The sequence below is a fragment of the Hordeum vulgare genome, chromosome 4H (genome assembly GCF_904849725.1).
Source record: "Hordeum vulgare subsp. vulgare chromosome 4H, MorexV3_pseudomolecules_assembly, whole genome shotgun sequence".
NCBI lineage: Eukaryota > Viridiplantae > Streptophyta > Magnoliopsida > Poales > Poaceae > Hordeum > Hordeum vulgare.
The window spans coordinates 435,414,611-435,486,699 of record NC_058521.1 but is presented as its reverse complement, the minus strand read 5'-3'; positions in this window follow the sequence as shown (position 1 = coordinate 435,486,699).

The window sequence follows — 72,089 nt, the reverse complement described above, 5'->3', positions numbered from 1 at the left end:
CGCCGCCACCTCCTGTTCTTCCTCTGGAGGGCAGATCTGGAGTCTGTTCTGGGCTCTGGAGAGGGGAGATCGTCGCCATCGTCATCACCAACCTTCATTCATCGCCAATTCCATGATGCTCTTCACCGTTTGTGAGTAGTCTCATCGTAGGCTTGCTGGAGGATGATGGGTTGGATGAGATATATCATGTAATCGAGTTATTTTTGACGAGGATTGATCCCTAGTATCCACTATGTTCTGAGATTGATGTCGCTACCACTTTGCCATGCTTAATGCTTGTCACTAGGGCCCGCGTGCCATGATTTCAGATCTGAACCTATTATGTTGTCGCTAATATATGTGTGTTCATGATCCTATCTTGCAAGTTGTAGTCACCTACTATGTGTTATGACCCGGCAACCCCGGAATGACAATAGCCGGAACCACTCCCGGAGATGACCATAGTATGAGGAGTTCATGTATTCACTAAGTGTTAATGCGTTGGTCCGGTTCTCTATTAAAAGGAGAATCTTGATATCCCGTAGTTTCCATCACGACCCCGCTGCCATGAGAGGGATGGACAATACATGTCATGCAAGTTCTTTTCCCTAAGCACGTATGACTACATACGGAATAAATGCCTACATTACATTGACGAACTGGAGCTAGTTACATATCTCTCCGTGTTATAACTGTTGCATGATGAATAACATCCGACATAATCATCCATCACCGATCCAATGCCTACGAGTTTTTCCTACTAGTCCTTGCTACGTTACTTTTCCGCTACTGCTGTCACTGCTGCTACTGTTACTTTGCCGCTACTGCTGTCACTATTGCTTCTGGTTACTGTTGCTATCACACTACTCTGTTATTGATACTTTTCTGCAGATACTAAGTCTTTCAGGTGTGGTTGAATTGACAACTCAACTGCTAATACTTGAGAATGTTCTTTTGCTTCCCCTTGTGTCGAATCAACAAATTTGGGTTGAATACTCTACCTTCGATAACTATTGTGATCCCCTATACTTGTGGGTTATCAAGACCTTTTTCTGGCGCCGTTGCCGGGGAAGCATAACTATATTCTCTGAGTCACTTGGGATTTACGTCTGCTGATCACTATGAGGAATCCGAAAGATCCTAGAACTAAAGTCTTGCCCTCAACTACGAGGACAGGTAAGGAACTGCCATCTAGCTCTGCACTTCATTCACCTTCAGTTATGAGTAAGTTTGCGACACCACCTCCTGCTAGAAATTTTGATGTATCGCATGTGCTTGATGATGCTACTTCTGCTGTCCATGATCCTTGTTATGATGCTATGCTTGATACTGCTTTTCCACTAGGTGCATTCCTTGATGCACAAATTGCTAGAGTTGCTAGATGTGATGATACTTCTGAAACTACTGAGAACCTGCTATTTTTCCTGATAGAACTAGCTCTCCTAGATATGAATTGCCTGATATGCCTGAGGGTTATGTTATGGAGGGAGAGATAGCTCAGGACTTTCTTGCCTGTAAGGATAGCTATGATGTTGAGAAATTACTGCGTAAGTGGAAAGTAAAATGTTTGAACGCTAGGATGAAATACGACCCGAAGTTTGCTACTTCGCGTATCTTTGTGACAGATAAGGATTATGAATTCTCTGTCGACCCTGAGTTAATCACTTTGGTCGAATCTAATCCTTTTCACGGTTATGAGTCTAAAACGGTTGTAGCCCATCTTACCAAACTGCACGATATAGCCACTCTATTCACGAGTGAGGAAAAGATCCACCACTACTATATCCTTAAGCTGTTTCCTTTCTCGCTAAAGGATGATGCTAAGACCTGGTTCACTTCTCTTGCTCCTGGTTGTGTGCGTAGCCCCCAGGATATGATCTACTACTTCTCTGAAAAATATTTTCCTGCCCATAAGAAGCAAGCTGCCTTGCAGGAAATATACAACTTCGCGCAAGTTGAAGAAGAGAGTCTCCCACAAGCTTGGGGGAGGCTCGTCGAGCTGCTGAATGCTTTGCCTGATCACCCTCTTGAGAAGAATGAAATACTTGATATCTTCTATAATGGACTAACCAATGCTTCTAGAGAGCACCTAGATAGTTGTGCTGGTTGTGTTTTTAGGGAACGAACCGTAGAACAAGCTGAGATCCTATTGAATAATATCTTGTGCAATGAGAATGCTTGGACTATTCCCGAACCACCTCCGAATCCAACTCCTAACAAAAGAGGTTTTCTATTCCTCAGTCCTGAAGATATGCAAGAAGCTAAGAAATCTATGAGAGAGAAATGCATTAAATCTGAAGATGTGAAAAATCTACCACCTATCGAAGAGATTCTTGGTCTTGATAACCCGATACAGGTAGTAGAGGTAAATTCTCTCCGTAGATTCAATGAGAGTGATATTCCTGTTGATAAGCCTGCTAGCTTTTGCCTGGATGAATTTGATAGATTTGTTGCCAAAGAACAAAGTTTCAATGATTATGTTAGCAAATAATTGGAAAAGAATTCTTGTATGCTTAGTCATTTAAGTGCTTGTGTGGACAGAAACATCAATGATCTTACGCTCTTGAGTAAACATGCCTCTATGGTTACTACTCAAGTAGAACAAGTACTTAAGGCTCAAAATGACTTGATCAATGAGTTGAATGACAATTCTGTGAGAGTCGTCACTAGAGACGGTAGAATGACCCAGTAACCTTTGTATCCTAAGGGTCATCCTAAGAGAATTGAACAAGATTCTCAAGGAGTTAGCATTGATTCACCTAGTCATCCTAGGAAGAAGAAGAAAGATGATAGGAATTCGCACGCTAGCAACCCTGTTGCTGTTACACCTGAGAGTCCAAACGATGTCTCTGTCTCTGATGCCGAAACACAATCTGGTGATGAACATGAGCCTAATGATAATATCAATAGTGATGCTCATGAAAATGCTCAACTTAGCAATGATAATGATGTGGAGGTTGAACCTGTTGATCTTGATAACCCACAGCCTAAGAATAGGAGGTACGATAAGAACGACTTCACTGCTAGGAAGCATGGTAAATAAAGGGAATCATGGGTTCAGAAACCCATGCCCTTTCCTCCCAAACCATCCAAGAAAAAGGATGATGAGGATTTTGAGCGATTTGTTGAAATGATTAGACCTGTCTTTCCGCAAATGCGTTTGACATATATGCTCAAAATGTCTCCGTATGCTAAGTATATGAAGGATATTGTTACTAATAAGAGGAGGATACCGGAGGTTGAGATTTCCACCATGCTCTCTAATTACACCTTCAAGGGTGGAACTCCTAAGAAACTAGGTGATCTCAGAGTGCCCACTATACCTTGCTCCATTAAAGGCAACTACGTTAGAATTGCTTTATGCGACCTTGGAGTCGGTGTTAGTGTTATGCGTCTCTCTCTTTATCGTAGACTTGAACTGGGTAAGTTGACACCCACTGAAATCTCTCTGCAAATGCCCGACAAATCAACTGCTTTCCCTATCGGCATTTGCGAGGATGTGCCTGTTGTGGTTGCTAACGTTACTATCTTAACGGACTTTGTTATTCTGGATATTCCCGAGGATGATGCCATGGCGGTCATTCTTGGAAGACCCTTTTTAAACACTGCAGGGGCTGTTATTGATTGCAACAAAGGCAATGTCACTTTCCAGGTCAATGGTAATGAGCATACGGTGCACTTTCCGAAGAAACAATATCGAGCAAATTGCATCAATGCTATTGAAAAAACTTCATCTATTCTTATTGGGAGCTTTGAATGCCCTATACCTACTGTCAAGATGAAGTATGATTTACTTGTTGGGGATATGCACATCCCCATTGAGATGGATGAATCTAGGAGCTCACCCAGCAGTGGCACCCCCTGTACACTCTGGAGTACCCTGGAGACGGTTATTTCCCTCCATGGGACTAGACCAACTTAGGCCAAAATCCTAACCTTGGGGGAGTACGTGTTTCTCACCGACTTTATATTCATGCTCACACTTTCACTTTGATAGTCGGTGTTCACACTTTGCCACTGTATCATCCATGCTAGTTTATTTATTTTTCTCGCTTTCTTCTCGTGTGTTTGTCTAGTTTGAGAAAACCCAAAAATATTTCTCGTTCTTCTTTTCCTTGTTGGGAGCTTTCCCATGTAAATAGTTTTTTCTTTGGGTCAAGGTAGAAGACCATGGTTACAATGTTTAGTGGCTCTCGCATGCATATCTGTTTATCTATCAAAGAGCCATATTACTATGTCTTCTCCTTTGTGTTTGCCTAGCTTAGTCCAATGCACGATCACTCTTATTATTGTTCACATCATTCGGTCGTGCAAGTGAAAGGCAATAATGATGATATATGATGAAGTGAGTGAGCCTGGAAAAGCTGGTATGAACTCGATCTATTTTGTTTTAGTAAATATGACTAGCTCATTGTTCCTGATTTAGCTTTGTTGTGAGAGAAACATGTTTGCAATGACAACTTAGAGATCATAGTTTCTGATGCCATGCTTAATTAGGTAGGAGCTTATAATGGTTTGTCTTGGATGCCAACATGAATTTTGAGATGATTATGATGTAGTGTGATAGGATGGTATCCTACTTTGAATGATTCAAGTGGCTTGACTTGGCACATGTTTACGCATGTAGTTGAAACAAAATCAACATAGCCTCTATGATATTCATGTTCATGGTGATTTATGTCCTACTCATGCTTGCACTCAATGTTGGTTATTCTCAATGCATTTTGATGACTGTTGTCGCTCTCTACTTGGTCGCTTCCCAGTCTTCTGCTAGCCTTCACTTGTACTAAGCGGGAATACTGCTTGTGCATCCACTTCCATAAACCCAAGGTTGTTCCATATTAGTCCACCATACCTACCTATATGCAGTATCTACCTGCCGTTCCAATTAAATTTGCATGTGCCACTCTCTAAACCTTCAAGAAATAATCTGTTTTGCATGCCCGAACCGCTCATGTGGTGACAGGGGGCTATCAGTATCTTCCATGCTAAGCGTGTTATCCTCGCTATGTGTTTATTCACTATCACTCACGAGAAAGGGGTCGGTAATTGGAATGCCCAGTTCCATGCTCACATCGAAACGATAACTGCAAACAAAACTCCCCGTGGATTGATGTTGGTATGGACGGCACCCGAGTAATCGGCTAGTCGTGGAGTGTGATTTATCGGTGGTGGGGGAGTTAAAACTTTACTTTTCTGTTTGGGAACCGCCTATAGTATGTGTAGCATGGAAGATGGTGAGAACTCTTGGTCATTGTGTTGGCAATGAAAGCATGCCACCCAAAATTATTTATCTCTGTCTTCAAAGCTTGAGCTCTGGCACCTCTGCAAATCAATGCTTCCCTCTGCGAAGGGCCTATCTATTTATGTTTCCGTTGAGTCATCCTCTTCTTATAAAAGCACCAATTTGAGAGCACCTCTGTCATTTTTATGCTTTGCTTTTGACTGGTGTTGGACTGTGACTGGATCTTCTTTGCCATAAATTACAATGTTTAGTCAGCCCTTGGTCTTTTAAGGTGCTCTGCATTTATGTTTTGCGGTCTCAGAAAGAGCTAGCGAGATACCATCTATTCACACTGCTTCATGATTGTTTTGATTGAAGTGTTGACGTTTGAAACCTATTGATATTGCTCGCTCGTTGATTATGCCATTGATATGAGTTTACCATGAGACCTAGATGTCATTTGCTTATGTGGTTAGCTTATGATCTTGCTAAAATTCTGGATATGAGTTAGACATAGTTGCAACAACAAGATCAAACAGAGTTCGTAAAAGTTTTTCTTTTGTCTCTTTCAGTTTGTCAACTGAATTGCTTGAGGACAAGCAAGGTTTTAAGCTTGGGGGAGTTGATACGTCTCCGTCGTATCTACTTTTCGAAACTCTTTTGCCCTTGTTTTGGACTCTAATTTGCATGATTTGAATGGAACTAACCCGAACTAACGCTGTTTTTAGCAGAATTGCCATGGTGTTGTGTTTGCGCAGAAATAAAAGTTCTCGGAATGACCTGGAAAATTACGAGGATTTTTTGTGGAATATATAAAAAATGCTGGCGCAAGAATCAACCGAAGAAGTGGAGCGTGGAGCCCACAAGCCCACCAGGCGTGGCCCCCCTGGCCGCGCCTGGCAGGCTTGTGGGGCCCACGTTACTCCACCGCCTCCAATTCCAGCTCTGTTTAGTCCCTTTCGTCCGGAAAAAATCAAGGAGAAGAGTTCATCGCGTTTTACGATACGGAGGCGCTGCCACCTCCCGTTCTTCCTATGGAGGGCAGATCTGGAGTCTATTCTGGGCTCCGGAGAGGGGAGATCGTCGCCATCATCATCACCAACCTTCCTTCATCACCAATTCCATGATGCTCTTCACCGTTCGTGAGTAATATCATCGTAGGCTTGCTGGATGGTGATGGGTTGGATGAGATCTATCATGTAATTGAGTTAGTTTTGACGGGGATTGATCCCTAGTATCCACTATGTTCTGAGATTGATGTTGCTACTACTTTGCCATGCTTAATGCTTGTCACTAGGGCCCGAGTGCCATGATTTGAGATCTGAACCTATTATGTTGTCGCCAATATATGTGTGTTCTTGATCCTATCTTGCAAGTTGTAGTCACCTACTATGTGTTATGACCCGGCAACCCCGGAGTGACAATAGCTGGAACCACTCCCGAAGATGACCATAGTATGAGGAGTTCATGTATTCACTAAGTGTTAATGCGTTGGTCCAGTTCTCTATTAAAAGGAGAACCTTAATATCCCGTAGTTTCCATAAGGACCCCGCTGCCACGTGAGGGATGGACAATAGATGTCATGCAAGCTCTTTTCCCTAAGCACGTATGACTACATACGGAATACATGCCTACATTACATTGACGAACTGGAGCTAGTTACATATCTCTCCGTGTTATAACTGTTGCATGATGAATAACATCCGGGATAATCATCCATCACCGATCGAATGCCTACGAGTTTTTCCTACTGGTCCTTGCTACGTTACTTTTCTGCTACTGCTGTCGCTGCTGCTACTGTTACTTTGCCGCTACTGCTGTCACTATTGCTTCTGGTTACTGTTGCTATCACACTGATGCTTTTCTGCAGATACTAAGTCTTTCAGGTGTGGTTGAATTGACAACTCAACTGCTAATACTTGAGAATATTCTTTGGCTTCCCCTTGTGTCGAATCAACAAATTTGAGTTGAATACTCTACCCTCGAAAACTGTTGCGATCCCCTATACTTGTGGGTTATCAGTGGCGGTGTCGCAAACTTACTCATAACTGAAGGTGAATCAAGTGCAGATCTAGATGGTAGTTCCTTACCTGTCCTCGTAGTTGAGGGCAATACTTTAGTTTTTGGATCTCTCAGATTCCTCATAGTGATCAGCAGACGTAAATCCCAAGTGACTCAGAGAATAGAGCTATGGCTCCCCGACAACGGTGCCAGAAAATAGTCTTGATAACCCACAAGTATAGGGGATTACAACCTTTTTCGAGGGTAGAGTATTCAACCCAAATTTGTTGATTCGACACAAGGGGAAGCCAAAGAATATTCCCGATTATTAGTAGTTGATTTGTCAATTCAACCACACCTGAAAGACTTAGTATCTGCAGCAAAGTTTGAGTAGCAAAGCAGTGTGATAGTAACAGTAGCAGCGGTAACGGTAGCAGTAGTGACAACAGTAGTGGTAAAGTAACTTAGAAAGGACCAGTAGGAAAAGACTCGTAGGCATTGGATCGGCGATGGATAATTATGTCGGATGACATTCATCATGTACCAGTTATAACATGGGGAGATATGTAACTAGCTCTAGTTCGTCTATGTAATGTAGGCATGCATTCCGTATATAGTCATACATGCTTATGGAAAAGAACTTGCGTGACATCTATTGTCCATCGCTCCCGTGGCAGCGGGGTCCTAATGGAAACTAAGGGATATTAAGGTCTCCTTTTAATAGAGAACCGGAACAAAGTATTAGCACATAGTGACTACATGAACTCCTCATACTATGGTCATCTCCGGGAGTGGTTCCGGCTATTGTCACTTCGGGGTTGCCGGGTCATAACACATAGTAGGTGACTACAACTTGCAAGATAGGATCAAGAACACACATATATTGAAGAAAACATAATAGGTTCAGATCTAAAATCATGGCACTCGGGCCCTAGTGACAAGCATTAAGCATAGCAAAGTAGTAGCAACATCAATCTTAGAACATAGTAGATACTGGGGATCAAACCCCATCAAAACTAACTCGGTTACATGATAGATCTCATCCAACCCATCACCGTCCAGCAAGCCTATGATGAGATTACTCACGAATGATGAAGAGCATTGTGGAATTGGCTATGAAGGATGGTTGGTGATGACGACGGCGTCGATCCCCCCTCTCCGGAGCCCAGAACGGACTCTAGATCTGCCCTCCAGAGGAAGAACAGGTGGTGGCGGCGGCTCCGTATCGTAAAACGCGATGAACTCTTCTCTATTAATTTTTTCTGGGCGAGAGAGACTATATAGAGCTGGAGTTGGAGGCGGCGGAGCCACGAGGGCCTCACAAGCCTGCTAGGCGCGGCCAGGGGGGGCCGCGTTTCCTGGGCTTGTGGGCTCCTGGCTCCGTCCCTCCAGGTAATTATTGCGCCAGTATTTTATATATATTCCCCAAAAAATCCTCGTAAATTTCCAGGTCATTCCGAGAACTTCTATTTCTGCACAAAAACAACACCATGGCAATTCTGCTGAAAACAACGTCAGTCCGGGTTAGTTCCATTCAAATCATGCAAATTAGAGTCCAAAACAAGGGCAAAAGAGTTTGGAAAAGTAGATATGATGGATACGTATCAACTCCCCCAAGCTTAAAGCCTTGCTTGTCCTCAAGCAATTCAGTTGACAAACCGAAAGAGACAAAAGAAAAACTTTTACGAACTCTGTTTGACCTTGCTGTTGCAATTATGTCTAACTCATATTCAGATTTTCAGCAAGATCATAAGCTAACCACATAATCAATGACATTTAGGTCTCATGATGTACTCATATCAATGGCATAATAAACTAGCGAGAAATAATAATAAGTTTCAAATGTCAACACTTCAATCAAAACAATCATGAAGCAATATGAACATATGGTGTCTCGCTAGCTCTTTCTGAGACTGCAAAACATAAATGCAGAGCACCTTCAAAGACCAAGGGCTGACTGAACATTGTAATTCATGGCAAAGAAGATCCAGTCACACTCATACTCAATATCAATTAATAGCAAAGCATAAAAATGATGGAGGTGCTCTCTAACTGGTGCTTTTAAAAGAAGAGGATGACTCAACAGAAACATAAATAAATAGGCCCTTCGTAGAGGGAAGCATTGAGTTGCAGAGGTGCCAGAGCTTAAGCTTTTAAAATAGAGACAAGTAATTTTGGGTGGCATGCTTTCATTGTCAACGCGATGACCAAGATTTTTCACCATCTTCCCTGCTACACATACTATAGGTTGTTCGCAAACAGAAAAGTAAAGTTTTGACTCCCCCACCACCGATCAATCACACTCCACGACTAGCCGAATCCTCGGGTGCTGTCCATAGCAACAACAATCCAGGGGGAGTTTTGTTTGCAATTATCTTTTCGATTTGAGCATGGAATTGGGCATTCCAATTACCGACCCCTTTCTCGTGAGTGATAGTGAATAAACACGTATCGAGGATAACACTCCTAGCATGGAAGATACCGATCGCCCCTTGTCACCACATGAGCGGTTCGGGCATGCAAAACAGATTATTACTTGAAGGTTTAGAGAGTGGCACATGCAAATTTACTTGGAACGACAGGTAGATACCGCATATAGGTAGGTATGGTGGACTCATACGGAACAACTTTGTGTTTATGGAAGTTGATGCACAAGCATTATTCCCGCTTAGTACAAGTGAAGGCTGGCAAAAGACTAGGAAGCGACCAACTAGAGAGCGACAACGGTCATCAAAATGCATTGAGAATAACCAACATTGAGTGCAAGCATGAGTAGGACATAAATCACCATGAACATGAATATCATAGAGGCTATGTTGATTTTGTTTCAACTACATGCGTAAACATGTGCCAAGTCAAGCCACTTGAATCATTCAAAGTAGGATACCATCCTATCACACTACATCATAATCATCTCAAAATTCATGTTGGCATCCAAGACAAACCATTATAAGCTCCTACCTAATTAAGCATGGCATCAGAAACTATGATCTCTAAGTTGTCATTGCAAACATGTTTCTCTCATAACAAGGCTGAATTAGGAACGATGAGCTAGTCATATTAAAAAACAAAATAGGTCGAGTTCATACCAACTTTTCCAGACTCACTGACTTCATCATATATCGTCATTATTGCCTTTCACTTGCACGACCGAATGATGTGAATCATAATGAGAGTGTTCGTGCATTGGACTAAGCTGGAATCTGCAAGCAAACTCAAAGGAGAAGACAAAGTAATATGGATATTTTACGGATAAAAAAATATGCATGTGAGTGCCACTAAACAGTTTAACCATGGTCTTCTACCTTGACCCAAAGAAAAAGAAAACTATTTACACGGGAAAGCTCCCAACAAGCAAAAGAAGAACGGGAAATCTTTTTGGCTTTTATTTTTAAACACCACTAAGAAAGATGGAAAGTAAACTTACAACTATTTTTTTTGTTTTTCTCAATCTAAACAAACACACGAGAACAAAGCGAGAAAAAGAAATAAACTAGCATGGATGATACAGTGTCAAGGTGTGAACACCGACTATCAAAGTGAAAGAGTAAGCATGAATTCGAGTTTGGAAAAGCAGATACGATGGAGACGTATCACATGCTAACACACATATAAGAACTTCAAAGTAAAGAAAGTAAGATATGCAATTCAAATCAAGACAATAACAAGAAAGAGTCTATATTTACTATTGAAATTAGCAAAGTAAGAACATAAAGGTGCAAGAGCTCTCGCTGTCCTAGACTCGATTGTCTCCAAATGGTGTTCGCGTGCAAGAAGTGGGACATGCGTTGAGAGTATAACAATATTTATAGTTTAATTGAGAACTCAATCTACTAAAATTTCACACTTGGTCTCCTTCGGAATCTTATTTTGACTCATCCCCAGACCACTAGTCAGGCACAAGTCAAAATGATCCTCTCCCTTTCGACTTTGAGCACTCATGCAATTGATGAGCGCAAGCAAGATACGTTGGCACTTAGGATGGCAAAGAGAATAATGATGGGGAAGGAAGACAAAAAGGTGTGAAAGGCTCACATCAATGAGGACAACCATAGGCGAGAGAAAGCCAAATGATAGATATGATGTGAGGAGTAGGTATTGCCATGCAAGGGATGCACATATGAGCTAAGGTAAGCTCTCCAATGGAACTAGTGGGGGTGCATCCAACTTGCTTGCTCATGAAGACCTAGAGCTGATTTGAGGAGGCTAATCATTGGAATATACAAGCCAAGTACTATAGTGTAAAGGTCCCCACATAGTTATGCATGAATGATAATCTCTATGGAGTACAAATATAACACTCGAGTACGTGTGTGGATCTTTCAAAAGGAATAGTAGTGTTGCCCCTTCTCTCTTTTTATTTCTTTTTTCCTTTTTTTTTTGTGGCCTCTTTGGCTCTTTCTATTTATCTCTCATTTGTCCTCTTTGGGATCTTTTCATTTATCCTCTTTGGGATCTTTCAATTTGTCCTCTTTGGGATCTTATCCTCACTTAGGGGCAACACTCTATGTTTAAAAGAATAAAAAGAAGATATTCACACTTTATAAGAAGTACTCAACATAAAGACAAATGAAAACTATCATGATGTATGCAAATGTATGTCTCTGCCAGTGTAGCAGGATATGGAATGAAACTAGTGCGTCATGTAGCAATAATAAGGGCAAGACCCATCTAGCATGCGGCTCCTCGATCAAGCAAAAACATGTATGACATGAAGATCAAGTCATGAGATGGTGGATGTTGCATGGCAATGTATCTCAAAAAGGCTATGTAAATGCCTTAATTGGTAGGTATGGTGGCTTTTTTGAGGAAAGATATAATGAGGCTTATGATGACAGAGCGTATCATGCCAAGGGTTTGGATGCACCGGCAAAGTTTGCACCAACTCTCAAGATGAGAAAGGGCAATGCACGGTACCGAAGAGGCTTGGAAAATATGGATGGTGGAGGTGCCAACAATCGAATACTCACATTAGTCCGAAGAACTCATGCACTTATTATCGGGAAGTCTCTATCTAGTCAGGAGATTCACAAAGAGACAAGTACCCCGAGGAGGAGTGTTTGGGGGTTTGGTTATCCTTGTGCATCCTCGACCCATGATAACGTGAGGGTACTCTATATATTACAACCCCTCCAGACGTTAGCGATCTGTCTAGTAGCTAGAGTTCTCAACTAATTTTATTTTGTTTTAAAAAACACACGGATTTCCCAAAATACGACACCTATGACTAATAGGCTCAAGCTCTTGACACCAATAGTCCAAAAATTACTCAAATCAATACTTGAAAACTATTGCAAGTTACTACTATACTTAAATAGCAACCTCAGTTACCTACTCATGCAAGACACACAACTCAGTGCAACAAGCCAAATCTCTAAACAAGATATGCATGATAACTCAAGAGAGTTCCAAAAGTAACCTAAATAAAAGCTCTTAAAAAGATAAAGCATGAAAACTAAGATCTACGCATGAGAATAGCTATGAAAAGACAAATAACACACAAAAAAGATAAGCATGAAAACCTATGTTGTGTTCTAGGGTGGAGTGGAGCGTGTTTCTCTCCCAAACGAAGAAGGCTTGGTTCCAAATTGTTATGAACAACAAGAAAAACTAAAACAAACTAAAAAGTAAAGAGCGGGACGCTCCAAGCATAGTATATAACATATGAAGTGATAAAAATATAGCATGGAGATGGACAAACTTATGATTGTTGATGGAGAAGGCGATGCACGGGGGCATCCCCAAGCTTAGATGCTTGAGTCTCCTTGAATATTTCTTGGGGTTGCATGGGGGCATCCCCAATCTTGAGCGCTTGACACTCCTGGATCTTCTTTCATCATCTTCCATCGCATATTTGAAAACTCCCTTCATACGAAACTCATCATAAGATGATTAGAGTGGTTAGTGCCTATAATAAAATAGTTTATTCCCTACTGAAAATAAAGATTTTCATGAAAATCTATAGTTTATAATGACTGTCAAAGGATTTTTGCAAAGGAAAAGCAAGCTTAAGATTTGCAAAACGATGAAAACGCAAAACATGGCCGAATCTCTGAAAAACAGAGCAACACGTAGTAAATAATTTTTTCGGGACACTTTTGCAACTCAAATCAAAAAACTTAGAAGAGACGAGAGAAATAAAATTATATAGAGAATATTATCAAAACAATTAAGGTCGAAAAGATGATCTGGTGATTTTTGGGGAATTTTTCCGTCAAGCAGACGAAATCTGTCTCTGGATAACATGTCACAACTTTTGAACTTCCTTGCAATCGAAGGCTAAAACTTGGCACAAAGCTTGAAAATAAAGATACAATGATGTTGCTACAGTTGTAACAATCATCAAGACCACTAAAACTGAAAGTAAAAACAAATTGGGTTGCTTCCCAACAAGTTATTTCTTTTATGCCTTTGAGCTTGGCATGATGCAAAAAGATCAAATTGTATCAATTGGACCATCACAAAGATCATCAAAAAGCTCTACAATAGTACAACTAATCTTAAGAGGACTCTCAAAGAGAGGCTTAGTGGCAACACTTCTAGGAACAAAAGCAAAGGTAGCAAGACCAGTTGGAATTTCATTTCTAATTCTATGCAAGAGAGGTATCTATTCGAAGGTCTTCAAAGTTTCAACACCCCTAGCAACAGGTATACTCGTTTTGGGTTGAGGAACCTTGGGTACATGAACGAACTTAGGTTCCTTACTTGCGGGGGTTTCTACCTTTTTAGTCCTGATGGAGGATAGAGTAGTTCCTAAACTTTCAATAATATCCTCGATCTTATCAATCCTAGAAGGATCCACATCATGGAATTTAAGGGTCTCCAAAGTTATGTAAATGTTGTGCATGGAACTATCAAGTCTATTTAAGTTCCCTTGAATCCTACGATCTACTTCATTTATTTTACTCATGCTTGACATCTCTATCTATATCTTCTCAAGTTTACTCATAATGCGAGCTGAAGTGATATCATCCTTTATGTCAACAATAGGTGGGATTCCGACAAGATTTTTCATAACGTTAAGAGCCTCGCAAACGGGAGCTTCCAAGAAATTCCCACCTATTGCTGTGTCTAGAGCAAACCTATGCCAAGAAGTAATACCAACATAAAAAAATCTAAGAAAAATAGTGGTGGATTGCTTCTTGGTGGCTCTATCTTGAGAATATTTAATTCTATACCAAGCATATTTTAAACTCTCTCCAACCCTTTGTTTGAAGGTGAGAATATCTCCTTCGGGTGCAACACTAAAGGCAAAGGACTTAGTCATACCGATTAAACAAAGCAAAGTAACTATTTTTGTGGTTTTTGGTATAAGACTCTAAAGCAAAAAACTAGAAAGCAAACTAACAAGACTAAAAAGCAAAGGTAAAACATAGTGTGCAACTCCCCTATCTTGAAGCGTGGAGTCCCCGGCAACGGTGCTAGAAATTTGCTTGATGACAAGCTGATGGATATACTTCTCACCCCTTGTTGGTTATCCCAAGTGGAAGGTGCAGATGTAGTTAGCAGCAGATTTACCTGACACGGGGAATGTAAGGTTTATCGAACCAGGAGGACTCCAAGGATCAACAAGTAGGTGTCCGCTGCTTTGGCACTAGCAGAAGACGTGGACCTGCACACACAACAAATAACTTTGCTCCCAACATGTAGAGATAGGTTGTCAATCTCTCCGGCCTTGTAGTTTGCAACGGATCAAAACACAAGCTGCAATAGTGATAGTGATTGCAACGAAAAAGTAAATAAAATGGTAAATGGTGGAGGTGTAAACAATGGTGGTGATATGGACCTGAGTCACATGATGTTCACTAGTGATGTCTCTCTCCCAAAAGACGATAAACAACTATGCATGGGTAAACAAATTACAGCTCGGCAATTGACAGAATTATAAACGCACCACAATTCTAATCATGGTACTAGAAAGTTAGAGGCTCAAAAGTAATGGGCAGTATGGCAAGACAAGTAGACCGTTTATTCATAGGCATCTACTTACTAATCATCCACCTTGAGATATTTATCCAGAACATCTTGCTGGTATTAAGTTGCGAGCCCCACCTAAAGTGTAAACTCAAAGCAACGGACAACTGCATTAACGAACTTTGCGCAAGGTAAAAAATCCTTGCAATCACGGTCACAAGCACCGTTGTTTTCTCCCTGGTGGCAACAACACATCCCCTAGTCTCATGTTTATGTCACTCAAGCTAGACATCAGGGGGCATGAACCCACAATCATGCATAAAGCTCCCTCTTGGAGTTACCATCTACTACTCGACCAAAGCAATAAAGAGCAACGGAGAACATGCATGAATCACTAAATAACATAATATAAAAGGATAACCAAATATATAACTCATCACAATCTGAACATAATCACATAATCCATCGGATCCCATCAAATCAAGCATAGCAATAGCAGGAAAATTACATAGATGCCTTGATCATGTAGGGCAACTCACAAGGGCTAATCATTGAAGGCTAAGATGGGAGAGAAGACATCACATAGCTACTGGTCATGGACTCATGGTCCAAGGAGGACTACTCACGGCACATCCGGGAAGCGTCCCTGGCGGTGGAGAAGCTCCCGGAGGTCAATCCTCCCTCCGGAAGGGTGCCAGAAAGAGGTCTTATGACGCTCCCAATCTCGGAAACGCTGTGGCGGCGGAACGATGGATAAATTCCCGATTCTGGATATGATGGAAGGGTTTCCTCTCGGAGAGGTAAATACAGGCCGAAGGAGGGCACCAGAGGAGGTGGGCCCCACCCAGGCGATCTGTGGGCACGACCAGGGGCCAGGCCGCCCAGGGAGGCCACCTGGGCAAGCCCTGGTTCCCCTCTGGCCCACCTTTGGTGCTCTGGAAGCTTCCATCACACTGATTTTTATATATTTTTCTTGGGATTTTTTGGGGCTCTGGAAATTTGGGTAAAAGTCCCTGCAAAAAAGACATCAGCAGACACAAACTGGCACTGGGTGCACTGAGTTAGTAGGTTAGTCCAAATATGTGTAAAAAGGTATGGAAGTGTAGCAGAACATATAACAATGTCACCCAAAAGATCATGGAACAAGTAGAAATTATAGATACTTTTGGGACGTATCAGACCTCCGCGTTTAGCACACGTACAACTTGGTGAAGATCTCCACCTTCTTGATCCAACAAGAGGGGCAAATAGGTAGCTGAATTATCCCGCAGCGCGATGGCGTGCCGTTGATGGTGGTGGAGTTTACTCCGACAGGGCTTTGTCGTGCCTTACGTATCTAGCTACGGGATGTCAAAGTTGTGGAGGGGAGGAGGGCTGCACTTTGGCTTGAGTGAAAAAGCCTCTCTGCCCTCCACTATATATAGGAGGAAGGGAGGGGGTTGCGCCCTAGGGAAATCCTAGAGTTTCGGCCGGCGCAAGACAGAGGAGGGAGGAGTCCGCCTCCAACTCCACTTGGAAGGAGGAGTCATCCTTCCCCAAATCGGATTGGCCACCTCTCCCTGCCTTTTTCTCCTACTCCGTCCGACCTAGGCCCTCTTGGGTTGGCCACCAGCCCACTAGGGGCTAGAGATCCACCCTTGGGCCCCTTTTGGTCTTCTCCCGGGTGAGTGGCCCCTCCCGGTAGAACTCCAGAACCCATTCATCATTCTCGGTACTTTACCGGTAATGCCCGAAAACCTTCCGGAAGCCAAATGGATGCTTCCTATATGTCAATCTTTATCTATGGACCATTCCGGAAACCCTCGTGACGTCCGGGTTCTCATCCGGGACTCCTAACAACCTTCGGTTACCAACATCAATAATTCAGCTATACCAAAACTTCACCGAACCTGAAGTGTGCAGACCCTGTGGGTTTGAGAACTATGTAGACATGACCGAGACACTCTCAGGTCAATATACAATAGCGGGACCTGGATGCCAATATTGGATCCTACATATTCTACGAAGATCTTATCGGTTGAACCTCTATGTCAAGGATTCATTTAATCCCATATACCATTCCCTTTGTCCTTCGGTATGTTACTTGCCCGAGATACAATAATCGACATCCTCATACCTATTTCAATCTCGTTATCGGCAAGTCTCTTTACTCGTTCCGTGATACAAGATCCCCTGGCTAACTCTTTAGTCACATTGCTTGTAAGGCTTGTTTGTGATGTTGTGTTACCGAGTGGGCCCCGAGATACCTCTCCGTCATACGGAGTGAAAAATCCCAGTCTTGATCCATGCCAACTTAATGGACACCTTCGGAGATACCTATAGAGCACCTTTCTAGTCACCCAGTAACATTGTGACGTTTGATACACACAAGGCATTGCTCCAGTGTGAGTGAGTTACATGATCTCATGGTCATAGGAATGTATACTTGACATGCAGAAAAAGGAACAAAATAACACGATCACGTGCTACGTTTATAGTATGGGTCTTAGCCATCACATCATTCTCCTAATAATGTGATTTCGTTATCAAGCGACAACACTTGTCCATGGCTAGGAAACCTTAACCATCTTTGATCAACGAGCTAGTCAACTAGAGGCTTACTAGGGACAATATTTTGTCTATGTATCCACACATGTATTGATGTTTCCATACAATACAATTATAAAAATGATAACAAATGATTATCTTAAAACAGGAAATATAATAATAACTATTTTATTATTGCTCTAGGGCATATTTCCAACAAAGATGACCTGGGAGCATCGTAGCCTCGTGGGGCCAACACATGGCAGCCGTCGGGGAGCCGATGTAGAGTGAGGGCGGGATGGTAGGGTTGGGGAAAGCGAGAGGCTAGATCCGCCCCGCCACGACATTCTTGGGGCCTGACACAGGTTCGTCGACCGGCCCTCCGACAACGGTGATGCGGGGGAGGGCGCTGGTGAAAGCACAACTTTTCCCTATGTGGTTTTTGTAATTAATAGTAACATATATTTCATTGGACTAATGATTCTACCAAGTATGTTTCACGAAGAGTTCAATGAATGGATTGGCAAAGGATTGTGAGGAGATTCCTTAGATGCATGGAACATGAAATGACAACAAGCTTCAAGACTCTACATTTTGCATTATGTAAAAAATCACATTTGAGTCCATAGGAAATCCAATACTATTAAAAGGTGATGAAGTATCTATGATGATTTGGTTGCTCAAGTGCTTAAAGTTAGCCAACAAAATCCCTCGTGAATTCCCCCACAAATATATTTTTTCCAAACCCTAAGACTAAATTCGAGGCCACCAAGTTTATACATTCGACCCTACCTTGTTTTTCCTTAGAGAGAATCCAAAGCCAAAAACCAAGCCACTCGGTAACACTAAGTTCCATTTCGGTGCAACCGAAAACAGTGACCAACCTTCTAGTATCGAGTTACTAAAATTCGGAATTTTTGAGTTTCGTCAGTCGGTGCCACCGAAGTGAGGAACTATCTAGGCCAGCCAAAATCAGACTCGTTGAGGTTTATATATCGGTCTCATCGAAATGCCGAAAATTGCCACATTTTGCACTAGTCGGTGTAACCGAGTTTCTGCTTTGGTTTCCACCGAGTTGGGCAATAATGTTGTAACGGTTGTATTTTTAGATATGCCTATATATACCCATCCACCTCCCTCTCATTCGTAGAGAGAGCACTCAGAACAAGCCAACACTTTCCCCATCCATTTTCGGATAGAGAACCAGCTACTTATGTGTTCAGATCAAGATATTCCACTCCAACAATATGAATCTTGATTTCTAGCCTCCCCAACTTGCTTTCCATCCAATAAATCTCTTCTACCAAAAGAAATCTATGAGAGAGTGATTGAGTGTTGAGGAGACTATATTTTGAAGCACAAGAGCAAGGAGTGTTGGAAATATGCCCTAGAGGCAATAATAAATTGGTTATTATTATATTTCCTTGTTCATGATAATTGTGTATTGTTCATGCTATAATTGTATTAACCGAAAACCGTAATACATGTGTGAATACATAGACCACAACATGTCCCTAGTGAGCCTCTAGTTGGCTAACTCGTTGATCAATAGATGGTCATGGTTTCCTGATCATGGACATTGGATGTCATTGATAACGGTATCACATCATTAGGAGAATGATGTGATGGACAAGACCCAATCCTGAGCATAGCATAAGATCGTGTAGTTCGTCTGCTAAAGCTATTCTAATGTCAAGTATCATTTCCCAATACCATGACATTGTGCAACTCCTAGATACCGTAGTAGTGCTTTGGGTGTATCAAACGTCACAACGTAACTGGGTGATTATAAAGGTGCACGACAGGTACCTCCAAAAGTGTCTGTTGGGTTGGTACGAATCAAGACTGAGATTTGTCACTCCGTGTGACGGAGAAGTATCTCTGGGCCCACTAGGTAATGCATCATCATAATGAGCTCAATGTGACTAAGGAGTTAGCCACGGGATGATGTGTGACGGAACGAGTAAAGAGACTGGCCAGTAACGAGATTTAACAAGGTATAAGGATACCGACGATCGAATCTCGGGCAAGTGCCATACCGGTAGACAAAGGGAATTGCATATGGGATTAAGTGAATCCTTGGCATCGTGGTTCATCCTATGAGATCATCAAGGAACTTGTGGGAGCTAACATGGATATCCAGAACCCACTGTTGGTTGTTGGCCGGAGAGATGTCTCGGTCATGTCTGCATGTTTCCCGAACCCGTAGGGTACACACACTTAAGGTTCGGTGATGCTAGGAATGTTATGGGAATCATATATGTGGTTATCGAAGGTTGTTTGGAGTCCTGTATGAGATCCCTGACATCACGAGGTGTTCCAAAATGGTGTGGAGGTAAAGATTTATATACGGGAAGTCATATTTTGGGTACCGAAAAAGTTTTGATTTTTTCCGGTATTGTACCGGGAAGCTTCTAGAAGGTTCCGAATACTTCTGGAGGAGTCCGGAAGTCCACCAAGGGTTCCACCACGTCCCAAGGGTGTGCATGGGCTGAGGGGAGACGTCGTGGACTTACTGGGCCAAGCACACAAGTCCCTCAGGGCCCATGGAGTTGGGAAAGGTGGAAAGTCCACCTTTGTATGGAAGGGAAGGAAGGGGACTAGGATTCCACCTCCTCTCTCCTTGGCTGTGCCCTAGGGCTTGGAGGGGCTGTTCCCCATGCCCCTCCACCTATATATAGAGAGGAGGGGGCACCCCAAGAGCACACACGAAGCCCTTTGCGCCCCTCTCTATCCCTAGATCGTTTTCTCCTCCGTTTGCGGTTTTGGTAGCGCTAGGCGTAGCCCTGCCGGGATAGCACCACCACAACCGCCACCACGTCGTCGTGCTGCTGGAGTTCTCCCTCAACTTCTCCTCCCTCCTTGCTGGATCAAGAAGGAGGAGACGTCCCCAGGCTGTAGGTGTGTTGAACGCGGAGACACCGTACGTTCGGTGTACGGATCGGTTCTTCCGCGATTTGAATCACCGCGAGTACGACTCCATCGACCGCGTTCATAGTAACACTTCCGCTATGCGATCTTCAATGGTATGAAGATGCTCTACCTCACTCGTTGTTGGTCTCTCCTAGATGATCTTGGTGTGACGTAGGATTTTTTTTGAATAATTACTACGTTCCCCAAAAAGGAGTTCATCATCCATACCACATATATTATCATTTCTTGAGTGATGTATCCTAGACTGGCCAGGTGTCGCTTGGGAGCCTCCAATTTGTTGTGGAGTTGAACCAAGAAGTTTTTAAGGGCAAGGAGATCGCCTACTTCATGAAGATCTACCCTGAGTGAGGCTAGTCCTTCATGGACGTAAGCCATGATGGAATATACAATGTTGCTTCTTCGTGGACCCTTTGTGGGTGGAGCCCTGATGACACACAAGTATAGGGGATCTATCATGGTCCTTTCGATAAGTAAGAGTGTCGAACCCAACGAGGAGCAGAAGGATCTGACAAGTGGTTTTCACCAAGGTAATCTGTGCAAGCATTGAAATTATCGGTAACAAGTAGTTGTGTGATAAGATGATTCGTAGCAAGTAGCAAGTAACAAAAGTAACAACGGTGCAGCAAAGTGGACCAATCCCTTTTGTAGAAAGGGACAACCATGGACAAACTCTTATAGGAGGTAAAGCGCTCCCGAGGACACATGGGAATTTCTGTCAAGCTAGTTTTCATCATGTTCATATGATTCGCGTTCACTACTTTGATAGTTTGATATGTGGGTGGACCGGTGCTTGGGTGCTGCCCTTACTAGGACAAACCTCCCACTTATGATTAACCCCTCTCGCAAGCGTACGCAACTACGAAAGAAGAATTAAGACAAAGTCTAACCATAACATTAAACTAGTGGATCCAAATCAGCCCCTTATTAAGCAACACATAAACTAGGGTTTAAGCTTTTGTCACTCTAGCAACCCATCATCTACTTACTACTTCCCAATGCCTTCCTCTAGGCCCAAATAATGGTGAAGTGTTATGTAGTCGACGTTCACATAACACCACTAGAGGAAAATCAACATACAACACATCAAAATATCGAACGAATACCAAATTCACATGACTACTTATAACAAGACTTATCCCATGTCCTTAGGAAAAAAACTAACTACTCACAAAGCATAATCATATTCATGACCAGAGAGGTAATGAATAGCATCAATGATCTGAACATATAATCTTCCACCAAGTAATCCAACTAGCATCAACTACAAAGAGTAATTAACACTACTAGCAACCTTACAAGTACCAATCGGAGTCGCGAGACGGAGATTGGTTACAAGAGATGAACTAGGGTTTGGAGATGAGATGGTGCTGATGCAGACGTCGATGGTGATGAGTCCCCTCCGATGAGAGGAGTGTTGGTGATGACGATGGCGACGATTTCCCCCTCCGGGAGGGAAGTTTCCCGACAGGACGACCCTGCCGGAGCTCTAGATTGGTTCTGCACAAGTTCCGCCTCGTGGCGGCGGTGATACGTCTCCAACGTATCTACAATTTTTGATGGTTTCATGCTATTACCTTGTCAAACTTTGGATGTTTTGCATACCTTTTATATATTTTTTGGGACTAACTTGTTAACTCAGTGCCAAGTGCCAGTTCCTATTTTCCATGTTTTTGACCCCTTTCAGAGGAGATTTTGTAACAGAGTCCAAACGGAAGGAAATCCCCAAGGCAGGGGAGCCTCAGGGGCCCCACAAGCCCCCACTCCGCGGCCAGGGGGTAGGCTGCGCCACCCAGGCTTGTGGGCCCCCTGAGCACCCCCTGACCTAGGGGTTGCGCCTATAAATTCCCTAAAAATCCCAAAAAAAATCAGGAGATCATCGAAAGTACTTTTCCGCCGCCGCAAGCTTCTGTCTCCGCAAGATCCCATCTAGGGCACGTTCTGGTGCCCTGCCGGAGGTGGGATTCGAACACGGAGGGCTTCTTCATCAACACCATGACCTCTTCGATGATGCGTGAGTAGTTCACCATAGACCTACGGGTCCATAGCTAGTAGCTAGATGGCTTCTTCTCTCTCTTGGATCTTCAATACAAAGTTCTCCATGGTCTTCATGGAGATCTATCCGATGTAATCTTCTTTTGCGGTGTGTTTGTCGAGATCCAATGAATTGTGGATTTATGATCATATTATCTATGAATCTTATTTGAGTTTCTTCTGATCTCTGTTATGCATGATTTCATATCCTTGTAATTCTCTTCGAGTTGTGGGTTTTGTCTAGCCAACTAGATCTATGATTCTTGCAATGGGAGAAGTGCTTGGTTTTGGGTTCATACCGTGCGGTGACCTCACCCAGTGGTAGAAGGAGTAGCGAGGCACGCATCGTGTTGGTGCCATCAAGGGTAAAAAGATGGGGTTTTCATCATTGGTTTGAGATTATCCCTCTACATCATGTCATCTTGCTTAAGGCGTTACTCTGTTCGTCATGAACTCAATACACTAGATGCATGATGGATAGTGGTCGATGTGTGGACTAATAGTAGTAGATGCAGAAAGTATCGGTCTACTTGTCTCCGACGTGATGCCTATATGTATGATCATTGCCTTAGATATCGTCATGACTTTGCGCGGTTCTATCAATTGCTCGACAGTAATTTGTTCACCCACCGTGATATTTGCTATTATGAGAGAAACCTATAGTGAACACTATGGCCCCCAGGGTCTACTCCACACCATATTTTCAGCCTTACACTTTTTTACTTCGTTGCACTTTCCGCCTTCAGATCTCACTTTGCAAACAGTCTTGAAGGGATTGACAACCCCTTTGAAGCGTTGGGTGCAAACTTGTTTGTGTTTGTGCAGGTACTCTGGACTTGATGAGGCCCTCCTTCTGGATCGATATCTTGGTTCTCAAACTGAGGGAAATACTTACTGCTCCTGTGCTGCATCACCCTTTCCTCTTCAAGGGAAAAACCGACGCAAACCAGAGAAGTAAGAAGAAGAATTCCTAGCGCCAAGGAAGGACTTTTGTTGCCGCAGCAGAAGAATTTCTGGCGCCGTTTCCGGGGAGGAAGATCAAGTCAAGAACTCATCCAAGTAAGTGTCGCAAACTCATCTCTTGCATTTACTTTGTTTGCTAGTTGCCTCTCGTTTTCCTCTCCCCCACTTCACCAATTTGCCTTTTTCGTTTGTCTTTCCTTTGCTTGTGTGCTATGTGCCTTCAATATGCTTGCATCTAAGCTTGCTGAAATTCTAGTGATATGGATCCTCACCCACTTGCTAATCTCTTTAAGAGATCCACTTATGTGGAACCAATTGCTAGTGTGTTGAGTGCACTTGACCTTCTCTATGGAGTTTTGCTTGAGATGCGTGAATCTAAAAATCGTGATGAAGAACTTTATGAAATGATTCGCGAGGGATCCCTGAATGAAAAGCATGATTCATTGATTTGATTATAAATTCTATCAATGACAATCATGCTAAAAATATGCAAAACCCTAAGCTTGGGGTTGCTAGTTTTGCTATGTCCACTACTTGTTGCAATGATATTTGCAATAATATTGAAAGTGGGTTTGGAGAAGTCATGACTTTAGTTGATGATAATCCCACTATTTTTGAAGAGCGTCAACTTTGCATGCATCTGGATCATGAAAAGAATATCCTTTGTGATAGCTATTTTGTTGAATTTTATTATGATCCCACATGTAATTGCTATGAGAGAGGAAAATATTGTGGTAGAAACTTTCATGTTACCAAATTACCTCTCGTTATGTGGAGGTTGCTATTGTCTCTTTCTTCTTCCTTGCATATGGAAACTATTGGTTGTCTTGACAATCTGTTTTCCTATAAAATGCCTATGCATAGGAAGTATGTTAGACTTAGATGTGATTTTCACATGTTTCATGATGCTCTCTTCGTGTCCGTTTGCTATCTTTTATGTGAGCATCATTAAAATCCTTATGCCTAGCTAAGGGTGTTAAACAATAGCGCTTGTTGGGAGGCAACCCAATGAATTTATCTTTTTTATTTCTGTTTTGTCGCGACCACACCATCATAATTCTGTTGTGACTGTGTCTTTTGTGTTTCTTTTTGTGTTTGAGCCAAACAAAACCTTTATGACTAGTCTTGGTGATGGTTGTTTGATCGTGCTGGAAAATGTCAGAAACTTTCTGCTCATGAGATGATTTTTCATTTTTATTCAGAAAGAGATTTTGAGTAGATTCTTTTTTCTGTTTGTTGATGTGCCTTTTTCCCAGGCAGTAGTAATTTTTCAGAATTTTTGAGGTACCAGAAATATATGAAGTATACAAATTGCTACACAATGGTCTGTTTTTGACAGATTCTGTTTTTGTTGAGTTGGTTGCTTGTTTTGATGAAACTATGGTTATTATCGGGGGGTACTAGACATGGAAAAGTGAGAATATAGTAGCCCAACACCAATATAGATAGAATTCAAGTTTGCTACAGTACCAAAAGAAGTGGTAATTTGTTTTCTTGTGCTAATGTTATCACGAGTTTCTGTTTAAGATTTGTGTTGTGAAGTTTTCAAGTTTTGGGTGATGTTCTCATGGACAAAGAGATAAGGAGTGGAAAGAACTCAAGCTTGGGGATGCCCAAGACATCCCAAGACAAATTCAAGGACACCAAAAAGCCTAAGCTTGGGGATGCCCCGGGAAGGCATCCCCTCTTTCGTCTTCAATCCATCGGTAACATAACTTGGAGCTATATTTTTATTCACCACATGATATGTGTTTTGCTTGGAGCGTCTTGTATCGTAGGAGTCTTTTCCTTTTGTTGTGTCACAATCATCCTTGCTGCACACCTTTTTGAGAGAGAGAGAGAGACATGCACTCATCATGATTTTTCTAGAATGCTCATAATGCTTCACTTATATCTTTTGAGCTAGATACTTTTGCTCTTTGTGCTTCACTTATATCTTTTAGAGCACGGCGGTGCGTGATTTGGTAGTTGGCTTATGCTATGAAAGTAGTCCCAAAAGTGATAGATACCCAAAGAGGATGCAAAAACCTCCATCTTCATGTGCAATGAGTAGAAAGAGAAGTTTTGATTCCTCTCAAATAGTTTTGAGACATGGATTTAGTAATATTAAGAGTTATGTTAATAGGGTGTTGTGAATCTAGAAATACTTGTGTTGAAGTTAGTGATTCCCGTAGCATGCACGTACGGTGAACCGCTATGTTAGGAAGTCGGAGCATAATTGATCTATTGATTGTGATCCTTTGTGTGGAGGTCGGGATCGCGCGATGGTTTACATCTACCAACCCTTCCCCTCGAAGTATGCGTTTAGCACTTTGTTTCGATTACTAATAAAAACTTTTGCAACAAGTATGTGAGTTCTCCATGACTAATTTGAGCCCATGGTATAGATGCACTTTCACCTTCCACCATTGCTAGCCTCACTAGTGCCGCGCAATTCTCACCGGTACACAAACCCACCAAATTCCTTCCTCAAAACAGCTACCATGTCTACCTACTATGGCATTTTCATAGCCATTCCGAGATATATTGCCATGCAACTCCCACCGTTCCGTTTCATGACTTGTGCCGTCACTCTCATATTGCCATTGCATGATCGTAAGATAGCTAGCGAGATGTTTCAATGTCATACGCCATGCTAGATCGTTGCACATCCCGGTACACCGCCGGAGGTATTTCCTATGGAGTCATCATCATTGTGATCTTTGAGCTGTGAGTAAATAAAAGTGTTATGATCATCATTATTAGAGCATTGTCCCATGTGAGGAAATACAAAAAAGAGCTGAAAAATAAAAAAAAGAGAGGCCTAATGAAAAAGAGAGAGAGAAAAAGAGAGAAGGGACAATGCTACTATCTTTTTCCACCCTTGTGCTTCATGATAGCACCATGTTCTTCATGATTGAAAGCTTCTTGCTTTTCACTACCATATGCTAGTGGGAATCTTCATTATATAACTTTGCTTGTATATTCCAATGATGGGTTTCCTCAAAATTGCCGTAGGTCTTCGTGAGCAAGCAAGTTGGATGCTCAGCCACTAGTTATCCTTTTGAGCTTTCACATACTTATACCTCTAGTGCATCTCTTGTATGGCAATCCCTACTCATTCACATTGATATCTATTAATGGGCATCTCCATAGCCCTTTGATACGCCGAGTCAATGTGACCATCTCCTCCCTTTTTGTCTCACAACCACCACCTGACTCTATTCCACCTATAGTGCTATATCCATGGCTCGCGTTCATGTATTGCGTGATAGTTATAAAAAGTTTGAGAAAGTAAGAGTGCGAAAACAATTACTTGGCTAATACCGGGGTTGTGCATGATTTACATTAGTTGTGGGAGGATGATGGAGCATAGCCAGACTATATGATTTTGTAGGGATAACTTTTTTGGCCTTGTTATTTTGAAAGTTCGTGATTACTTTGCTAGTTTGCTTGAAGTATTACTGTTTTCATGTAAATAGCAAACTATTGTTTTGAATCTTACGGATCTGAACATTCATGTCACGTGAAAGAAGTTGCAAAGGACAACTATGCTAGGTAGCATTCCACATCAAAAATCCAGTCTTTATCACTTCCCTACTCGAGGACGAGCAGGAGTAAAGCTTGGGGATGCTTGATACGTCTCCAACGTATCTATAATTTTTGATGGTTTCATGCAATTATCTTGTCAAACTTTGGATGTTTTGCATACCTTTTATATATTTTTTGGGACTAACTTATTAACTTAGTGCCAAGTGCCAGTTCCTGTTTTTCCATGTTTTTGACCCCTTTCAGAGGAGATTTTGAAACGGAGTCCAAACGGAAGAAAATCCCTGAAAAGATTTTTTCTGGAACGGAAGAAGATCGGGAAGCTTGAGAGCCAAGGCAGGGGAGCCTCAGGGGCCCCACAAGCCCCCACCCCGCGGCCAGGGGGTAGGCTGCGCCACCTAGGCTTGTGGGCCCCGTGACCGCCCCCTGACCGAGGGGTTGCGCCTATAAATTCCATAAAAATCCCCAAAAAATCAGGAGATCATCGAAAGCACTTTTCCGCCGCCGCAAGCTTCTGTCTCCGCAAGATCCCATCTGAGGCATGTTCTGGTGCCCTGCCGGAGGGGGGATTCAGACACGGAGGGCTTCTTCATCAACACCATGACCTCTCCGATGATGCGTGATTAGTTCACCATAGACCTACGGGTCCATAGCTAGTAGCTAGATGGCTTCTTCTCTCTCTTGGATCTTCAATACAAAGTTCTCCATGATCTTCATGGATATCTATCCGATGTAATCTTCTTGTAACATCCCAAAATATTAAATTTTGGAATGTTAATATAATTATTAGATTGATTGTTTGTTTGTTTGAGTGATTGAAACTTGAGTGGAATTTGAAACTTCTTAAAAAAATGAGAGGGAATAAAATGACTTTCCCATTTTTCTTTTGAATTCAAATTCGTCCATTTAAAAGCAATGAGAGAAGATAACATGACTTCTTCAAATATAAAGAATTTGAATGAATGTGGCATTTGAATTTTCCTTTGGTTTTTGATTTTGATTTTGATTTTATTTTTGGCACAAGATTTCAACCACAAATTTTTTCCTCACAATATAGTTGCCAAGCAAGAAAGAGAGGAGGTAACATGGCACCCCCCAAAAAAAAGTCAGAAGAAAAATAGTTCAAAACTTTTAAAGACAAAATTTGGCTTTTATTGGATTTAATTTTTTTATAAAGTTTTTATTTTATGAAAAATGAAATGTCCAAGTTGTAGGACATTTTATTCTGAAATTGTTGATGTATAATATGCCTATATAAAATGTTCTCTCTATTTCGTTTATACGTTTTTCTTCATTGTTTTTTTATTTAAAAATAACTCTGTTAAAAAAAAGGGCAAAGGCCACGGCTCGCAGGAAAAGTGTCGGGACCCCGATCCTAAGCCATAGAAATCCAGCGTGTAACACATCGCATCCCTTTGCGGTCTCACGCACGGTTAACCCCACGGCTGCAGCCTTACCTTAGCCGGGACCGTTTGCGCCTTTTGACTCACGTATGCAATTGTGTCGCTAGTATTCCAATGACAAAGAACCCGGATCGACATGTCTAGTCATAAACCAAAGTGGCAGTAACGCACAAGGACAGACATGCATGACCCAACAAAGCAGGTGTCGGTCACCAGCGAATGTAGACGAGTCGTAGCAAGCTACAAGGACTCCATTACATCGCGTGACATTTCCCCAAAGGGGACAGACACAACAACTAAGAAGGACACACGCCGGTCAACCAATGTGTCCGGAGCAGTAGCGAGCTACCATGGCTCGTTGGATCACAAAGGGGCATTTCCTTGTAAGGAGTGCTACTAAAGTTTACGGCTAGGTAATCGAACCCCACACATATCAAGTACGACACATGTACGCTTGACATACCGATATGTATAGATACATCGATGGCATCACAACATAACCATAAACATACAAGCTTTATTTAAGAGGCTTGGAAGAGCCACACACATAATATTACACAGTAAGGGTCTCACGACCCATAATAGCAGTCATTCAGTTACAAGCCAGCGGAAGTGTTTAAAACTGTCTGAGTACACACATGTGAAACTAGAAGGCACAAGGCCTGACTATACTACAGACCCAACCTAGGGCCAGATCGTAGCTGGGACACAACCTACTCGTCATCGTCGATGTCTATGAAGAACCCTCCATTAGGGTCATTAGCAACCTCTGCAACATTTATTAAGAAAACATGAGTACGAAGGTACTCAGCAAGACTTTAGGATAACTATCTACTCATGCAATGTATCAATAAGGTATTGTGGGGTTTCATGCGGAAAGCCAGCATTTGACTCGTGGCTAGACAACTTGCATTTTTAAATAATCTTGACAACTTGATTTCTCGCACACGAGTCCATTAACACCACAACAATACTCCATCGTGGAATCATTCCGTCTCCATACGGAAATGCCGTCTATGACACTCACGCTTATCTTGACAATTTTATGAGTAGCCATTGAAGTTATCTATGAACAACATATGTCTCCAAGTAGTCCATATCCACGGACGCGGCTATTCGAATAGATCATAAACCTGCAGGGGTGTACTTCGTCACACACGCTCTCGCCACTTATCGCCATGTGCACGTCATGCACCTCGGCAACCTTCAAGTGGAAGCCCAGCGAGGGAGTCGGCCATGACCGTTAACCACATTAGTACCTAGTCGAGGTCTATCGCCTATCTGAGGGTAACCCGCACGGAAGTCCAGCCGAGGTTTCCGCCACGGACCCAAACGATGTGCGCAGGGTTCCCAAGCCCACCATATGGGTGCCACTTGGTACACCATGCCACTGCCTACCGCATCACAGCCCACCTCTCAGTTCAGCACCATGCACGGCCTCCAGCATGACTATAAACACCAGAAACTACTTGCAACTCCTGGACCGAGTACTAAGCAATTAATAAGTCGAGCGGGGTCATATTTCAGGGCCCCACATGTGGTAGTATCTCGTCTTGGATTACATACACGGAACTCAGATCCTAAGGACGGTTCCAATGAAACAACCCGCCATGTACTCCTACACAACCTTTCACCGGTACCTTTACCAAATCAGGTTTAACACACAACCTTTGTTTACCGAACACATTCTCACAATTCTGTTCGTCTCCCAGATGACAGACCATACACAACTCTAAGCATATCATGCATAGGAGGATAAGGCACATCATGGCTCAAGCAACTACCAGGTATGGTAGGTTGCAAGGTTCAGCTATTTACTGTGACAAGGATAGATCATGCAAAGGAAGTGGGTTCAACTAATGTGGCAAAAGCATTTGAAGCATTTGATCCTAATGCAATAAGTAAGTGCAGGAGCGAGAACATGGGATTTATCGGGATGATCAAAATGGTTGCTTCCCTTGTTGCTCAGAGGAGGGACAATATCCGTCAGATGGATATTCGGTGGAATCCGGGGGAGTGGAGCCTACCGAAAAGAGTGCCAACAATCAATAACAAGCATATGCAACAAGATGATGCATGAGCAATGCATGAGGATGCAGAGTGGTATACTATTATAGCTAACAACTATTAGGTTTGACGTTGATTTGAATAGATTCAAATGTCACTTCAAACAAAGTATTCTCGAATACCATTTTAATTGATTCGACCTGATGCTCAGATCAACTTGCTTTTAACTTGCATGGAATGACATGTTAGGTTGCTGGTTTGTGATTTGGACAGTGTTTGATCATATCATTTGTAGTGAAATTTAAACATTTCCCAAATTCCATCTCCAAAGTATTTATAAGAATTAACTTATTCATTAATCTACATGTTTGGGTTCAGTAACATTTTCAAACATGTTTGAAAATGACATATTCAGATTCCTTGAATTTTTCTGATACTTTTTCATATATAAATTATTTTCATTGGACTTACAAATTATTTTCTATGATTTTTAGAAGTTTTAAACATTTCTAGAATTATTTTTATATTAGAAAACCCCTTTATTGCGTCACAGTGACGTCTCTGGTCAATAGAGGCTGGGCCAGGTCAAACCTGACCAGTGGGGTCCACTAGTCAGTGACGAGGGACTAATCCCCGAGTTGACCAGCCCCTAACTGGGGTTTGACTCACCCTCGGGCCCACTGTCAGTGGCTAGGGGGGGGGGGGGTGTTTAGTGGGTGATTAGGTTGACCACGTCGGCCCCCACCGGAATATGGCCGGCGGCGACCACGGGCGCGGCTAAGGGCTCGCCGGAGTTGAGCTAAACGGCGCTCAGGGCGTCGATTTTGGGCACGGTTTAGTGCTACGGATAGCTAGTGAAACGCCGCATCTAAAGGGAGAGGAGCTGGACCCAGTGGTCACCGGAATCCACGCCGGCGACGAGGTCAGCGGCGGCTGCGGCTCGGGCATCGACGGGAGTGCCGTTGCGGGGAACTAGCGAGCTGGGAGAGGGGCCCTACGACATCTACAGAGCTCTAGGAGCTCATTTCTGAGCTCGGTCTCGTGAGCGGAGTACCACAACGACGACAATGACATGGCCGGCGACGAGGACCTTCGGGCTCCGGCGGCTAACGGGGTTAAAGGAGGGGGAAGGCCTCGGGAAGAGGGGGAATGGGAAGAGGAGCTCACGGCGGATCTTGTGTGGTTGCCGGCAGGGTTGGGGAGGACCGGGAGGCGACGGATCAACGGCGACCGGAGCTTCGGGGAGAGAGGGATCAGAGAGGGGAAAGGGGATTGAGAGGCCTAGGGGAGGAGATAAGGCCGCGGGGAGGAGGAGAAGAAGGCCTAGGGCGTCGCGCTGGCGCTCCTGGAGGCCTCCAGCAGCGAGCAGGCAGGCAGGAGGTGGCCAGGGCTTGGCCGCCGTGCTCATCTTCTCCCCTACCTACTGGCAGGAGGAGGAAGATGACCGGGGAGCCCGTGGTGTGCTGGGCCGGCGACACATAGAGGTATGCTATTCTTTTCTGTTTTCCTAACTATTTGATTTGCTATTTATTTCAGCTCCAAAATAGTTTGTAAAAAGTATTTTGAACACACCAGAATATTTGTTGGAATATATCCAACCATTTCTGGAGTTTTCAACATTTTTGAAAACTTAAAGTTTTTGAATTCAAATTTTAAACTTGAAACCAGTAGCTTTTTGCATTTATTTAAAATGCCAAAAGTATAAAAGAAATGGTTTCCTTCATTGCTTATTTGTTTCCAAGAATTATCAGAAAAGTTGAACTTTTATTGAGGCCATTTTGGGTTCATTGATTTGAATAAATTTATAATTCCTTTGAAATAAGAAGTGGCTAGGGTTTTGGAGTTTTCCTTCACCACTTACTTTGATCTTGTTGCCATTTTCTTGGATGCAATGCAAAGAAAATATGAGCCCAATGCTAAACCTTGGTTAGGGTTCCAGGGATGTGACAACTCACCCCCACTCAAAAGAATCTCGTCCCGAGATTTAGAAGTCATCGGGAATAACGCAGGATACTCAAGTCGGAGACGATCCTCTCTTTCCCAAGTTGCCTCCTTCTCAGAATGATTTGACCATTGAACTTTAAGAAACTTTAGGTTTCGACGTTGAGTGGTACGCTCAGCTTGATCAAGAATACGCACGGGGTATTCTCGGTACGAAAGGTTATCTTGGAGATCAAGCGTCTCTTTGTCCACTTCACGGATAGGATCCGAAAAGCAACGCGTGAGTTGCGAGACGTGGAAGACATCATGAACCTTGGAAAGATGCGGAGGAAGTTCCAACTGGTAGGCAACTTCTCCTTGTTTGGCAAGAATGCGAAAAGGACCAATGTAACGAGGAGCCAACTTGCCCTTGATACCGAATCGATAGGTACCCTTCAAAGGTGTAACCCGAAGGTAAGCCTTCTCTTTAACTTCAAAGGTCATAGCCTTATGATGACGATCATATTGGCTCTTTTGACGAGACTGGGCTGTTTTCAACTTTTCACGAATAATGCGAACCTGCTCTTCTGCATCCTGGATCATATCCGGGCCAAAGAGTTGCCTCTCTCCGGTTTCTGACCAATTAAGAGGTGTTCGACATCTTCGTCCATACAGAACTTCAAAAGGAGCTTTTCCCAAGCTTGATTGATAACTATTGTTATAAGAGAATTCGGTGAATGGAAGGCACTTCTCCCAATTCATACCGAATGATATAACACAAGCTCAGAGCATATATTCTAGGATTTGATTCACTCTTTCTACTTGACCACTTGATTGAGGATGGAAAGCAGTGCTAAAAGATAAGTGAGTCCCCATGGCATTCTGAAAACTTTCCCAGAAGCGAGAAGTAAAGATACTCCCACGGTCCGAGTTAATCTCTAGGGGAACACCATGAAGAGACCCTATTCGAGAGATATATAACTCTACTAGCTGGCTAGCTGTTATACTCTCACGAACGGGAAGAAAATGAGCTACTTTGGAGAGACGGTCAATGACCACAAAGATAGCATTATTTCCTTTCTTGGTCTTGGGAAATCCGGTAATGAAATCCATACTAACTTTATCCCATTTCCATTCAGGAATAGCTAAAGGTTGAAGGGTGCCAGCAGGCCTTTGATGTTCTGCCTTAACTCGACGACAAACGTCGCAGTTAGCAACGAACTCAGCAATTTCTCTCTTCATCCTAGTCCGCCAGAACTTCTGGCGTAGGTCCTGATACATCTTAGTACTACCGGGATGAATGGTGAGAGGAGAATCATGGGCCTCCTTAAGAATTAACTGCCTTAGATGTAGGTTCTTAGGAACCACTAGACGATTCTGGAAGAACACAACACCTTGATCATTCATGGAAAATTCTTTAGCGTTTCCGCTAAAAATATTCTCCTTGATCCGTGATATACCCTTGTCACGCTTTTGGCCAGCTATAATTTGATCCTTAAGGGTAGGCTTCGCCACCAGGGTAGAAAGGAATCCTTGAGGAACAATATGAAGATTCAACTTCCGAAAGTCCTCATAGAGATGTGGTTGACCTTGTTGTAGCATCAAATTGTTACAATAAGATTTACGACTTAGTGCATCGGCCATAACATTGGCCTTCCCCGGGGTGTAAGTTATCCCTAAGTCGTAATCCGAGATCAACTCAACCCACCTTCTTTGCCTGAGATTCAAATCCGGCTGGGTGAAGATATATTTCAGACTTTGGTGATCAGTGAATATTTCGCAACGATTACCCAGAAGGTAATGTTGCCAGGTTTTTAGCGCATGGACCACAGCTGCAAGCTCAAGGTCACGTGTGGGATAATTATCCTCATGTGGACGCAACTGTCGAGATGCGTATGCGATCACATGACGATCTTGCATGAGAATGCAACCTAATCCTTGTCGCGAGGCGTCGCAATAGATAACAAAGTCCTTAGAAAATCTGGTGGTAGCAACACAGGTGCGGAAGTGAGGCATCTTTTCAGTTCCTGAAAACTATGCTCACACTCTGGTGTCCACTCGAACTTTTTATCCTTCTTGAGGAGTTCAGTTAGAGGCTTTGCAACCTTGGAGAAATTCTCGACAAAGCGGCGACAATAGCTCGCTAGACCAAGAAAACTCCTAACTTGCTTAACTGATTCAGGTTGAGTCCAATCCAGGACAGCTTGAACTCTCTCGGGATTGACAGCAATACCCTTACCACAGATTACGTGACCTAGATAGGTCACTTCTGGTAACCAAAATTCACATTTTGAAAACTTGGCATAAAGGCGATGTTCTCGAAGTTTCATCAATACCAGCCTTAGATGCTCGGCATGTTCTTGTTCGTTCTTCGAGTAGACGAGAATATCATCGAGGTATACCACGACGAATTTATCCAAATACTCCATGAAGATTGAATTCATCAGGCGAGAGAAGGTGGCTGGGGCATTGGTTAAACCGAAGGACATGACGGTGTACTCGTATTGGCCATAACGAGTAACAAAGGCCATTTTGGGAATGTCCCCGTTCTTGATCTTGATTTGATGGTATCCCAACCTCAAATCCATTTTGGAGAAGACTGAGGATCTAGTGAGCTGATCGTACAGATCGTTGATCCTGGGGAGCGGATACTTGTTCCTTATGGTGACAAGATTAACTGGTCGGTCATCTACAACCATCTGATCCGTTCCGTCTTTCTTCTTGATGAATAGGACGGGGCAAGCACAAGGAGAAGAGCTAGGACGAGTGAAACCTTTATTCAAGGCCTCATCTAGTTGCTTCTTAAGTTCGTCTAGCTCCAGGGGTGCCACCTTATATGGTCTTCTGGCTTTTGGAACAGTTCCCGGAACAAGATCTATCACAAACTCTACATCTCTGTCAGGTGGAATTCCTGGCAGTTCCTCTGGAAAAACATCTGGGAAGTCACGGACTACTGGAATGTCTTCAAGTTCCGGAAGAGGGTTGGCATTTAGGGAATAGAGTTGGCATTTGGCAACTCGAGTAGAGACATTGACTATCTCACCCGAGGGATGGGTAAGATGAACATTTCTAGAATGAGTATCAATCTTGGCATAGTGAGCTGACATCCAGTCCATACCCAAGATGATATTAATATCCGAAGATTTCAAGGCTATCAATGAGGCTAGAAAAACTAGCTTGTCTACTATAATTTCATTATCATAGGTTATCCTAGAGGTTTGCCATTTACTACCAGGAGTTTGGACAACCAATGGAATTGGCATATCACAAAAAGACATGTTATGCAACTGTGCATAACTTTCTGAAATGAAGGAATGAGAAGACCCAGTGTCAAAGAGAACAGACGCTGGGTGATGATTAACAAGAAGCGTACTCAGTATGACGTCGGGATCCTCTGCACCTTCTTCTGCTGAGACATAGTTCACACGGCCACGTGCAGGAGTTGGCTTCACATAGTAAGCTTTGCCCGACTTGCCTTGCCCGACGGACTTTCCGGGTTGCTTGGCACCCACATTTTGAGGACACTCACGGGAATAGTGCCCTGGTTCTCCACACTTGTAGCATATCACTTGGTTGGCACGTGGTGCAGCATTGCTAGCTGGACCACCATAAGTTTTTGCTGGAGGGTTGGTCTGATTCGTCTGAGGCGCCATGTAGGATGGCCTCGGAGTGTATCTTGGCGGGAGAGAACTGTTCGGAACCCACAGCCTGCGTTTCGGAAACGCGGAACCAGATGACGAGCCAAAGTCACGGGAGTGCTTCCTTGTGGCTTCAAAGTCTGTATGACCACTCTCAGCACTGATCGCCTTGTTGACCAGGGCTTGTAAACTTGCACACTCGTGGAGGCGCAGATCACGACGAAGCTGAGGGCTCAGACCCTTACGGAATCTTGCTTGCTTCTTGGCATCAGTAGACACCTCTTCTGTTGCATAGCGGGCGAGGTTACCGAAATCCCGGCTATAGGCATCCACGGTCAACTTGCCCTGGGTGAAAGCACAGAACTCCTCTCTCTTTCTGTCCATCAGGCCCTGTGGAATATGGTCCAGACGAAAGGCTGCACTGAAGTCTGCCCATGTGGCTGCTGGTTCAGCAGGACGCATAGCTTCAAAGTTCTCCCACCACAGATTGGCGGGTCCTTCCAGGAAATACGCAGCAAAGGTCACCTTGTCGGCCTCAGAAACATTCGCAGAACGAATCTTGCGTGAGATGCTGCATAGCCAGTCATCAGCGTCGAGGGGATCGACGGAGTGATGAAACTTTGGAGGATTCAGCTTCACAAAGTCGTTGAGGGACACTGCAGCATTCCTAGGCTGACGAGCCGTATTCTGCTCAATACGCTCTAACAGTCGGTTGGTCTCCCTTTTGTTCCTTTCTGCCTCAAGCATAACTTCCGCTAGAGAGGGCGGGTGAGGCAGGTCTTCCTGCGACGCTTGACTACCCTCGCCTTGCTCATGAACAGGGGCACGGTTCAACCTGGTGAACACCATCCTGACAAACAAACTCACAGCTTAGACCAATATCATATCTATACTAGCTATGGATTAAGAATGTACTGAACACACGAATGCGGAAATGAATATCCGAACAACATGGTAACAAGCAACTGCTATATATACACCATGGTTCATACACACCCTTACATAGTTCAGTACAACCTTAACCGAAGAGCAAACTACTGAAATTATGAAACTACTCATCGGAGGCTTACAAGCATCCTATACATTATTTATCTAGGCCTCCGGAATTCATTTCACATCACAGGCATACTTCACAAGTCACGCAGGACTGTGAACGTACGGCTACTACCGTACTATCCTTCCGCTCATAGCTCAGGCATCCGCATAGAACATCTCACAGAGATTACCTCCATGGCCTCAAAGCTCAACCCGCGGATCAGGAAACACTCTGGCCTGAGATCCCTGGGATCCATAAGGACACGGATGTGGCCTTGGTCCCCTGACTGGTGGTAATAGGGGTCCCCGAAGAGGGGTGACTCCTCCTATAGCTGGCCAGTCAACGTGGGCCGAAAGATGGGTCCTAACAGGATTCAACATCTCCATATCTCCGTACCCTGTCTGGACTACCGGTGCCAGCTGCGTCAAAGCCGTCCACAGACGGGCGCGGGTGGCAAAAAGCTCCATGCGGAGAGCACGAGCATCCCTGTCTCTGTTCTCTAGCATCTCAGCAGTGGACTGCAGTAGTGGATCCTCCATAGAAGAATCAAAATAGACTCCGCTGAGGTATCCCTCTTCACCAGGCTGAGAGGCAGGAACATAGCAGAACTCTGAATTCTGCAGCAGTGCATGTCTCGCCCTCATAATGTTCAGCATTGAATAGGCAGCATCCTGTACTGCCATGTCAACAGTGACTCCCAACCCATAGGACCAATGGATTGGCTCCTCAGCTCCAGGGTAGTCTGGAAATACCCTAACAGTGCAGATATACTGGCTCTGGTTGAAGTCTCGGTACTGTTCCTCCACTGTGTACTCGGGGTACCAGCGATAACCGCACACCGACATCACCCTGACCAGCATGGCCGTATGACCCGGTACATCAATGCACCTGGTCAGACGTACCACCTGATGAGAAGGACGTCGAGGCATTTGAAAATAGAGAGTAATGCAAAAGCATTAGAGCTCTGAAGGCAAAATTGGGCAGCATAATGGCTGTAAATGCTCAAAAACAAATTTTGAGACAACCCAAAATGGAATAGCGTAACCACTCAACTATCAAGTTCAATTCTCTGATCATCAAACTTACTTCCTTTTTCCTAGGAATAAAGGAAACCCTATATAACTCTCGACCCGTAGTCTTATAATCTATCGATCAGAAACACGAGCCTAGAAGAAGATGAGTAACCTAGTCCTTAATTCCGACAGAAAAGACGAGGATGACCAGAATAGAATAACTTGAGAAGAGAACAAGAGTCTTACGTTCCCTTCCAAAAACAATTCCCTTATATATAACTAAAGCAATTCTAGACTCAACTTCGACCAGTTTGGCTTAGTAATCCTACAGTCAGTCAGGCTCTGATACCAACGCTGTCGGGACCCCGATCCTAAGCCATAGGAATCTAGCCTGTAACACATCGCATCCCTTTGTGGTCTCATGCACGGTTAATCCCACGACTGCAGCCTTACCTTAGCCGGGACCGTTTGCGCCTTTTGACTCACGTATGCAATTGCGTCGCTAGTATTCCAATGACAAAGAACCCGGATCGACATTTCTAGTCATAAACCAAAGTGGCAGTACCGCACAAGGACATGCATACATGACCCAGCAAAGCAGGTGTCGGTCACGAGCGAATGTAGACGAGTCGTAGCAAGCTACAAGGACTCCATTACATCGCGTGACATTTCCCCAAAGGGGACAAACACAGCAGGTAAGAAGGACACACGCCGGTCAACCAATGTGTCCGGACCAGTAGGGAGCTACCATGGCTCGTTGGATCACAAAGGGGCATTTCCCTGTAAGGAGTGCTACTAAAGTTTACGGCTTGGTAATCGAACCCCACACATATCAAGTACGACACACGTATGCATGACATACCGATATGTATAGATACATCGATGGCATCACAACATAACCATAAACATACAAGCTTTATTTAAGAGGCTCGGAAGAGCCACACACATAATATTACACAGTAAGGGTCTCACGACCCATAATAGCAGTCATTAAGTTACAAGCTAGCAGAAGTGTTTAAAACTGTCTGAGTACAAACAGGTGAAACTAGAAGGCACAAGGCCTGACTATACTACAGACCCAACCTAGGGCCAGATCGTAGCTGGGACACCAGCTACTCGTCGTCGTCGATGTCTATGAAGAACCCTGCATTAGGGTCATTAGCAACCTCTGCAACATTTATTAAGCAAACATGAGTACGGAGGTACTCAGCAAGATTTTAGGATAACTATCTACTCATGCAATGTATCAATAAGGTATTGTGGGGTTTCATGCGGAAAGCCAGCATTTGACTCGTGGCTAGACAACTTGCATTTTTAAATAATTTTAACAACTTGATTTCTCGCACACGAGTCCACTAACACCACAACAATACTCCATCGTGGAATCATTCCGTCTCCATAGGGAATTGCCGTCCACGACACTCACGCTTATCTTGACAATTTTATGAGTAGCCATTGAAGTTATCTATGAACACCATATGTCTCCAAGTAGTCCATATCCGCGGACGCGGCTATTCGAATAGATCATAACCCTGCAAGGGTGTATTTCGTCACACATGCTCTCGCCACTTATCGCCATGTGCACGTCATGCACCTCGGCAACCTTCAAGCGGAAGCCCAGCGAGGGAGTCGGCCACGACCGTTAACCACATTAGTACCTAGTCTAGGTCTATCGCCTATCTGAGGTAACCCACACGGAAGTCCGGCCGAGGTTTCCGCCACGGCCCCAAACGATGTGCGCAGGGTTCCCAAGCCCACCATCCGGGTGCCACTTGGTACACCGTGCCACTGCCTACCGCATCAGAGCCCACCTCTCAGGTCAGCACCATGCACGGCCTCCAGCATGACTATAAACACCAGAAACTACTTGCAACTCTTGGACCGAGTACTAAGCAATTAATAAGTCGAGCGGGGTCATATTTCAGGGCCCAGCATGTGGTAGTATCTCGTCTTGGATTACATACACGGAACTCAGTTCCTAAGGACGGTTCCAATGAAACAACCCGCCATGTACTCCTACACAGCCTTTCACCGATACCTTTACCAAATCAGGTTTAACACACAACCTTTGCTTACCGAACACATTCTCACAATTCTGTTCATCTCCCAGATGACAGACCATACACAACTCTAAGCATAACATGCATAGCAGGATAAGGCACATCATGGCTCAAGCAACTATCAGGTATGCTAGGTTGCAAGGTTCGGCTATTTACTGTGACAAGGATAGGTCATGCAAAGGAAGTGGGTTCAACTAACGTGGCAAAAGCATTTGAAGCATTTGATCCTAATGCAATAAGTAAGTGCAGGACCGAGAACATGGGATTTATCAGGATGATCAAAATGGTTGCTTGCCTTGTTGCTCAGAGGAGGGACAATATCCGTCAGACGGATATTCGGTGGAATCCGGGGGAGTGGAGCCTACCGAAAAGAGTGCCAACAATCAATAAGAAGCATATGCAACAAGATGATGCATGAGCATGGCATGAGGATGCAGAGTGGTATACTATTATAGCTAACAACTATTAGGTTTGAAGTTGATTTGAATCAAATTCAAATATCACTTCAAACAAAGTATTCTCGAATACCATTTTAATTGATTCGACCTGATGCTTAGATCAACTTGCTTTTAACATGCATGGAATGGCATGTTAGGTTGCTGGTTTGTGATTTGGACAATGTTTGATCATATCATTTGTAGTGAAATTTGAATATTTTCCAAATTCCATCTCCAAAGTATTTATAAGAATTAACTTATTCATTAATCTACATGTTTGGGTTCAGTAACATTTCCAAACATGTTTGAAAATGACATATTCAGATTCCTTGAATTTTTCTGATACTTTTTCATATATAAATTATTTTCATTGGACTTACAAATTATTTTCTATGATTTTTAGAAGTTTTAAACATTTTTGGAATTATTTTTATATTAGAAAACCCCTTTATTGCGTCACAGTGACGTCTCTGGTCAATACAGGCTGGGCCAGGTCAAACCTGACCAGTGGGGTCCACTGGTCAGTGACCAGGGACTAATCCCCGAGTTGACCAGCCCCTAACCGGGGTTTGACTCACCCTGGGGCCCACTTTCAGTGGCTAGGGGGGGTGTTTAGTGGGTGATTAGGTTGAGCACGTCGGCCCCCACCGGAATATGGCCGGCGGCGACCACGGGCGCGGCGGAGGGCTCGCCGGAGTTGAGCTAAACGGCGCTACGGGCGTCGGTTTTGGGCGCGGTTAAGTGCTACGGATAGCTAGTGAAACGCCGCATCTAAAGGGAGAGGAGCTGGACCCAGTGGTCACCGAAATCCACGCCGGCGACGAGGTCAGCGGCGGCTGCGGCTCGGGCATCGACGGGAGTGCCGTTGCGGGGGACTAGCAAGCTGGGAGAGGGGCCCCACAACATCTACAGAGCTCCAGGAGCTCATTTCTACGCTCGGTCTCGCGAGCGGAGTACCACAACGACGGCAATGACATTGCCGGCGACGAGGACCTTCGGGCTCCTGCGGCTAACGGGGTTAAAGGAGGGGGAAGGCCTCGGGAAGAGGGGGAACGGGAAGAGGAGCTCACGGCGGATCTTGTGAGGCTGCCGGCAGGGTCGGGGAGGAACGGGAGGCGACGGATCAACGACGACCGGAGCTTCGGGGAGAGAGGGATCCGAGAGGGGAAAGGGGATCGAGAGGCCTAGGGGAGGAGATAAGGCCGCGGGGAGGAGGAGAAGAAGGCCCAGGGCGTCGCGCTGGCGCTCCTGGAGGCCTCCAGCAGCGAGCAGGCAGGCAGGAGGTGGCCGGGGCTTGGCCGCCGTGCTCATCTTCTCCCCTCCCTACTAGTAGGAGGAGGAAGATGACTGGGGAGCCCCTGGTGGGCTGGGCCGGCGAAAGATAGAGGTATGCTATTCTTTTCTCTTATTTCTTTTCTGTTTTGTTTCTGTTTTGCTAACTATTTGATTTGCTATTTATTTCAGCTCCAAAATAGTTTGTAAAAAGTATTTTGAACACACCAAAATATTTGTGGGAATATATCCAACCATTTCTGGAGTTTTCAATATTTTTGAAAACTTAAAGTTTTTGAATTCAAATTTTAAACTTGAAACCAGTAGCTTTCTGCATTTATTTAAAATGCCAAAAGTATAAAAGAAATGGTTTCCTTCATTGCTTATTTGTTTCCAAGAATTATCAGAAAAGTTGATCTTTTCTTGAGGCCATTTTGGGTTCATTGATTTGAATAAATTTATAATTCCTTTGAAATAAGAAGTGGCTAGGGTTTTGGAGTTTTCCTTGACCACTTACTTTGATCTTGTTGCCATTTTCTTGGATGCAATGCAAAGAAAATATGAGCACAATGCTAAACCTTGGTTAGGGTTCGAGGGATGTGAAAAACAGCCCATGTGAACCATCTGATTAACAACCAACAGCGTAGTAATATTTTGCTTTTAGCCCCTCTTGTTGTAGGAGAAAATTTGCTTTACGCTAAAACTTACAACACCACCTGCCATATATGCATATAGTATAGATGATATTTTACCCCCTCTCATATGTGACTTGCCGGCATATTCAATATGCTGACCTACACGGCTGCAACGTCTTATGTTGCAGATATTTTTCTTCGACGAGTAATAGTACAATTCAGGGTTACGGTCTACACTCAACTTGCCGTTGGTGTTTATTGGGACTCCACTCCCTTAACTGCTTCCGCTGAGATATTTAAGGTATATATCAATTTTACGCTATTTCCATGTGATTGCACTTTGATATATACATTGATGTACTGTGTGTGCCAGCATACTGATCCAGGGATGCACAGATACACAGAGGCTTGACTCGTTTTGAGTCTGGTCGCTACAGAAATGGTATCAGAGCACATGTTGATTGTAGGATGTGACCCTAGAAACTGGAAACTTCTTAGGATAGGATCTCTCAAAAATCTTATTTTCGAGAACACCTTTCACTTCTCATCTCTTCTGATTTCATCAAATGTTCTCTCTCACCTCAAATAGTTATAGAATCCCCTTACCCTTTGACCTCATGAAGAATCAACGGAGTTCTACTTCAAAGTAAAGAGGATTTCACCACGCATTTGAAGGATTGAAGCTACACCAACAGAAGACTCTCAAGACCTGAAGAACTCGAAGACCCTGAATTGTTCGAATAATTATATGACCATTAGAAGTCCAAACCCCTTTTATATACCCACGTTAGATACGATGATTTGTGAGCCGTCATTGGTGTGTGTTTTCGGACGGCCACAAATAAAACCTATTCTCAAAAAATATTGTTTGTATTGTGTGTATCTCCCTCCCTCTCTTACCCGTCTCATCCCCAAAACCTCAACCCTACCAGATGGAGTATGAAGCTGGACTTGTAGTCTCTGGACCAATGACCCAGCTGGAGGCTGAAATATGGATTCAGAACATGGAGAACCACTTCGGGAGCAACTTGATCTCAAGGAAGTATGAAGTGGAACACGCTCTCCAGTACTTTACCCAAAGTGCTGCTATCTGGTGGAAAATGGACCATGCCAAACAAGGATTTAGTGGAGCAGAAATCTGGGGTGAATTCAAGAAGACTCTGTTAAGATCCCGTCTTATTCAGAAGTGCTATGATAACCCGAAGAAGAAGACTTGTGCATGCAAGATCTGTGGAGAAATAGGACACACCCAGGAGGAACACAAGGATGGATGCACCCATTGTGAAGAAAGTCACTCAGCTGAGGAGTGCCCAAGTAGTCAGGTGACTTGTTTCCTGTGTGAAGGAACCACCCACTACCCAGCCCAGTGCTACCTTTACCCCATGGTGCAACAAGTTGTCCAGCAGCAGAAAGAAGCAATGAAGGAAACTCTCAAGAAGAAGATTCTGGAAGAACCTGTGACAAAAGAAAATTTAGAAGACCCTGATGAACCAGGTCTGACCAGATTTTTCTCCAATGCATGTTACTCATGTGGAGAAGAAGGACATTATTCACAGGATTGCACGAAGGGAAGCCAAGAGTATCTGGGAAACTTCCCGACGGAAAAAGTGGAGTTTGATCCACTTGATATAGAAGAACTGGTCAGAACGCAGCAGTCCGGAAAGAAGAGAAAGTACCCTCGAAAGAGTCAAATCCCTGCACATAAGGACCTGGGTCATATCAGATGTTTCAAGGGTAAGGAGTTGGGCCACTACATAAATATGTGCCCTGGAAGGAAGCAGGAAACCCAAGGAGCAAAAACAAACACCAAGAAGCCCCGAGAGTTGTCGGAACTCATTTTCTTTCGTTGCAAGGAAGCAGGACATTATGCTAGTAATTGTCCACAGGGCAAGAAAGCTAAAATGGGGTAGTTAAGTTTTGACAATGGCAATAAGTGTGACATGAAGCACTCTTGTTTTCATGAGATTATGGAGTTAAACTTTGTAACAGAAGTCTCTAAGATTGTAATAACTTCATGGATCAATGGAATTTATGTGTCATGGTTTCCTATGTCGGAATTCTATGGGTTATTTCTCTATTAACAAATATCCTTGACCATTTCGAGGATATGAGAAAATATGGTCTATACAGACATGAGTATATTTCATTTTAAGTGTGGTAGTAATCGGTAAACCCACATGACCCAAGGAGTAGGAATGTACCATGCATACCAAGAAGCCAAACCCACTGAATACAGTCGAAGGAAATGTTGGATCATATCAAACTATGGGGGTGACAACAGAAGAATAGTGTACCTTGGAATTGGAAATTTGAGGAGAGATTTAATATGAGGAACAAACACTTTTGTTGGTACACAGACCAATGGAAGGGTAAATGAGTTCAAGGAATACAACCAGTAACAAGGATGCATCTCAAGATTTCATGAAGGTTGCCCCAAGAGCATGAAGGAATAAGCTATGATGCACCAGCAAACGTTTTTCTTAGGAGCATACGAAAACATGAGAGTGGTGAAGAATGCGATAGATGTTTTGTTCAGCTTGCAGAACCAATGGATTCGTATGAACTTTGTTCGTGTACAAGAAAAATTCTGCAATGCTTGTGAGGATGCCCGAGTGTTAGAATGCGAGATTCGCTAAACCCTATACAGAGTAATGATTTGGGTGCGGAATGGATTGATCACCATGACGACTTACTATTTTCATTCTCTTGCTATTCGGAATGGTAAATCTGAGAGACTTACCCATAGTAGAGAGACGACGTTCTTTGAAACTTTGGTTTAAGCCTTAGAACGGTATGATGAAGACCCATGTACATGGCACTTGTTGTCACGCATAGGAAACTTTACGGTGAGGATGAAACCAAGACCCCTCTCTCTGCAGGATAACCACAAATGGTAGACCACCAGGAGAATCATCGATAGGTTATTTAGAATGATCACGAGACTTGTGAGTTAAGAAGACCTAGTGCAGGAAGAAGATTATATCAACGGAAGAGCACTCGATTTTGATGGAAAACATTATGAGTATAATGGAATATCATCACCAAATGAGTTACGATGAAGAATTTGACGAGCTAGATGCCAAGACCCCAAAGGATTGTTAAAAATTTGAGGGACCGGTAACTCTCATTTTAAGTGTGGTAGCACCCCACTTTGCAGGAGACTGGATTTGTTAGAAGACCCCCCAAACCATAACCTTTTCTTTCTAGCCTCTTCGAATCTCGAGGACGAGATTCATTTTAAGTGTGGTAGTTTGTAACATCCCAAAATATTAAATTTTGGAATGTTAATATAATTATTAGATTTATTGTTTGTTTGTTTGAGTGATTGAAACTTGAGTGGAATTTGAAACTTCTTAAAAAAATGAGAGGGAATAAAATGACTTTCCCATTTTTCTTTTGAATTCAAATTCGTCCATTTAAAATCAGTGAGAGAAGATAACATGACTTCTTCAACTATAAAGAATTTGAATGAATGTGGCATTTGAATTTTCCTTTGGTTTTTGATTTTTATTTCGATTTTATTTTTGGCACAAGATTTCAACCACAAAAATTCTCCTGACAATATACTTGCCAAGCAAGAAAGAGAGGAGGTAACATGACACCCCCCAAAAAAAAGTCAGAAGAAAAATAGTGCCAAAAATTTTAAAGACAAAATTTGGATTTTATTGGATTTAATTTTTTTTATAAAGTTTTTATTTTATGTAAAATAAATTGTCGAGGTTGTAGGAAATTTTATTCTGAAATTTTTGATATATAATATGCCTATATAAAATGTTCTCTCTATTTCGTTTATACGTTTTTCTTCATTGTTTTTTTTATTTAAAAAAAACTCTGTTAAAAAAAATTTAAAAAGGGGAAAGGCCACGGCTCGGAGGAACAGCCCATGCGGCCGGCCGAAGGTCATAGCCCATGCGTCTCCTCTCTTCCTCTCTTTCTCCTCTTTACGTATATGTTTAGTCCCACATTGCCTAGCTATTGACCTTTAGACCTTCTTCCCACCTATAAATATAGACCCATAGGAGCATCCAAAAATCATCTATTTCTGGTTAAATCAATCTTTTGGTTTGACTAGGTTTATTAAATAAAAATATTCTTTTCTCTTCGGCGGGATTTCTCGAAGTCGTCTCCTCATTGAAATTAATTCTTACTCTCCATTCTAAAGGTATTTCTCTTCGTATTTTTTTATACTTCCGTAGTTTATTATTTCTAGAATAGTATTCCTACACTAGTATACGGTAGAGTAATTAGATATATCAATTAGTCTCTGTATTTACACATTAGTCCTAGAATTCTTTTAGACATAGCATATTTCTTCCGTAAAACAGCTTGGCCCTGATTTTTCAAATAACCATAACTTTTTACTCGTTTACCCAAATTAGATGAAACCAACGCCTAGAGTTTCGTCTTGATCCCACCTATCGGGTGAACCTATCATATTAGCTTTTCGAAATTCGAAATTCGTTCACACTCATATTCAAACTTCTTTTGATCATATCTTTTTATCCGTAGCTCCGTTTTAGATGAATCCAATTGCGTCAGATTCGTATCAAAGAAATCTTTTCGTTTGTATCATTAGTTTTAACTTTTCAACTTATAATTTTGATCAAATCAGATTTATCTATTAGTGCCCAAAAGTGTTCACATCGTTCTAAGCCGATTCAATGTTATATTGAAGTATTTGTATCTTTTGATACGCTATTTCAAATCTAGTAATTCTTTTTTCTACACAATCATATTGATCTCCTATATCCAGTAGCATCATTAGTTTCGACCTTTGAACCTTACAAATTTGAGCGATTCAAATTTTTATTCGAACATTCATTTGATCTTATCTTGCAAATCATACCACCTTTTCAATTGATTCCTTTTACCCCTAAAACACTCATGTCATATGTTTTTGTACATAACCATCGTACTTCAGTTCAACCTCTCTTGACCTTTTTAATGCAAATTCAAATCATACTTCTATTCGCTATAACTTGCGTTGTAGTGCTCCATTTCAAGAAATTCTTTCTACAAATAAATTCTTATGTCTTATACTATTTGTCAAACAACATTCATGTTGTTCTCCCAATATTTTTGATCATCTCCCATAGTGTATGCAAGTCGAGCTTATATAGCGATAGTTGATCATCCTTTGACTCTGTTGAGTTGACCCCTTTCACCGTTCCTTTTACAACACCATAAGGCCCTATTTTTTTATTAAACCTTAGTACGTTGTTATTTTGCACCAAGACATGCTTTGTTCTTATGTTCTCTTGGTTCTTCCTTTTTGGCATGAATGTTTATTGAATGTTATTTGTTTACGATAGATTACTCGTAGTGTGGCGAGTAGAATTATCAGGATTATGAGAGCGACTAGCTTCATCAAGTAATACCAGACAAGTCATTTGATCATGTATCACCTATGTTTTATGCATCGTAGTTCTACCATCCTATGCCCAATTGCATGATGAGTAGGTACTTGGAAATTATGGTTACATATTGTAGTATCATGTGGTAGGCACCCAACAACCCCGTTACTTGGCCCGGGACGACAAATTTCATATTGCTATGCTTGAGTAGACGGGATTCTGGTTGAGAGTTTATCACGAGTGATGCGAGAATAATTTAATAACCAAGACCGGTTAAGTCAAGACTTTTCAAGACCTCGTGATGCAATGCAACTCTGGGTGAAGGACGGTTGATCGGCTCCCTGGAGAAACCAGTGGATGACCCGGGATGCTGGAGACGTGCCATGACATCTTGCGGAAAGCTTCACCCAGGCTCAAAGAGACGGACGGATATTTTCAAGACCCAAGGCTTACCTGCACAGCCACAAGTCATTATGGGTTCTGGCTTGGTTGGACAACGCGGCGACTCTGGACAGGCGGTGCCAGCAGATGTAGAAGAACGGTAGGATTTGAATGGGCACCGACAGGGATTCAGAGGGACCCGTTGAAAGACCATGTTTTGATCATCCGGTCTTCAAACACCCTGAAGTGCGAGGACATACACGGAGGCAATCAAATCTTGTGGGGAACGTGTGCAAAACTCTGCAGAGAACTCAAACCTAATCGATTAGCCGTGTCCACGGTCATGGACAACTTGAGCCAAAGGAACTGAAGTTATCTGGAATTCTCAACACCATTATTTATATTTCGACGTGGGTAATATTGATAACCTGGGTATGAGAACTGGTTGGCGGAACCATCTGATTAACAACCAACAGTGTAGTAATATTTTGCTTTTAGCCCCTCTTGTTGTAGGAGAAAATTTTCTTTACGCTAAAACTTACAACACCACCTGCCATATATGCATATAGTATAGATGATATTTTACCCCCTCTCATATGTGACTTGCCGGCATATTCAATATGCTGACCTACACGGCTGCAACGTCTTATGTTGCAGATATTTTTCTTCAACGAGTAAGAGTACGATTCCGGGTTACGGTCTACACTCAACTTGCCGTTGGTGTTTATTGGGACTCCACTCCCTTGTCTGCTTCCGCTGAGATATTTAAGGTATATATCAGTTTTACGCTATTTCCATGTGACTGCACTTTGATATATACATTGATGTACTGTGTGTGCCAGCATACTGATCCAGGGATGGCACAGATACATAGAAGCTTGACTCGTTTTGAGTCGGGTCCCTACACTTCTTTTGCGGTGTGTTTGTCGAGATCCGATGAATTGTGGATTTATGATCAGATTATCTATGAATCTTATTTGAGTTTCTTCTGATCTTTCTTATGCATGATTTCATATCCTTGTAATTCTCTTCGAGTTGAGGGTTTTGTCTGGCCAACTAGATCTATGATTCTTGGAATGGGACAAGTACTTGGTTTTGGGTTCATACCGTGCGGTGACCTCACCCAGTGACAGAAGGGGTAGCGAGGCACGCATCGTGTTGTTGCCATCAAGGGTAAAAAGATGGGGTTTTCATCATTGGTTTGAGATTATCCCTCTACATCATGTCATCTTGCTTAAGGCGTTACTCTGTTCGTCATGAACTCAATACACTAGATGCATACTGGATAGTGGTCGATGTGTGGAGTAATAGTAGTAGATGCAGAAAGTATCGGTCTACTTGTCTCGGGCGTGATGCCTATATGTATCATCATTGCCTTAGATATCGTCATGACTTTGCACGGTTCTATCAATTGCTCGACAATAATTTGTTCACCCACCGTGATATTTGCTATTATGAGAGAAGCCTCTAGTGAACACTATGGCCCCTAGGGTCTTTTCCACACCAAATTTTCAGCCTTACAGTTTTTTACTTCGTTGCACTTTCCGCCTTCAGATCTCACTTTGCAAACAATCTTGAAGGGATTGACAACCCCTTTGAAGCGTTGGGTGCAAGCTTGTTTTTGTTTGCGCAGGTACTCTGGACTTGAAGAGGCCCTCCTTCTGGATCGATACCTTGGTTCTCAAACTAAGGGAAATACTTACTGCTCCTGTGCTGCATCACCCTTTCCTCTTCAAGGGAAAAACCGACGCAAACCAGAGAAGTAACAAGAAGAATTCCTAGCGCCAAGGAAGGACTTTTGTTGCCGCAGCAGGCGGCGATTCCTCCCGAAAGCCTGCTCTTGATTTTTTCTGGAACAAAACCCTTCTTGTAGCAAAAGGGGGGCCAGAGGGCCAGTAGGGGGCCCACCAGGCCCCTAGGCGCGACCAGGGGGGAGGCCGCGCCTAGCAGGCTTGTGGCCTCCTACTAGCTCCCCTCTAGTACTTCTTCGGCCCAGTATTTTTGATAAATTCCAAAATAAATCCTCGTTGATTTTCACGGGTTTTGGAGTTGCGCAAAATAGGTATCTCAAACTTGCTCCTTTTTCAGGCCAGAATTCCAACTGCCGGCATTCTCCCTCTTCCTGTAAACCTTGCAAAATAAGAGAGAAAAGGCGTAAGTATTGTACCATGAAGCGTAATAACAGCCCATAAAACGATAAATATCAACATGAAAGCATGATGCAAAAAGGACGTATCAACTCCCCCAAGCTTAGACCTTGCTTGTCTTCAAGCGAAAATCGAGATCAATAAATATGCCCACATGTTTAGAGAGAGACGTGTCGACAAAACAAGATACAAACATGCAGGCATCATGATCATAGTGAGAACAACAATACCAACATTAAATCTCTCATGCTAAAGTGATAATTCCTTTACAGAGAAAAGAATGGATCAAGAACCTTAATGAGAATTAACAACCAATAGCCTTTAGTCATTGAAGCAATTACAATTTATCATAACATCGGAAAGAGTCAAATAAAAGCTTGTAAAGTAAATTCACATACTCAATCATCCTTTTGTCTTCTACAATTGCTACAACTCACATGGTACTCATGAGATCAAAGTTTTGGTCGGACACAGAGAAAGATAGGGGCTTATAGTTTCGCCTCCCAACTATTTACCTTAAGGGCAATGTCAACAATAATAATTCATGAATACTTACTTCCAAGTTGACATATGAATATAGATCTTTTCCTAGCATATGACGTTAGTCAAGACAAAGGCGAAATAAGGAATTGGTGTAAATCACCATGAGTCTTTCAAGGACAAAAAGTAAAGGTACAAGATAAGCCCTTCGCAGAGGGAAGAAGAGGCTGTCATGCGCTTTTGAGGTTTGGATGTGCGACCTCTTAGTGTAAAGGAACGTCACTTTATATTGCCTCCTGTGATAAAGAACTTTATAATGCAGTCTATCGCTTTTATGTCTTCCTCATCACAGGTTCGTACAAAGCTTATTTTCCATAGACTAATAGATCATACATATTTAGGGAGAAATTTTTATTGCTTGCACCGATGACAACTTACTTGAGGGATCTTATTCAATCCATAGGCAGGTATGGTGGACTCTCATGGAAAAACTGGGGTTGAAGGTTTGTGGATGCACAAGTAGTATCTCTACTTAGTGCGGATGTTCTGGCTGATATGAGGTGGAAGCAATCATCACATGCTAAGGGATCTCTAGTCATATAATCATTGTTCGGAACAAAGCAAACATAATTCATTATGTTGTCTTCCTTGTCCAATATCTACTTCTAAGCATGTAATAGTTTATAGATGGTGTCCAAGATGATATATTTATATGTGAACCTCTCCTTCTTTATCACTTCCTATTAATTGCAACAATGACCAAGGTCTATGTTTGTCCACCCTCAAAAAGTTTTAATCAAGATTCTTTTTATATGTGAAGCCATCACTTCCCATAAGATCATTACATGATCTTTCATGATTTTGTTCTTTTCTCATTCTCTTGATCATGGCATGAGGCAAGGCCCTTAACTAAGTCACTCTTTATTATATGACTCACGAACTCGAATACACCAGGGGTGACACAAAGCAAAACTGAAGCCTAAAACACTAAGGACTTTATTCTAATAGAGAAAGATAAAACCAAAAAAAATCGAACTAAGAAAAGGTAAAGGCAAAAGATGTGATGGTGATACGATACCGGGGCAACTCCCCCAAGATTCGCACAAGCCAAGGGCAGTACCCATACCCGTGCTTAGTTGTCTTCCTTTGGAGGTGTTGGTGGTGGAGCTGTTTTGTCTTTTGATTCCAAGAGGGCCATCAATCTTTGATTTATACCTTGGAGCTCCGTGATATGTTTCTCCAACAAAACAACTTCACGAGTGAGATAAGGATTATGAACACGAGTTATTTCACATAACCTCAAGAGCTCAATCAAGGATGGAGGTAAAAGTTGGAGGTAAGGTTGAAGAAAATCCTCTTCCTCAGCTTCTTCCTTGTTGAGCACAGATTGCCCTTCGTCCAACGCTGGATTCTTCTCCTTACGTTTGCCCTTAGTTTCTATAGGTAGCCTTTCATTGGCCTCCATGACCTCCATTCTTTTGAGATCATCATTTAGTTCTTCATAGACTTGGGGGAGATCATTCTCCCCTACAGATTCCTGAGACGACATCTTGCTCTAAATTTGCGGCAGAAAACAGGCTCGAAACGAAATAGAGGAAATTTGCGTGATACGAGGGTCAGACCTTTCAGGAGAATATATAATGATTTTTTCCAGACCAGAAGGAGTACTCCGCAAGAAAACGGAGTCTGGGAGGCACACGAGGTGGTCACAAGCCCCCAGGCGTGGCCAGGGGGGTGGCCCGCGCGTGGCAGACTTGCCGCCTCCTCGTGCGCTTTCCGGACTACTTTAAATATTTCTATTTTTTCAAAAATTCCAAAACGGAGAAAAATTCCTACTGGAAAAGTTTTGGAGTCTGTTTACTTACCGAATTACATACCTCTTCGTTTTCGGAGTCTGAAATAGGGTGATAATTGTCCCTTATGTACTCCTCCAGAGTTATGGTATTGATAATATTGCTTTCAACATTTATGGGAGTACCTGAGATATAATGGTTGATTCTTTGCCCATTTACCACTCTAGGAAATTACCTTCCGTGTTGTTGATCTTGATGGCACCGGAACGATATACTTCCTCAACAATGTCGGGATCTTCCCATTTAGAGAGAAGCTTTCCTACAAAAAATCTTAAACGAGAATTATATAGCAAGATATAATCACCTACATTGAACTCACGTTTTTGTATCCTTTTATCGTGCCACCTCTAAAACTTTTCTTTGAACAACTTGGCATTTTCATATGCCTGAGCTCTCCATTCATCAAGTGAGCTAATATCAAATAACCTCTTCTCACCAGCAAGTTTGAAATCAAAGTTGAGCTCTTTGTTTGCCCAATAAGCCTTATGCTCTAGCTCAAGAGGTAAATGACAAACTTTACCGTAAACCATTTTGTACGGAGACATGCCCATGGGATTCTTATAGGTAGTTCTATAAGCCCACAGTGCATCATCGAGCTTCTCAGACCAATTCTTTCTAGACCTATTGACAATCTTTTGCAGAATTAGTTTAATCGATCTCTCTATTGCTTAGCTCTACTTGACCACTGGACTGAGGATGATAGGGAGATGCAATTCTATGGTTGACTTCATACTTAGCAAGTGTTTTACGGAAAGCACCATGAATGAAATGTGAACCACGGTCAGTCATTAGATATCTAGGGACTCCAAATCTAGGGAAAATAACTTCTTTAAGCATCCTCATAGAGGTGTTGTAATCAGCACTACTAGTTGGGATAACTTCTACCCACTTAGTGACGTAATCAACAACAACTAGGATATGAGTATACCCGTTGGATTTTTGAAAAGGTCCCATATAATCAATGCCCCAAACATCAAATGGTTTAATGACAAGTGAATAATTCATAGGCATTTCCTGACGTTTACTGATATTACCTATTCTTTGACATTCGTCACAAGACAAGACAAACTGACGGGCATCCTAGAATAGAGTGGGCCAATAGAAACCTGATTACAATACCTTGTGTGCAGTTCTATCTCCCGCATGGTGTCCTCCGTAGGCCTCGGAGTGACACTTCTGTAGGATCTGCCCCTGTTCATGATCAGGTACACAACGTCTAATAACACCATCTACTCCTTCCATATAAACGTGAGGATCATCCCAAAAGTAATGTCTCAAATCAAAGAACTTATTCTTTTGCTGGTACGTGAAACTAGGTGGTATATATTTGGCAACGATATAATTTGCATAATCAGCATACCACGGTGCACTACGTGAAGTATTGATGACATTCAATTGCTCATCAGGAAAGCTATCATTAATATGTTGTGGGTCATCAAGAACATTCTGCAACCTAGACAAGTTATCTGCTAGTGGGTTCTCAACACCCTTCCTATCAACAACATGCAAATCAAATTCTTGTAGCAAGAGAACCCATCTGATAAGTCTAGGTTTAGCATTTTTCTTGTCCATGAGGTACTTAATAGTAGCATGATCAGTGTGAATAGTGACTTTGGAATCAACTATGCAAGACCTGAACTTTTCACATGCAAACACAACTGCTAAAAATTCCTTTTCAGTAGTAGCATAGTTTCTTTGGGCACTGTCTAGAGTTTTACTAGCATAGTGAATAACATTCAACTTCTTATCAACTCTTTGTCCTAGGACAGCACCAACAGCAAAATCACTAGCGTCACACATGATTTCAAAAGCTAAGTTCCAATCAGGTGGTTGAACAATAGGTGCAGTTATCAAAGCCTTCTTAAGTATTTCGAAGGCTTCCTCACACTCATCGTCAAAAACAAAAGGAATATCCTTTTGCAAGAGATTGGTAAGAGGCCTAGAAATCTTAGAGAAGTCTTTAATGAATCTTCTATAGAAACGAGTATGACCAAGGAAACTTCTTATACCTTTGATATCTGTGGGGCATGGCATTTTCTCGATCGCATCAACCTTAGCCTTATCGACTTCAATACCTCTTTCACAAATTTTATGTCCTAAGACGATGCCTTCATTAACCATAAAGTGGCACTTCTCCCAATTCAAGACAAGATTGGTGTCTTTACATCTCTGCAAGACTCGGTCAAGGTTGCTGAGGCAATCATCAAAAGAAGACCCGTAAACGGAGAAGTCATCCATGAAAACCTCAACAATCTTTTCACAAAAGTCAGAGAATATAGCGATCATACATCTTTGAAAGCTGGGAGGTGCATTACATAAGCCAAAAGGCATACGTCTGTAAGCAAAGGTACCAAAAGGGCAGGTGAAAGTGGTTTTCTCCTGATCAGATTGTGCAACAGGTATTTGGGAGAAACCAAAATAAACATCTAGAAAGCAGAAGTGTGTGTGTTTAGACAGTCTTTCTAGCATTTGGTCGATAAAAGGAAAAGGGTAATTTTCTTTCCTAGTGGCTTCATTCAATTTCCTAAAATCGATCACCATCCTATGGACAGTAATAATCCTCCGTGGGATCAATTCATCTTTATCATTAGGGAGAACGGTAGTACCTCCCTTCTTAGGGACGCAATGCACCGGACTTACCCAATCACCATGAGCAACATGATAGATAATACCTGCTTCCAGGAGCTTTAGTATTTCTTTTCTTACTACCTCTTTCATCTTAGGATTTAATCTCCGTTGATGATCAGCAACTGGTTTGGAATCAGGATCGGTTTTAATCTTGTGCTGGCATAGAGTGGGACTAATGCCCTTAAGATCATCAAGAGTATATCCAATAGCAGCACGGTGGTTTCTCAGAGTTTTTAGTAACTTCTTTTCTTCATGCTCCGAGAGGCTAGCACTAATAATAACATGATATATCTCTTTTTCATCAAGATAAGCATACTTAAGAGTATCAGGCAACTGTTTAAGCTCGAACACAGGATCACCCTTCGGTGGTGGATCTCCAAGCAGTTCGACATTGAAGCTATTCTTAAGGATAGGATATTGTTCAAAGATAACTCTATCTATCTCATCCCTTTCATCCATATGCATATCATTTTCATACTCAAGCAAGTATTCCTCTAAAGGATCAGTAGGACACACGACAATAGAAGCCGGGGCAATAGTTTCATCCTTACTAGGCAACTCTTTTTCATGAGGTTGTCTACCAAACTTGGAGAAATTGAACTCATGTGACACACCTTCAAAGCCAACAGTGATGGTTTGCTTGTCACAGTCAATATGAGCATTGCCAGTATTGAGAAAAGGTCTGCCAAATATGATGGGACAAAAGCTATCTTGTGTGGTAGCAAGAACGAGGAAATCAGCAGGATACTTCGTTTTACCACACAAGACTTCAACATCTCTAACAATTCCGAAAGGGCAGATAGTATCTCTATTGGCAAGCTGAATAGTGACATCAATGGGTTCTCTCTCAACAGGTGCAATCTCGTCTTTGATTTCATCATATAAGGATCGAGGTATTGCACTAACACTAGCACCCACATCACATGAACCGTGATAACAATGATCTCCTATCTTAACAGAAACAACAGGCATGCCAACAACACGCCTATGTTTGTCTCTAGCATGAGGTTTAGCAATTCTAGCAGCATCTTCACAGAAGTGAATATCATGGCCATCAACATTGTTGGACATGAGGTCTTTGAATAGCAATGCTAGGTTCAACTCTAATTTTCTCAGGGGGTGTAGGTGTTCTAATGTAGCCCCTACGTATCACAGTTGAAGCATTAGAATGATCCTTTATCCTAACAGGGAAATGTGGTTTCTCAATGTAAGCACTGGGAACAATAGGATCATTATAGGCAAGGAATGACTTTCTCTTCAACTGGATTGAGTTTAACTACATTGACTTCTAGGGAGGATGATATTTAAACCACTTCTCTTTGGGGAGATCGATATGAGCAGGAAATGATTCACACAATGAAGCTACTATCTTAGAGTCAAGTCCATACTTAGCGCTAAAATCACAAAAAGAATTTGTTTCAACAAAGGATTTAACGCAATCAAACTTGAATTCATACATGACTCCTTACCTTCATCAAACTCCCAATCTTCAGAGTTGTGTTTAATTCTTTCCAATAAATCCATTTGAAGTCAATATCTCCCTTCATAAAAGAACCGGTACAAGAAGTGTCAAGCATGGTGCGATCATCATGAGAAAGCCGAGCATAGAAGGTCTGAATGATAATTTCTCTCGAGAGCTCATGGTTGGGGCATGAATATAACATTGATTTAAGCCTCCCCAAGCCTGAGCGATGCTTTCTTTGTCGCGAGGCCAAAAATTATAAATATAATTCCGATCACGATGTACTAGATGCATAGGATAAAACTTTTGATGAAATTCCAATTTCAACGGGTTGTAGTTCCATGATCCAGTATCATCACATAGCCTATACCATGTCAATACTTTATCCCTCAAAGACAAGGGAAAGACCTTCTTATTGACCTCATCCTCGGGCAAACCTGCGAGCTTAAATAAACCACAAACTTCATCTACATAGATTAGATGCAAGTCAGGATGTGATGTTCCATCTCCTCTAAAAGAATTAGCCAGCAGTTTCTCAAGCATACCCGAAGGAAATTCATAGCAAATATTTTCAGTAGGTGCAGCAGGTTGAGGAGCAACTCCTTGTGCTTCCGTTCGAGGTGAAGATACCCCGAACAAGCTCCTCAATGGCTTAGTTTCCATAGTGACAAGTGACAATAAAATTCAGCACACTATATAAATGTTTCCTTACCAAATTCCACTTACCAAAGTCGCTTCACTCCTCGGCAACGACGCCAGAAAAGAGTTTTGATGACCCACAAGTATAGGGGATCTATCGTAGTCCTTTTGATAAGTAAGAGTATCGAACCCAACGAGGAGCAGAAGGATCTAAGAAGTGGTTGCAAGGTAATTTCTGCAAGCACTGAAATTATCGGTAATAAGTAGTTGTGTGATAAGATGATTCGTAGCAAGTAGCAAGTAACAAAAGTAACAACGGTGCAGCAAATTCGCCCAATCCCTTTTGTAGCAAGGGACAAGCCTGGACAAACTCTAATAGGAGGTAAAGCGCTCCCGAGGATTGGCGCAATCCCTTTTGTAGCAAGGGAATTTTTGTCAAGCTAGTTTTCATCATGTTCATATGATTCACATTCGCTACTTTGATAGTTTGATATGTGGGTGGACCGGTGCTTGGGTGCTGCCCTTACTTGGACAAACCTCCCACTTATGATTAACCCCTCTCGCAAGCTTACGCAACTACGAAAGAAGAATTAAGACAAAGTGTAACCATAGCATTAAACTAGTGGATCCAAATCAGCCCCTTACGAAGCAACACATAATCTAGGGTTTAAGCTTATGTCACTCTAGCAACCCATCATCTACTTACTACTTCCCAATGCCTTCCTCTAGGCCCTAATAATGGTGAAGTGTTATGTAGTCGACATTCACATAACACCACTAGAGGAAAAAAAACATACAACACATCAAAATATCAAACGAATACCAAATTCACATGACTACTTATAGCAAGACTTATCCCATGTCCTCAGGAACAAAACTAACTACTCACAAAGCATAGTCATATTCATGACCATAGTGGTAATGAATAGCATCACGGATCTAAACATATAATCTTCCACCAAGTAATCCAACTAGCTTCAACTACAAAGAGTAATTAACACTACTAGCAACCTAACAAGTACCAATCGGAGTCACGAGACGAAGATTGGTTACAAGAGATGAACTAGGGTTTGGAGATGAGATGGTGCTGATGAAGATGTTGATGGTGATGAGTCCCCTTCGATGAGAGGAGTGTTGGTGATGACGATGGCGACGATTTCCCCATCCGGGAGGGAAGTTTCCCCGGCAGGACGACCCTGCCGGAGCTCTAGATTGGTTATGCTCAAGTTCCGCCTTGTGGCGGCGGCGATTCCTCCCGAAAGCCTCCTCTTGATTTTTTCTGGAACGAACCCCTTCTTGTAGCAAAAGAGGGGGGCCAGAGGGCCAGTAGGGAGCCCACAAGCCCCCTAGGCGCGGCTAGGGGGAGGCCGCGCCTAGCAGGCTTGTGGCCTCCTGCCCGCTCCCCTCTGGTACTTCTTCGGCCAAGTATTTTTTATCAATTCCAAAGTAAATCCTCGTTGATTTTCACGGCTTTTGGAGTTGCGCAGAATAGGTATCTCAAACTTGCTCCTTTTTCAGGCCAGAATTCCAGTTGCCGGCATTCTCCCTCTTCTTGTAAACCTTGCAAAAATAAGAGAGAAAAGGCATAAGTATTGTACCGTGAAGTGTAATAATAGCCCATAAAGCGATAAATATCAACATGAAAGCATGATGCAAAAAGGACGTATCAAGCCCTCTGTGGACTCTTGCAGCTTTTACCATCCGTGGGTTGAAGTCTCCATGAATGTGGATGTACGATGGCAGCACCTATCGGAACCACGCCAAAAATCTACGTGTCATCTTTGCGTTTGATCTTCCTATCCCTACCCTCTAGTTACATGTGCGTAGGGTGTGCTTAATTTGATATAATTTTGAAAGCACAACTTCTCCCTATGGTAGTTTTGGTAATTAATAACAACATATGTGTCACTAAACTAATTATTTTATCCAAGTATATTTCAGAAAAGTTCAAAGATGCATTGGCTAAGGTGAGGAGAACCCTTGGATACAAGGAAAGGAATAGGATTGGCCAAACTTCAAGCTACAAGACTCTACATTTTATATTTGTAAGAAATCACATTTGAGTCCATAGGAAAGCTAATCTCTACCTAATAATAAAGCAAATACTACTTCTGGTCGTACGTCATGGCATTTTTACAGAAAAGTCCCCTTGTTTTTCCGAAATCAACCCACGGTCCTTCATTAAGTGGAAAAAACTTTTCGTTTTAAAAAAAAAGCCCCGGGGTAGCTTTCTCTCCGGCGCATATCGTCGTCCGGGCAAAGCCTCCGCGTGGATCCGATGGCAGTGGGGTCTAACGCGCGCTGGAGCGGCTTGGCTTCGAGCGGGTGGCAGGGCCACCCCCTGCTATGTCACACCTCCGACGGCCAACAGCCGCTGCTCGCCGCGCCTCGGGCCGTCCGAAGTGCCGCCGTGTGCCACAGATCCCTCGGTGGCCCTCGCCTTCCTCCTCTCGTCGTCTCAGCGATGTCAGGCAGCCCGAGATGTCTACTTGTCCACGCTAGTCTTCCCACCCCATCGACGGACTCCACCGCTGCAGGTTTTGGCACGATTTCTACCACTCCCTCCTCAACTCCCCTATGGCGCATCCGCCTTTCGCAAGGACTGGATCGCTAGATCCCGTCGCTCGGGCGCGATATCAATAGGGGCTTCACCTCCCCAGGAAGCCAAAAACCCAGGTGAAGCACCGTCTGGCTCAAATCTCCACCACGGTGAGTAGAGGGGATCTACAGTGGATTACAGTTCAGTTCCAATTCCATTTCTGGGCTGTTGCGCAAAAACTCAGAGAAAAATGTCTGTTGGATGAAAAACCGATGTAGTTTGTGGCGAGATCCACCATGCAGTCGAGTTCGTCTCTTTCTGCAGTCCATCCCACGAGCACGTGGAGTACACATCGCCCCCTTCCCGCGTGAAGCTCTGACTCACCTGGATCGAGCTCGAGCGCGTCAGAGTGCAGCTTGTCGGATTTTGTTCGACCCTAGTTCACTTCGTGTGCAGCTTTTTATTATGTCAATTGGACTTTAGATGCAGATGAACACATATGTTTCTAGAATGTTGACCTATTTCTATATGGAAAATGAACTATTGTACTTTACAAAAATGAAATATCTGAAGTGGTTGCTGACAAGGAATTTTTGCTTAATGGCTTTCTATTTTCTCTCTCATTTGAAACATAATGAAGATGATACGGTCAAATTATTTGAGGTGACTCATCCTGGTTTATTTTCTCATTGTCATATGAAGTGCCAATTATCAATACTCTACATTTGCTGCAATATTTTACAAATTAGCTTCAATCATTTATTGGTGGGCATCTCTTTTTCTTGAGATGCTTCTATATATATGATGGTTGTCTCTTCCTTGGTTTATTGGATTATGTTTTCAAATAATTAACATTGCAATAATGAAAAATAGTGAAAACTGAGAAAGAATAAAGTAACAAGGAAAAAAATCAATGAAAACCAAAAATGTACAGAATAAAAATTGAAGATAAATAAGAAGAAAATCAATAAATAAAAAATCAATAAACACTGACAAAGAAACACAAAACCGGTACAAATAAAAAATTCAGTGATTAACCCGAGGAATACCAGTAGAAAAGAAGAAAAACAACAAAACTAAGAAACAAACAATAAACAAAGTGTAATAAAGAACCAATAAAACCTACGAAGGAAAAAACAAATAAGAATAAATAAATCAATCAAAAAATTAAAAAGAAAAATGATACAAGCAGCGATACAAAACAAACGAGGGTACATTGACAAGAAAACACGTTATACTAGATATGTCCTTTCACGTATTGATACGTCTCCAACGTATCTATAATTTTTGATTGTTTAATGCTATTATCTTGTCAAACTTTGGATGTTTTGTATGCCTTTTATATCTTTTTTGGGACTAACTTACTAACTCAGTGCCAAGTGCCAGTTCCTGTTTTTTTCCGTGTTTTTGACCCCTTTCAGAGGAGGATTTTAAACGGAGTCCAAACGGAACGAAACTTCTAGGAAGATTTTTTCCGAAACAGAAGAAGATCGGGAAGCTTGAGAACCAAGGCAGGGGGCCTCCAAGGACCCCACAAGCCCCCTAGCCGCGGACAGGGGGGCCCGTGCCTCCCAGGCTTGTGGGCTCCCTGGGCCTCCTCTGCCCTAGGTCTTCCGCTTACATATTCCCTAAAATCCCAGAAAAAATCTGGAGATCATCGAAAGTACTTTTCCGCCGCCGCAAGCTTGTGTCTCCACAAGATCCTATCTGGGGCACGTTCTCGTGCCCCGTCGGACGGTGGGATTCGGATACGGAGGGCTTCTTCATCAACACCATGACCTCTCTGATGATGCATGAGTAGTTCACCATAGACCTACGGGTCCATAGCTGGTAGCTAGATGGCTTGTTCTCTCTCTTGGATCTTCAATACAAAGTTCTCCATGATCTTCATGGAGATCTTTCCGATGTAATCTTCTTTTGCGGTGTGTTTGTCGAGATCCGATGAATTTTGGATTTATGATCAGATTATCTATGAATCTTATTTGAGTTTCTTCTGATCTCTTTTATGCATGATTTCATATCCTTGTAATTCTCTTTGAGTTGTTGGTTTTGTTTGGCCAGCTTGATCTATGATTCTTGCAATGGGAGAAGTGCTTGGTTTTGGGTTCATACCGTGCGGTGACCTCCCCAGTGACAGAAGGGGTAGCGAGGCACACATCGTGTTGTTGCCATCAAGGGTAAAAAGATGGGGTTTTCATCATTGGTTTGAGATTATCCCTCTACATCATGTCATCTTGCTTAAGGCGTTACTCTGTTCGTCATGAACTCAATACACTAGATGCATGCTGGATAGCGGTCGATGTGTGGAGTAATAGTAGTAGATGCAGAAAGTATCGGTCTACTTGTCTCGGACGTGATGCCTATATGTATGATCATTGCCTTAGATATCGTCATGACTTTGCGCGGTTCTATCAATTGCTCGACAGTAATTTGTTAACCCACCGTAATATTTGCTATTTTGAGAGAAGCCTCTAGTGAACACTATGGCCCCCGGGTCTACTTCACACCATATTTTCAGCCTTACTCTTTTTCTTCGTTGCAGTTTCCGCCTTCAGATCTCACTTTGCAATCAATCTTGAAGGGATTGACAACCCCTTTATAACGTTGGGTGCAAGCTCTTTGTGTTTGTGCAGGTACTCTGGACTTGACGAGATTCTCCTAGTGGATTGATACCTTGGTTCTCAAAATTGAGGGAAATACTTACTGCTCCTGTGCTGCATCACCCTTTCGTCTTGAAGTGAAAACCAACGCAAGCTCAAGAGACGACAGAAGGTTTCTGTCGACGTAGCATGTATCATTGCGGGAATCTTCATGCAAGGGGAGTTACTGTCTACCTTTTAGCGAGACTAGCAAAATTGTTTGTGCGTTGCATCGGAAGATATAAGTGATGTGTATTAAAAATTAGCTAGAATCAGATTGGAAAAACAAAATGATATGCAATAGCAATTTATATATCATTGTGTTTTGCCCATCTAATTCTAGCTAATTTTAAATACACATCAATTATATCTCCCGTTCCAACGCACATGCATTTTTGCTAGTAATATTAAAAGGGGATGATGTGTCTATGATGATCTGGTTGGCCAAGTGCTTAGAGGTAGCCACAAAAAGTACTCATCCATTCTCCCACAATAACTCTTTCTCCAAAGCCTAGATATCAAAATCGGTGCAACCAAGAATTTCCATTCAACCATACCAATTTTCCACCAAAGAGAACCTTTGCCAAACCCTAGAGTCTGGGTACCACCAAAATCAGTGACCAAGTTTTTGGTATGTCGTTTTCAAGAAAACAAAATCCGAGTTTTGGAATCAGTCTTACCGAGATTTGGAAACTGCCCTAGGTCACCCATATCAGTATCACTGAGAATACAAAAGTTGCCACATTTTGTGCAAGCTCGTGCCACCGAGATTCACTTCCGTTTCACCGAGTTGGGAAATAATGTTGTAACGGTGGGATTTTTGGAGATGCCTATATATACCCATACACCACCTCTCATTCATAGAGGGAGCACTCAGAACACACATACACTTGCCATATCCATTTTTCTAAGAGAGAGCCACATACTCATGTGTTGAGATCAATATATTCCAATCCTACCATTTGAATCTTGATTTCTAGCCTTCCCAAGTTGCTTTCCACCCAATCAATCTTTTCTACCCATGCAAAATCTGTGAGAGAGTGATTGTGTCTTGAGGAGACTATCTTTTGAAGCACAAAAGTAAGGAGTTCATCGTACTAATGCTGAAAGCACATATGCTCCCTTGGAGGTTTTGATAATAAATAACAACATACATTGTCTCTTGGACTAACACTTTTACCTAGTATATTTCAGGTATAGTCCACATAGAGCATTGGCTAAAGGATTGTGAGGAGAAGCCCCTTGATGCTAAGAAGGGATAGGATTGTCTCAAGCTTGAAGCAACAAGACTCTACATTTTACATTTGTGAGAAATCAGTTTGAGTTTATAGGAAAGCCAATACTATTAAAAGGGGGTGAGGTATTGCTACCTCTTGAGCTTGCGTTGGTTTTTCCCTTGAAGAGGAAAGGGTGATGCAGCACAATAGTAGTAAGTATTTCCCTCAGTTTGGGAACCAAGGTATCAATCCAGTAGGAGTATCAAGCCAAGTCTGCAAAGTACCTGCGCAAAAACAGCAAACTTGCACCCAACGCTACAAAGGGGTTGTCAATCCCTTCACGATTGATTGCAAGGTGAGATCTGAAGGCGGAAAGTGCAACAAAGTAAAAGTGTAGGGCTGAAAATATGATGTGAAGTAGACCCCGGGGCCATTGTGTTTACTAGAGGCTTCTCTCAAGATAGCAAATATTACTGTGGGTGAACGAATTACTGTCGAGCAATTGATAGAACCGCGCAAAGTCATGATGATATCTAAGGCAATGATCATACATATAGGCATCACGTCCGAGACAAGTAGACCGATACTTTCTGCATATACTACTATTACTCCACACATCGACCGCTATCCAGCATGCATCTAGTGTATTGAGTTAATGACAAATAGAGTAACGCCTTAAGCAAGATGACATGATGTAGAGGGATAAATTCCTGCAATAGATATAAACCCCATCTTTTTACCCTTGATGGCAACAACACGATGCGTGCCTTGCTACCCCTTCTGTCACTGGGTGAGGTCACCGCAGGGTATGAACCCAAAACCAAGCACTTCTCCCATTGCAAGAACTGTAGATCAAGTTGGCCAAACGAAACCCACAATTCGAAGAGAACTACAAGGATATGAAACCATGCATATAAGAGATCAGATGAAACTTAAATAAGATTCATAGATAATCTGATCATAAATCCACAATTCATCGGATCTCGACAAACACACCACAAAAGAAGATTACATCAGATAGATCTCCATGAAGATCATGGAGAACTTTGTATTGAAGATCCAAGAGAGAGACGAAGCCATCTAGCTACTAGCTATGGACCCGAAGGTCTATGGTGATCTACTCACGCATTATCGGAGAGGCAATGATGTTGATGACGAAGCCCTTCGTGTCCGAATCCCCCCTCCGACAGGGCACCAGAACGTGCCCCAAATGGGATCTTGCGGAGACAGAAGCTTGCAGCGGTGGAAAAGTATTTTCGTGGCTCTCTCTCGTGGTTTCATATTTTTCGGGGATTTATAGGCGGAAGAAGTTGGGCAGAGGAGCCACAGTGGGCCCACAAGCCTGCTAGGCGCAGGCCCCCCAAGGCCACGGCTAGGGGGCTTGTGGCCTCCCCTAGTGCCCTCTGCCTTGGTTCTCAAGCTTCCTGCGTATCTTATGTTCCGGAAGAAATCTTTTCGGAAATTTTATTCCGTTTGGACTCTCTTTAATATTCTCCTCTGAAAAAAGTCAAAAACACGGAAAAACAGGAACTGGCTCTTGGCACTAAGTTAATAAGTTAGTCCCAAAAAAGATATAAAAGGCATACAAAACATCCAAACTTCATGGAACCATCAAAAATTATAGATACGTTGGAGGCGTATCGGGTATTATGATGAATTGGTCGCTCAAGTGCTTAGAGGTAGCCACCAAAAATACTCAGCCATTCTACCACAAAATATCTCTGTCCAAAGCCAAACCTGCAAAATCGGTGCCACAAACTATTTCCATTTGGCCCTACCGATTTTATACTTGAAAGATCCTATACCAAACCCTACCATCTCGGTACCACCAACTTTCACATTGGTGCCACACAGATTAAGTGACCAACTTTCTGTCGAGAAGATTTCAAGAACCGGAATTTCTGAGTTTGAAATCGGTCTCACCGAGAGTTGGAAACTGGTCGAGGTCACATATCGGTACCACCGAGATGCTGAAAGTGCATTGTATCGACTAGAGGGGGATGAATAGGCAATTTTTACAAATTCATCACTAAGGAAATTCCTAGTGAGGAAAGTCCTCAGTCATGAACTGAGTGCAGCAAAATAAGTACTCAAACAGATATGCAAAAGCGACTATAGCTTAGTCCTCAAATTGAGTTGATGTGTTCGATTTGCGTAGGTTGCGTGAACAGGATAATCAGGTGAAGAATAACTTGAGTGAAGAATTAGAACCCGTAGCTTGATAATCAGGTGAAGAATAACATGAAATGAAAAAGTTGAAGAAATAGAACCCGTAGCTTGATGAAGAATAACAGGATAATCAGGTGAAGAATAACAGGAAATGAAAAAGTTGAAGAAATAGAACTCGTAGCTTGATGAAGACAATGGTTTGATGACCCAATGCCAACAGCTGTGACAGTTGTACATCTGGTTTGGGGTGGCATGGTATTCAAACCAAAGGAGACACAGTCTCGGGACACAGAGTCCCTACCGTAGTGTCTGTGAGCTAAGGACACACAGTCCTCGCCCAACACTCGTGGTAAGTCTTGATGACCCACAAGTGTAGGGGATCTATAGTAGTCCTTTCAATAAGTAAGAGTGTGGAACCCAACGAGGAGTAGAAGGAACTGACAAGTGGTTTTCAACAAGGTAATCTCCGCAGGCACTGAAATTGTCGTTGACAGATAGTTGTGTGGTAAGATCATTCATAGCAAGTAGCAAGTAAAAATAGTAAAAAAGGTGCAAAAAGATAGCCCATTCACTTTTATAGCAAGGGACAAGCCTGGACAAACTCTTATAGGAGGTAAAGCGCTCCCGAGGACACATGGGAATTTCTGTCAAGCTAGTTTTCAACATGTTCATATGATTCGCGTTCGCTACTTTGATAGTTTGATATGTGGGTTGACCGGTGCTTGGGTGCTGCCCTTACTTGGACAAACCTCCCACTTATGATTAGCCCCTCTCGCAAGAATCCGCAACTACGAAAGAAGAATTAAGACAAAGTCTAACCATAGCATTAAACTAGTGGATCCAAATCAGCCCCTTACGAAGCAACACATAAACTAGGGTTTAAGCTTCTGTCACTCTAGCAACCCATCATCTCCTTATTACTTCCCAATGCCTTCAACTAGGCCCAAATAATTGTGAAGTGTTATGTAATCGACGTTCACATAACACCACTAGAGGAAAAACAACATACAACGCATCAAAATATCGAACGAATACCAAATTCACATGACTACTTATAGCAAGACTTATCCCATGTCCTGAGGACCGAAAGTGACTACTCACAAAGCATAATTATGTTCATGACTAGAGAGGTATTGAATAGCATCAAGGATCTTAACATTTAATCTTCCACCGAGTAATCGAACTAGCATCAACTACAAAGAGTAATTAACACTACTAACAACCTTACAAGTACCAATCGGAGTCGCGAGACGGAGATTGGTTACAAGAGATGAACTAGGGTTTGGAGATGAGATGGTGCTGATGAAGATGTTGATGGTGATGAGTCTCCTCCGATGAGAGGAGTATTGGTGATGACGATGGTGACGATTTCCCCCTCCGGGAGGGAAGTTTCCCCGGCAGGACGACCTTGCCGGACCTCTAGATTGGTTCGGCTCAAGTTCCACCTCGTGGCGGCGGCGATTCCTTCCGAAAGCCTCCTCCTGATTTTTTTGGAATGAAACCCTCCTTTTAGAAAAAGATGGGAGCCAGAGGGGCATCAGGGGGTGCACAAGCCACCTAGGCGCGGCCAGGGGGGTGGGCCGCGCCTCGCAGGCTTGTGGCCTCCTGGTGGCTCCCCTCTGATACTTCTTCCGCCAAGTATTTTTTATAATTCCAAATAAATTCCTCGTTCATTTTCACGGCTTTTGGAGTTGCGCAGAATAAGTATCTCAAACTTGCTCCTTTTTCACACCAGAATTCCAGCTGCCGACATTCTCCCTCTTCATGTAAACCTTATAAAATAAGAGAGAAAAGGCATAAGTATTGTACCGTGAAGTGTAATAACAGCCCATAAAGCGATAAATATCAACATGAAAGCATGATGCAAAACGGACGTATCAACTCCCCCAAGCTTAGACCTCGCTTGTCCTCAAGCGAAAGCCGAGATCAACAAATATGCCCACATGTTTAGAGATAGAGGTGTCGACAAAACAAGATACACACATGCAGGCATCATGATCATAATTAGAACAATAATATCATCATATAATCTCTTATGCTAAAGTGATAATTCCTTCACAATGTAAAGTATGGGTCCAAAACCTTAATGAGGATTAACAAACAATAGCCTTTAGTCAATGAAACAATTGCAATTTATCATAACATCGGAAAGAGTCAAATAAGAGCTTGTAAAGCAAATCCACATACTAAATCATCCTTTCGTCTTCTACAATTGCTAAAACTCACGTGGTACTCCTGAGTTCAAAGTTTCAGTTGGACACAGAGAAAGATAGGGGCTTATAGTTTCGCCTCCCAACTACTTACCTCAAGGGTAATGTCAACAATAATAATTCATGGTTACTTACTTCCAAGTTGACATATGAATATAGATATTTCCCTAGCATATGATGTTAGCCAAGATAAAGGCGAAATAAGGAATTGGTGTCGTTCACCATGACACTTTTAAGGACAAAAAGTAAAGGTACAAGATAGGCCCTTCGTAGAGGGAAGCAGAGGTTATCATGCGCTTTTAACGTTTGGATGTGCGACCTATTAGTGTGAAGGAACGTCACTTTATATTGCCTCCTATGATAAAGAACTTTATTATGCAGTCTGTCGCTTTTATGTCTTCCTCATCATAGGTTCGTACAAAGCTTATTTTCCATACACTAATAGATCATACATATTTAGGGAGCAATTTTTATTGCTTGCACCGATGACAACTTACTTGAGGGATCTTCTTCAATCCATAGGTAGGTATGGTGGACTCTCATGGCAAAACTGGGTTGAAGGTTTATGGATGCACAAGTAGTATCTCTACTTAGTGCGGAAGTTTTGGCTGATATGAGGTGGAAGCAAGCGTCACATGCTAAGGGATCTCTAGTCATATAACATTGTTTGGAACCAAGCAAACATAATTCATTATGTTGTATTCCTTGTCCAACATCTACTTCTAAGCATGTAATAGTTTAATGAGTGTCCACAATCATAGATGGTGCCCAAGATGATATATTTATATGTGAACCTCTCCTTCTTTATTACTTCCTATTAATTGCAACAATGACCAAGGTCTACGTTTGTCCACCCACAACATGTTTCAATCAACATTCTTTTTATATGTGAAGCCATCACTTCCCATAAAATCATTACATGATCTTTCATGCTTATGTTCTCTTATTATTCTTTTTTTAGATCATGGCATGATGCAAGGCTCTTAACTAAAACACTCTTTATTATATGACTTACGAGCTCGAATACATTGGGGGTGACACAAAGCAAAACTCAAGCCTATAACACTAAGAACTTTATTCTACTAGAGAAAGATAAAACCAAAAAGGACCAAACTAAGAAAAAGGTAAAGGCAAAAGATGTGATGGTGATATGATACCGGGGCAACTCCCCCAAGCTTGGCACAAGCCAAGGGGACTGCCATACCCATTCTTAGTTGTCTTCCTTCGGAGGTGATGGTGGTGGAGCTGTCTTGTCTTTTGATTCCAAGAGGGCCATCAATCTTTGATTTATACCTTGGAGCTCAATGATATGTTTCTCTAGCAAAACAACTTCACGAGTGAGATAAGTATTACGAACATGAGTTATTTCACATAACCTCAAGAGGTCAATCAAGGATGGAGGTAAAAGGTGGAGGTAGGGTTGAAGAAAATCCTCTTCCTCAGCTTCTTCCTTGTTGAGCACAGATTGCCCTTCGTCGAACACCGGATTCTCCTCGTTACTTTTCCCTTAGTTTCTTCAGGTAGCCTTTCCTTGTTCTCCATAACCTCCATTCTTTTCAGATCAGCATTTACTTCTTCATAGACTTGAGGGAGATCGTTCTCCCCGACAGATTCCTAAGACGACATCCTTGCCCTAAATCTGCGGCAGATACAGGCTCGAAACGAAAACACGTGATATTTGCGTGATACGAGGGTCAGACCTTGCGGGAGAATATATAATGAATTTTTCCCGACCAAAAGGAGTACTCCTCAAGAAAACGGAGTCCGGGAGGCACACGAGGTGCCCACAAGCCACCTAGGAACGGCCAGGGGTAGGCCGCGCCTGGCAAGCTTGTCGCCTCCTCATGCTCTTTCCGGACTACTTTAATTTTTTCTATTTTTCTAAAGAATCCAAAACGGAGAAAAATTGCTACTGGAAAATTTTTGGAGTCGGTTTACTTACTGAATCACATACCTCTTCGTTTTTGGAGTCTGAAACAGGCTGATAAATATCCCTTACGTACTCCTTCGGAGTAATGGTATTGATAATATTTCTTTCAACATTTATAGGAGTACCTGAGATATAATGCTTGATTCTTTGCCCATTTACCACTCTCGAAAAATTACCTTCTGTTTTGTTGATCATGATGGCACCAGAACGATATATTTCCTCAATAATGTAAGGACCTTCCCATTTAGAGAGAAGCTTGCCTGCAAAAAATCTTAAACGAGAATTGAATAGCAAGACATAATCACCTACATTGAACTCACAGTTTTGTATCCTTTTATCATGCCACCTCTTAACTTTTTCTTTGAACAACTTTGCATTTTCATATGCTTGAGCTCTCCATTCATCAAGTGAGCTAATATCAAATAACCTCTTCTCACAAGCGAGTTTGAAATTAAAGTTGAGCTCTTTGATTGCCCAATATGCCTTATGTGGGTGGACCGGTGCTTGGGTGCTGCCATTACTTGGATAAACCTTCCACTTATGATTAACCCCTCTTGCAAGCATCCACAACGACGAAAGAAGAATTAAGACAAAGTCTAACCATAGCATTAAACTAGTGGATCCAAATCAGCCCCTTAAGAAGCCACGCATAAAATACGGTTTAAGCTTCTGTCACTCTAGCAACCTGATACGTCCATTTTGCATCATGCTTTCATGTTGATATTTATTGCTTTATGGGCTGTTATATTACTTTGTGGTACCATATTTATGCCTTTTCTCTCTTATTTTGCAAGGTTTATTTGAAGAGGGAGAATTCAGGCAACTGGAATTCTGGACTGGAAAAGGAGCAAATCTTAGTCCACTATTCTGCAAATCTCCAAATGCCCTCAAAAGTTACATGTAATTTTTTGGGATTATATAAAAAATACTGGGCGAAAGAAGTACTGGAGGGGGGCTACCAGGGCGCCACAATCGGGAGGGCAAGCTTATGGGCTCCCTAACGACCCACTGGCCCCCCTCTTTTGCTATATGAAGGGTTTCGTTCCAGAAAGAATCAATCGGGAGCTTTTTCGTGGTTTCGCCGCCGCCACGAGGCGGAACTTGAGCAAATCCAATCTAGAGCTCCGGCAGGACGATCCTGCCGGGGAAACTTCCCTCCCGGAGGGGGAAATCGTCACCATCGTCATCACCAACACTCCTCTCGTCGGAGGGGAGGCATCTTCATCAACATCTTCATCAACACCATCTCCTCTCCAATCCCTAGTTCATCTCTTCTAACCAATCTCTGTCTCACGACTCCGATTGGTACTTGTAAGGTTACTAGTAGTGTTGATTACTCTTTGTAGTTGATGCTAGTTTGATTACTTGGTCGAAGAGTTTATGTTCAGATCCTTGATGTTATTCATTACACCTTTGATCATGATTATGATTATGCTTTGTGAGTAGTTAATTTTGTTCCTGAGGACATGGGATAAGTCATGCTGATAATAATCATGTGAATTTGATATTCATTTGGTATTTTGATATGTTGTATGTTGTCTTTTCCTCTAGTGGTGTTATGGTTACGTCGACTACATAACACTTCACCATATTTGGGCCTATAGGAAGTCATTGTGGAGTAATAAGTATATGATGGGTTACTGGAGTGACAGAAGCTTAAACCCCACTCTATGCGTTGGTTCGTAAGGGGTTGATTTGGATCCACTAGTTTAATGCTATGGTTAGACGTTGTCTTAATTCTTCTTTTGTAGTTGTCGATGCTCCCACATATCCAACTATCAAAGTAACGAACGCGAATCATATGAACATGATGAAACTAGCATGATAGAAATTCCCGTGTATCCCCGGGAGCGTTTTTCCTCCTATAAGACTTATCTTAGGCTTGTCCCTTGCTACAAAAGGGATTGGGCCACTTTCTGC